General features: G+C 45.0%; 3 protein-coding genes across 5 annotated transcripts; 1 reads left to right on the forward strand and 2 right to left on the reverse strand.

Moving 5' to 3' along the window:
* Positions 1 to 807: 807 nt before the first annotated feature.
* Positions 808 to 16960, forward strand: sgce (sarcoglycan, epsilon). Of its 2 annotated transcripts, XM_084484948.1 has the most exons (12): positions 871 to 947; positions 1403 to 1498; positions 6912 to 7034; positions 7325 to 7482; positions 8288 to 8360; positions 8907 to 9105; positions 12176 to 12338; positions 12778 to 12995; positions 13668 to 13694; positions 14699 to 14887; positions 15462 to 15505; positions 16182 to 16960. In XM_084484948.1, exons 1-12 carry the CDS (start codon positions 911 to 913, stop codon positions 16196 to 16198), a joined length of 1344 nt encoding a protein of 447 aa, XP_084341074.1. In that variant the 5' UTR covers positions 871 to 910; the 3' UTR covers positions 16199 to 16960. The 2 variants fall into 2 exon arrangements, with proteins under 2 accessions (XP_084341075.1, XP_084341074.1); XM_084484949.1 differs by lacking the exon at positions 1403 to 1498 and having other exon boundaries at positions 808 to 947.
* Positions 16961 to 17055: 95 nt separating this feature from the next.
* casd1 (CAS1 domain sialic acid O acetyltransferase 1) lies at positions 17056 to 27911 on the reverse strand. The gene is made up of 18 exons (XM_084484574.1): positions 27550 to 27911; positions 26450 to 26546; positions 26173 to 26293; positions 25953 to 25997; positions 25756 to 25818; positions 25617 to 25661; positions 25369 to 25492; positions 24876 to 25084; positions 24192 to 24614; positions 23956 to 24045; positions 23646 to 23765; positions 22130 to 22286; positions 21749 to 21828; positions 21441 to 21542; positions 20863 to 21003; positions 20374 to 20451; positions 20160 to 20252; positions 17056 to 19732 (listed from the first exon to the last, which is right to left on the reverse strand). Exons 1-18 carry the CDS (start codon positions 27881 to 27883, stop codon positions 19454 to 19456), a joined length of 2601 nt encoding a protein of 866 aa, XP_084340700.1. The 5' UTR covers positions 27884 to 27911; the 3' UTR covers positions 17056 to 19453.
* An 11424-nt stretch (positions 27912 to 39335) lies between these two features.
* col1a2 (collagen, type I, alpha 2) lies at positions 39336 to 60469 on the reverse strand. Of its 2 annotated transcripts, XM_084484771.1 has the most exons (49): positions 60286 to 60469; positions 57031 to 57068; positions 56461 to 56544; positions 55744 to 55800; positions 55402 to 55446; positions 55187 to 55240; positions 54999 to 55052; positions 54838 to 54891; positions 54571 to 54624; positions 53507 to 53560; positions 53017 to 53061; positions 52730 to 52828; positions 52316 to 52369; positions 51766 to 51864; positions 51549 to 51593; positions 51194 to 51292; positions 50864 to 50917; positions 50610 to 50717; positions 50436 to 50489; positions 50167 to 50265; positions 49838 to 49891; positions 49536 to 49634; positions 49292 to 49345; positions 49123 to 49176; positions 48874 to 48927; positions 48543 to 48596; positions 48371 to 48415; positions 48150 to 48248; positions 47742 to 47849; positions 47532 to 47585; positions 47123 to 47176; positions 46321 to 46374; positions 46044 to 46097; positions 45812 to 45919; positions 45374 to 45427; positions 44975 to 45028; positions 44676 to 44837; positions 44394 to 44501; positions 44131 to 44238; positions 43847 to 43900; positions 43617 to 43724; positions 43413 to 43466; positions 43125 to 43232; positions 42735 to 42788; positions 42443 to 42550; positions 42040 to 42286; positions 41580 to 41764; positions 41126 to 41368; positions 39336 to 40811 (listed from the first exon to the last, which is right to left on the reverse strand). In XM_084484771.1, the coding sequence occupies exons 1-49, from the start codon at positions 60353 to 60355 to the stop codon at positions 40665 to 40667; spliced, it is 4059 nt and encodes a 1352-aa protein (XP_084340897.1). In that variant the 5' UTR covers positions 60356 to 60469; the 3' UTR covers positions 39336 to 40664. The 2 variants fall into 2 exon arrangements, with proteins under 2 accessions (XP_084340897.1, XP_084340896.1); XM_084484770.1 differs by lacking the exons at positions 57031 to 57068; positions 60286 to 60469.
* Positions 60470 to 70714: the final 10245 nt, after the last annotated feature.

Here is a 70714-nt window from a genome sequence, read left to right on the forward strand (position 1 = left end):
AATAAACGGGAGGGTGAGAGAACAGACATCCACACATTGCAGAGCACCCAGAACAAACAGTGCTGTTTATCATAGGATATTAAGCAGCACATTGATATGTGTGTGTGAGTTGTTGTCGTGAAACCATTGCTTGGGGTGCGTTGATTTACATTCAGATAAAAGTGCTTTGCTTTGGATCAGTAGATCCCTGACGTTTAGTTTATGGGGAAAAAGGCAAGAAATAACCTTAAGCTGCCCTTAAGAGCCATGCAGGAGACGACCATATGTCTGCCTGGTTGTCCCAACATGGAACCTGTTTTAGAAGATGTTGCTGCTGCCATCTTAACAGCTGTTCTGATAATGTCCTGGTGATGAGGATGAGTGTGTGTGTGTGTGTGTGTGTGTGTGTGTGTGCATGCGTGCGTGTGTGCATGCGTGTGTGTGTGCACGTATGTGTGTGTATGTTTGTTGTGTGTGTGTGTGTGTGTGTGTGTGTGTGTGTGTGTGTGTGTGTGTGTGTGTGTGTGTGTGTGTGTGTGTGTGTGTGTGTGTGTGTTTGTTTGTGTCTGTTTAATTGTTTAACCTCAAAGCCCACAATACGTAAGCCCTTGCTGGACCTTTAAGCAGCATTGGCAATATATTTTTTGAATTATGAATTACAACGGGAAAAAAATAACTATACGGTCTTGCATAAATCGAATGCTGTAAATACATTTCAAATTGGAATTGGAAGACCTCGCTATTTTCCCTGCCAGATGTTTCCAACGCTCCCATCCCAACCAATGAAAGTCTGGGTCGCTCCCCAGCGCAGGGAAGAAAGGAGGCGGGGGAAGGAGCATGGAAAAGGGATGCTTGTTATGGCTGTCAAAGCAGCACTGACGGTTAGGAAAACGTCCCTTTTCATGTCACATTGACAGGAATCCTATGCAACATGTGCGCGTCTGCAATTTCCATATGGATGACTATAGGTACGTATCTGTTGGCTGTCTGACCATTTGTTTTAATGTGCGTTTTTGTACCCGTTTTATCTCATTGAGGGCATGCTAGTTAGCTAGCTCCCCAGTGCTGTGGTTCTGCACTATTCAGCTCAGTTTTTCCGAACAGAGAGGGAGTAATGGAAAAAAATGGCTAACGACAGGCAGATGTACCGTTATTTGTGGTGAAACACCAGGGAAACACATAGACATTCAGCCACGTATCCCCGAATTAGTCACCGAGAGACGCTAAATAAAACATGTTTTACGGGGAAGTCAAAAATAACGTTAGAATATGTAAACTGCGATAAATGTTTAAGGTCAATCCCATCTTGTTTGCACATATACGAACTGTGAGAATGACATAGCATGTTATTGTGATCATTATTATCACGTTATTCGAACCCCTCTAATGTAAAACTTATTTTCTGTATGTATCGGTCCATTAGTTTACATTGTGCATGCCAATGATGTCCAACACACCAATTTGCATGAGAGAAATGCCTCCATGGGCTTGAAGCAGAGACCACCGTTGTTCAGAGATGGTGAGTGTGGGGGGCATGTGTGCGGTGGTGCACATCATCATGTGTTGACCCTCCTGCCCTCTCCCATGTCATAACACCGTGACCACGCTCAAGTAGTTCCCTGTTTATGGTGATTGTTATTTGTACCTCTTCCAATAACCGTTTTATTAATGGTCCTTAAGCCCCGATCTTGACATGTTATAGCCTAATCATGTTATAACACGCTTTGCTGTCACACACGCTTGTTTTATATTATCATCTAACCAATAACATACCCTAACAGTCTGACATGTGTCCACCTCTTTCCTTAAACATAACCAAAGATTTGTAGAATTGATATTGTTTACTCCAAAAACTTTTTGATAATCTTTGCTTAGAACTATTACAATAGTTATTTTCATTCTCAAGCATATTTATCATTACTCACCTCAATACGGAAAGTTAGATAGTTGAAGATAAGCACTGGCTCTGTTTGCCGTCCATGCTATCTACAGCCACATCGCCTTCGTCCTGTGCTACAACAAATAGTTTCACTTCCAAGTCTGTATTTAGAATGGCTTGCCTCAAACGCAATAGTTGCAAACTGAAACAGTAGTGGTCCTTGTTGTTTATAATTCACCGCTTTGAAAACCAAAGAAGCACATGCATTCCCCTGACCAGAACAACAAACACATAGCTGATTCAACAGAACTAAAGGACCGCTGGTCTGTTCTTTGCTAGCTGCCACCCAGGGACCCAAGGGCAGTTTATCCTCTGTACGCAACCAATGGCATTCTTAAACTAGCCTTTGCTCCTGAGCAGCAAGACACGGATCAGCCCATAAAAGCATACAATCAGGTTAGCCATTCCCACCTCCCCCCGTGCCTGCTAATAGTAATCTACTGTCAATACTGTGTGTGTGTGTGTGTGTGTGTGTACACGTGTTTGTGCGTGTGTGTATGTGTTTGTGTGCGTGTGTGTGTGTGTGTGTATTTATCTGCATGCGTGTGTGCATATGTGTGTGTGCGTGCATTTGGATGCACATCAGTTGTAGCAGAAGTTCACTGTGTTGCTAGTATGACATCAAAGGATGCATGGTGTATATGGAAGTGCACGTTTACCTCTGCTCTGTGTGTTGTCATATTTCTGTGATGCACATCTGGTAGGCACCCGCACATTCTGCAGCTTGAGCCACAGGCGCTCTGCAATAACTTTTAATGGGTGATGTATTAGATAGGAGCCCAGTAGTCCATAATTTCTAGACAGGTTTAGTCAGCCATCCATAAGCAGATGGAATGCTATTAGCTATTAGCAAATATGCCTTTCCCTGCAGCTTATGCAAAGATATTTTCTTACACTTAGCTGGCATCCCCATGGATGAGGTGTAAAAATAAAGGTTTTATATTCCAATCCAATCAAAGGATTTTGGATTAGGAAGAAAAATGTTACTGTGGACCTTTGATTGAGACTGTTAATACTGTTAAAGAATAACAGAAGTCCATAATCCAACCAAGTCTACACATCATCAATGGATGATTTCACTTTCACTCACTGTCATATACATAATTTCAATCAATCAAAAATAACTCAACTGTTGTAGCTCAGTTCAGCTGTTCAGTGTAGCAGTTGTATTATTTTTAACATTTTATTTATTTTATATATTTATATCTGGTTACTAATCTACAAGAGTTTGGTTAAGGTTAGTTAAAGAGTAGGTGAAGGTGTCACAAGCTTGCACACTCATTGTCTAGGAATTCATTTCAACCCATCTCAAATCAGGAAAACATTATATTTAGTCCTCATCACTTAACAAGTTTGGTGAAGGGCTTGAGGCTTGGGCGTCGTCACGGTATTACAGTAAACCCAGGTATTTAGAAATCCTGAAGGTATGATTCAATGCCGTCAAAAATACGGCATCTTATGAATAATGTTTTTATAATTTGGATATGTATTCTGGCCAAGTTTTGAAGTAGGATGTAAATAGTCCAAAATAAAGTCTTCGGTTGTTGAGACTAAAATGGGTTAGTTCGCCATGTTTAGTGGCTGGCCCGGTATGTGGAGTTCCAATTATGACCGCTACCAGGAACGTCCTCATATCAAAGCTGAAAGTCTACGGTACAAAAGTATTATCTGTTTTCCTATCAAAATGCCATAGCCAATAAACGGTTTAGTGTAATTTCCATTTTTCCATTTCCCTTGCGAATTGAATACTGCAGGTGACTGAGAGCAATGGAGAGGGTGAACCGGAAGCGCGATTCAACTTTTGAAAAAGTGACATTTTTGAGAACTTAACTATCAGGAGAACAAGTCACTTTGCAAATGAAATAGTTGCCTGTAGTTTCAGATTAAGCTAGTTAGTGTGTTAAATTATTGCAGTTGAGAGGCAATAATTAATAGTTACTGTGTAAACTGTTACCCATATTCCATATTCCTTCCCCATAAAAAGAGCATCTACTGTATAAAGTCACCAGCCGAGGTCCCCATCACTGACAAAAGTTATTACATTGACATTGTTTTAAATAATAATACAAGGAAAACGAAAAAAAATACATGCATACATACATTCCTCCATTATTAAATGTGGAGTTATTGAGTACTTTTACTCTACCCATAATACCAGCTATTGAAAGAGGCTACTAACAAGTCTTCAAAACATTTGTGTGGCTTAATCAACACCTTGGCTCCCATTCAACCTTTGAATGGGATGAGGAATTAGTGGCTTGCATTCCAAATGACCCCAGCTGAGGCACATTCTACCCACGTAAACAGGGGTAGAAAACAAGTGGGGAATGCAGACCAGTGAAAAGCCACAGGTTCTTGAGATCTTGCTGGCTGGGCTTGTGGTATTAGTTGTAACTACACTTTCACAAAGATGATTTACCAGGGGGCAATAATAGAATAGAGTGCACCCTGACATAAAGGGGGCCATGTCAGACCCTGTAACTCAACTTACTTTTTCCCAATTTGAAAAAGGCCAAAGGATTACAGGTTTATGCACAAAGTTGACATGTTATTATTGGAATATTGGGTTAATATACTCCTGCAATGCTTCATTTCAATAAATATCTGCTTCATTAAAATTGGGATTAATAAAGTACAACCATACCATGGTACCAAAACAATAGCTTGACCAGCCAGTGGAGGCTGTATATGAATGTAAGGCATTTGACTACAAGCTATGTTAAACAGACTTTCGTAAAAACCTTTAAAACCAGCAAGCCTTTTCATTGTAGGCAAATTACACATTAGACACAGGATTGTTGACCAGACACTGTCATACATGCTACAATTATTTATATCACCTGCAGCTACACTTTTATGATAGTCTTAGTCTTTTGTACTTAAATACAGTCATATGCCATACACCATGGTGAAATATCAGGAAGGTGAGGTGGTATGCAAAAAGAAATGCTGCCAAGCCTCGGTGACTGGCGCTGCATCTGGGATCCTTGCTGGTCCTCTTGTCTCATTTGTGGTCATCATCGGCGATTATCAATGGGGGTCCCTCGGTGGTGCTGAATGTGTCAGCCCTTCTTGACCTTGCGAGTGTGTGACCTCGGTCCGTTTGTGTGGGCTTAAGAATTAATGATGCTTTGGTGGTTATGGGGTAGGCATAATGGAGAGAGTGGTGCTTCTCACTCTGTACGTGTGTGTGTGTGTGTGTGTGTGTGTGTGTGTGTGTGGGATCATAATTGAAGTCAATGTGGTGAAGGTGAATGAGGTTTTATTATAGGTCCCAGAATAACCTGGATCCAAATGTCACAGGCTCAGCAAAAGCAGTGAAGCATTTTTCTCCATATATGAGTCATGCTTCTACAGCTATATAAAACACCTTTCACAGGCAGTAGGTTTGCTGTGTTCTAAACAACATTTAGACCTATTAGGGACTTGAATTGTATTGATTGTTTCTAGCTGTGACCAAACACCTTGGGGACAGGGAGCCATAGGGCAGATCCCAAAGCCTTTGTTGCTGCAACAGATGCTGCTTGGTTTAGCATACATCTGGGGGCTATAGTATAAACCCTGCACTCTCAAGCAACGACAGAGTGCTTTTAGATGGCTTATGAGATGTAAATTAATTTATCTGTGTGAACCCAGAGAAAACAATCCTCATGTTTAGTATTTTTAGAAAGATAGTTCCTTTCAAACATACGTTTAATCAAGATGTTTTTCTCCTAGAGACTCATTGAACCAGAAATGCTCTCCTGGATAATTATTTGAGTATTGTTATCTGTTTTTATTAATATACTGAAACCTGTCTCCCAGCTACATCAGTGATGGCAATGATGATTATGTGGATGGTGATGAGAAGTAGGAGGTGGGTGTGAGAGGTCTTGGGCCGCCGGCGGTGGAGGGGACTGGAGCTGGTGAAGGGGGGGTTGGGGAGCAGCATGATCCAACCTCCCACAGGTTCTCCCATGCTCCTCTTATTGCAGAAGATCTTATTGCGTTTTTGAAGCTTTAAATGAAGTCTGCGGGCTAGATATTTGTTAGCTCTCTTTTTTTCTCTCTCTCTTTCTCTCTCTCTCTCTCTTGCACTCTCTCTCTCTTATTTTACTCACACAACAGGCTATGGATCACATCTCCCTCCTCTCCCCTCCCTCCCCCTCTTCCCCCCTACCTCTCAACCCTAACCACCACTGACATGATTCAGAGGGTCTCTACACAGAAACATATTCTAAAGGAGGTGAAAAAAAATACTGTGCCTTTGTACTGTCTGAATGAAGTGAAGAAAAGACTGCGTATGAAAGCCCAGCATTTTCCAATTGTTTCTCTTTTTGAAGCATTCACACAGAGATTATAAATGGATGGTAGTGAAGGAAATGGGGGAGAGAGAAAGAGTGAGAGAGAGAGAGAGAGAGAGAGAGAGAGAGAGAGAGAGAGAGAGAGAGAGAGATGGAAAGACTTCAGTGAGGGCGACAAAGGGTAAAGTTAGCTCAGATTTCCGCGATGCCTCTAGCTGACTCCCGCTATCGCATTCTTCTTACTCACTAACCCCTGCTTTCTGGCCTTTGGTGATGATAACAACTCTCTGTTGCAGTTTATTGGCTCTCTGCTGCTCATTCCTTACTATATCATTTTCAGGCCAGAGCCTGATAAGTGGGAAATTGAGTTTTCGCCTTCACGCTTGACTGCGTCTGATTCTGTGCACTGCACAATTTATATGGGAGCTATGTCTGCAGTGTACAATAGCACTGTACACTCACGATAAGTGTACACATCTATCTCTGTGAGCCTTATTGATCCTGCGAAGATGTAGGGAGGTTTGGCTGATAGCTCTGGCAATGGGAGTATTGGCCATGTTTAGTTTCACAATAAAACTTTTAATACCGGCGGTGTGGACAGGTAATTAATGTAGGGGAATGAAACACGGGCTCCCAACAGACACACTCAGATACACACAGTTGACCAACCTCACCTGCTAACCTGCTTGTGCCGGATCTCTGTGCACCAGTGGTCACCATCTTGTCGAGGTCGCACGCGGACCGCAACGTCTACCCGTCGGCAGGGGTCCTGTTTGTCCACGTGTTGGAGAGAGAGTACTTCAAAGGAGAGTTCCCTCCTTACCCAAAGTCAGGTACAAACCCACAACAGTTAAACACTTAATGAAAACTAATTTAAGAGATATGCTGTCATTTTATGGTTGATTGAAGTCGATTAGAAAATTATGCAAACAAATTAACACATCCAGGAGATTCCTCTAGCATCAGTTCATAAAAGTACATGAATAGATGCTTGGATTCTTTGGGCAACAATTCCACAATTAAGAACACATGTGAATTCCCGAGTTGCTGAGGACCCAGAACAGATCCTTGTGGGACACCACTTGTCTTTTTGTTTTTTTACAATAATTTATTCTCTCTTCAGGTGATGCCAGCATGGACCCCATCACCTTCAACACAAACCTGATGGGCTACCCAGACAGGCCCGGCTGGCTGCGCTACATACAACGGACCCCCCACAGTGACGGTGTCCTTTACGGTTCCCCCACCGCCCAGCATGCGGGCAAGCCCACCATCATAGAGGTAGGAGCCAGCACAAGCACCTAGCCAGAACCCCAAAAAAAGGGAAAGTTTCATACAGCTGTAATTTATACGGTGCAGTACTGTATGTGGGTTCTGCTGCAAAACAAATTTCCCCTTGGGGACAAAGAATATATAATTTTTCTTTCTTCTGAAATGTTTGAGGTCAGTGGGACCAATTGGACAAGGAGATAAAGTATGCTTATTTTTCTCAAGGACATTGCTTCAAATAAATGAAGGGACTGTTCTGTTATAGTGTGCTAAATACAATTATTTTTCACCAGTGTTGATTTTATTACGCAATAGCAATACTAATACAATGATATGATTATGATAGTACTAAAGCATAATGATAGTATTCATTTACATTCAACAGTAATGGAGCTCCCCATCGTTTCCGAACAAAGACTAAAGCTTGGCTATTTCATCCGCTCTCTACCTTGTTATGGAAGACCTTTAAGCTCCCACAGTCTTGATCCTTAAATTCCATTATGTGATTTTTTGCCTTCTTCCTGACTCTGTTAAGCTACTGTAGCCCCTCCAGAAGGCTTAGAAGCATGTGGCTCGATGCGGTGTGTCTGCTGGGGTCCAGAACCTCTCCTCCGTATCTGGCTCAGGCTTGTCCAGCGAGCCACTGTAGTATAAGCTGCCTTGATCTGGGTTTAAACTTTCACCCTTAGTGTGGTTCTGTGTGTTGGACTATAACTGTGTGTGTGTGTGTGTGTGTGTGTGTGTGTAATTATGTATGTGTGTGTGTGTGTGTGTGTGTGTGTGTGTGTGTGTGTGTGTGTGTGTGTGTGTGTTGCAGATTACCGCTTATAACAGACGCTCCTTCGAGACGGCGCGCCATAATTTGGTTATAAACATCATGGGAAATGAAGGTAAGACCAGCCGTGAACTTAGGGCGTGCACGTTGAAATCCGCCCCTATTGAACGTGTGCATTTTACCAAGAACTGCGTAATTCCTCCTTGGAAATTAGTTAGCACATAATATCTTGAGTTCAACTATATGTTGAACCACAGTAGCATAATTTCAGTGGCCAGGGTTCATGGTAGTATCAGTCAGTGGCTGTATCAGTAAGATTGTGTTCTGCTATTGGCAGAACACAAGCTTTGAAAATGTTCAAATCGTTCATGCTGATGAACACTCTTTGTTTGTACTTTCCTTCCCTCTTCTCTCCTTCCATCCGCTCCTCACCCCACTCTCTCTATCGATCTCCCTTACCTCTCTCCCTCTCCCTCACCCCACTCCTTTCTCTCCCTTACCTTCCTCCCTTTCCCTCTCCCTCACCCTCGCCTCTCTGCCTCTCCCTCACCCCTCTCTCTCTCCCTCAACTCTCTCCCTCTTCCTGTCCCTCACCTCTCTCCCTTACCTCTCTCCCTCTCCCTCTTCCCTCTCCCTCTCCCCTCTCCCTCTCCCTCTCCAGAGTACCCTCTGCCCTACCAGGCTGAGTTCTACATAAAGAACATGAACGTGGAGGAGATGCTGGCCAGCGAGGTGCTGGGGGACTTCCTGGGCGCTGTGAAGAACGTGTGGCAGCCCGAGCGCCTCAACGCCATCAACATCACGTCGGCGCTGGACCGCGGCGGACGAGTGCCACTGCCCATCAACAACCTCAAAGAAGGGTGAGGAGGAGTGCTTCGGGAAGGATCTCTACCCCACCCCTCCCTTGCTGTATATATTACGGCTCTGTCCATTTTTTGGGTAAAGTCTCATTGAGATTTTTCAAGATATACCCGGAGAACATAAACCAACATACAAGTACAAAATACAGCCAAGAAACACATATAAACACATAACCTCTTACAGTCCACAGAATAGGTTGAAGATTCAGTACAAAGGCATTGACCAGCTATGGCTGGACCCTGCTTTAGGTCTGGTTGCTGTTGAAGGTCTTTGTAATTATTTAAAATTAAATTTGGAAAATAGTTTTGGGCATTCAAAAGGATTGTTGTATCAAACCTAGGAGGATCAACTGGTAGGAGCAACTGAAACAATGATAATTTAACATTATTTATCAATTTTGTAGAGCTGTCAACTCGTAAATTTAAGAGATATTTGAATAAATTCCATGTTCAATAACAAAACTAACAGAGCCACCCAAAAGCATATTTTAAAAGGATCTCCGGCTGGTTGGACAAATTAGCCTTATTGGGTTAGCGCTACCGTTTTCAACACAAACGTGACAGTAAAACACCAATGTTTTTGTTTTAGCGAGATATTAAAAGATTAACGTTTTACCAGTAAGTCGCCATTGTTGTTTTGTACCCATTGCATTCTGGGCCGTGACGTAGATTGGTCCCAACGCCGCTACAAACCTACTGTGTGTAAACGATACCGTTATCAAAAGTTCTGCCATTACCTCGATTAGCTAGCGAAATGTCTGCCGTTCAGCCATTCCAGTTCGAGCCTGAACGTGCCGTAAATACGGAGGAAGGTAATCAGCAGGGTAATCTCGTAGGTGAGGAGGAGGAAGAGGAGCAGGAGGAGGAGAGAGTAGGGCACACGCGTTGGTGTGATTGTGGCGATTGTGTCCCAATGCTTACTGAAAGGGAGAGTGTTTGCTGTAAGGGACTCCACTTCTTATCAGCAGCTGTCCAGGGTAAACCTCAAGATCAACCTAGCTCCAGCGTTTCCCACACATAGGCCAATGTGTGGCGCTGCGCCACAGATTGAACAACGAGCGCCACAAATTGATTCCGCTTTTCTTATTTATTTTTACTTTAACGCGATTTTTAAATGTAACTCCGCCAGCCCGTAATCGCGCCCCCGTAATGCTGTCAGTCCGACGTGCTCCCATTCCGCCAGTCCTGTGCGCGTATGCAAATTAGCCATGTGCGCCAAACAGAAGATTATAGAAGAAGATATCTTGCGCCCGGCGCAATTGACTTTCTACACAGACGCATGTGTCGTTGCTAGTTTGCACCCGGCGCAAAGCTGATTTCCCCCGCAACAACCAGGCACCACTACACTTGCATGTTAAATATTATGATGTCAAAGATTATTTTTATATTTTATATTTATTACGTGTGAAACTGCATAGAAATAGCGTGTGGATTGTGGAAACATTTTTTTTTTCCATAGGGCTGCATGAATGAACATGAACGAAGTATAGTAGGCTATGCCATGCGTTAAAATAATAATAATAACAATAATACATTCGAGCAAAGTATATTCCAGGCTTCCAAAACAAAATCTAGTTTTAGGGTAAATGATTGGTTAAATGATTTGGGAAAGAACAGCTGATACAGCAATCATCATCTGCAAACACCGTACAGCAAACACATATGTTCTTGACCCAGACATCGTGTACAAGCCCATTACTTTTAGGATTGATGAGTATTTGATCGTGAGAAAACATAGTTTTACCGCGAGTGAGTGTTTAAAAGAATGAATGAATGCGGGTGATGCTTGGTGCGCGTGTGTGCGCGCGCCCATCTGTCTAAACACACGCAAATTAAACACGTAAGTGTATGAGAAGGAAATCGAGTCAGTCGACCTGCGATAAGCAGCTGATTCTGAACGAACTCGTCTTCGAGATGGACGTGTTCTAACGCATTTTTAATCAATGAAATGTTAACACAACAGTATATATCTGATCATTTAATTTTCGAAATTAATTTTCATACAATGTGGCATTTTAGCTGTAGGTTGGCCCGACGATGAAAGCAAGAAGAAGTATATCGAACTGCCTGCGAATGCTCGCTTGAGTGGGACCAACGTGCGTCATCAACACTCGACGGCCCATAGTGCATTGCGCACGCGACATAAATAGTGACCACTTTTTTATTTTTATTTTTTTTAACGTGAAAGCGTTTCACGTATATTTTTAACCACGCGTCTTACTAAGGAAGGTATTGACATCATATCTAGACCAATTTGTCCAACCAGACGGAGATCCTTTTAAGTATGTGTATAATGACATCATAAATAAATATTTGAAACAACATATTGTTTGATGAGAATGAACAAACACACTACTCCCTCAACCTGCTCATTACCTCTCTCCCCCCCAGCCCATTTAGTCCTCTGTCGCCCGGCATCATGCTGAGGTTTTAAATAACTCCAGAATCAGCCGTTTACTCTGCTAATGAAACCTGGCTGTCGTAGATAAATGGATCTGGCACAAGGTTAAAAATATTCATCAGCACAGCTTGAGGGCAAAACTAACTCGCAGGATCTGTGGTGTTCATTTGTAACCTTTGATACATTTTATTATATCAATCTGGTTATATTGAATAGCATTTAAAAATAGTTTCACGCATCTCAAAAGCTCTTCCGGGGAACTGGCTTGCATCTTGCATGATAGTTGCACGAACACTAACACTTGGCTGTAGCTAATGTGATTTGAATAGGCAGGCCGATAGGGATTTGCATACATACACATGGGGACAACGAGACTATGCAGGATTCTATGTAGGCTGTTTTTGCTACATTGAATAAAATACAACTATTTTGGCTCAAATGTATTTTACACATGCACAGGGTCGGCAAGAACCTTAAGCGTATGTCCGAAACACAAAACCACCCCGTAACAACCGATTTCTGACACATACATACACCCAATCGTACAGTCCATGTCCGTTTCTGACTTTCTCTACCCTGTGTCAAACAGACGGACCCTCACAACACAAGAGGCTAGGTTTGTTTTCTGCCTATTGACCTTTGACCTCTGTTGGACCCCCTCCGCCACAGTGTGTATGTGATGGTGGGCGCGGACGCACCGTTCTCGTCGTGCCTGCGGGAGGTGGAGGGGCCCCACAACCAGCTGCGCTGCAGCCAGGAGATGGAGCCCGCCATCAGCTGCGACAAGAAGTTCCGGGCGCAGTTCGACATCGACTGGTGCAAGATCTCCCTGGTGAGGCGGCCGCTTCTCGCGTGAATGCATGGAAATGCTGTTGTTGTTTGTGAAAGGTTACTTGTCTGGTGCAGAGAGAGGAACTGTTTTACCGTCCTACACTCTTTCCGTAACAGTAATGACAGTCATTTGTTTTTCATGCTCCTTGCTTTGTTATTCTTTTCTTTTGTTCTATGGACCTGGCGCTAAACTGCAATACACTGTATTTAACTATGTGGCTTCACTTTACCATAAGTTACTTCTTAAAGGTCACTTTGCAAGACTTATGTCCAGGGCTGGAGGGTTGCCATGTGTACTGAGTCACATGTTAGGGGCCGGAGAGTGAAGTCCCACCTGTGGGCTTCCTTGAGCAAGATGCCGACCCCCCTAATGCATTTAAAAAAACATTTCTCTTTGGGTGTAACGGTCAATAGAATAACACTGTTGTTATTATTACCAGGTGGACATCACCAAGGTGGGGACCAGCCACAGCCACCACCGGCCCGACCTGGGCATGGGGATCCTGGCCGAGTTCGGGGAGTACAACCCCCCCTCCGAGTCCCTGAAGAGCCGCGACTACTACGCAGACTTCCTGGTGACGCTGGCGGTGCCCGCCGCCGTGGCGATGGTCCTGTTCGTCATCCTGGGTTATACGATGTGTTGTAGACGGGAGGGGGTGTAAGTGTTGGTTGGGTTTTTTGCACACACTGACAGACACACACATACGAGAGGGTTGAGCAGGTATAGGCATTTGTTCACTATTTATATTTATATTATTCAATAGTAGTGAGTGTCAGGATAGATTTTTCAGGAAGGCAGAGGAGTGTAAGTGCGAGGTTAAATGTATGTAAGACTAAATTATACATTTAAATACCTTGAAAGAAAGGTGAAATGAGCGAATGTTCACATAAAGGTGGAGGCACATTTGCCACTGAAATTGGAACTTGCAGCTTTCCATTTCCATCCAATTTTATATTTTCTTTGAATTTTTTCAGACACAACATTAGCGCTCATGTGGTTCAGTCCCAGGTTTGTCCTTTTTACAGTGTCTGTGCACATCATCACGCTCATCTCAGTTGAAGTACTGGGATTGATGCTCCTGCATCAAGGGTTTATATGCACATCCCAGGCCTACGCCACCATTAAACTCCTTCAACAGGCGGGCAGAACCACACCTCCACCACCACCCACACCACCCACCCTCACGTCAGAGTCCAGATCCATGTCTCCTCCATCACCACCCCCACCGCTGCCTCCACTGTCCCCTCACAACTCAGCAACAAAAAAACCTACACTACTCTGTGGTGGATACGATTAGCATTTAATTCAGCCATTTTGTTTTGTTTCTAGGGATAAAAGAAACATGCAAACACCAGAGTAAGTTTTATCATACCTCCCTCCATGTGTATTTAATTTTTTCTCTCTTATTTTTTATGCCTTTTTCGTCTTTTTCTTATCCTTAGACTGTCTCCTGTCTATCTACTTTCACACCCGCCACCCCCCTCCCTCTCTCCTTCCTCCGCTTGGATTAGCTTCTTCATCATCATGTGACAGCATTTTCCCACTCATCTCCTCCACTCATGCGCTCATCTCATCTGTCAACACTCATCCATCCAATGGGCTGCTCCAAAAAAAACACGATTTGATTGACAGCTGACAGGGAGTTAACCTTTCTGTACTCGTGAACTCGTGAACTCATGAACTCATGAACTCATGAACGTATGAATATGATTTAGCAATCCTTTAGAGCTTGGACAGGTTGCTTGACTGAACACTCTGGACATGTCTTGTGTGCAGCGGTGGCAGCAGCAGCAGGCTGTGTGTGCATGGCATGCATGCCCTCCACAGTGGATACAAAATGTGTCCGATGCTAGATCTTATACAGTGTGGCATACATCAATGAATTAGTGTGAATCACATGAACCAAGATAACCAACATCTAAGGCAATGGGAAAAAAATTCACGTTGGAGAGTGTTGAACACGGCAGATTAGAATGTAGAACTGTATTGACAATTTCATGACTTTTTTCTACTGTCTTTAGCTCCTTTGCGCTCACGAATCTCGCTGGCTGTTACAGCAGAAAAGGCATCTTCATGCCGAAACCTAGATGCACTTTTAATTATGATTCTTTACAATTTTAACGAGTCAGTATATTTGTGTAAAGCTCTTGCTTAACCGTGCTCCTCGCTCCTTCTTTGATCTGGAAAACAATGTGTATCTCGCGTCTCTACTAACCAGTTCAATTTTCTTTTTAAAAACTACCAGCAACAATCCTACAAAAGACCACCCAACAACAACCAATCTCAAGTAACGTAACCACGGCGACTTCTTTTCTTCCTCTTCCTCTTCTTCTTCTACTTCTTCTCCTCTGTGGGCGCAGCATCCAGCTGGTGCACCACAGCTCCATCCAGAAGTCCTCCAAGGAGCTGAGGAACATGTCCAAGAACCGCGAGATCTCCTGGCCGCTGTCCACGCTGCCCGTCTTCAACCCTGTCAGTGGGGAGGTGGTGCCCCCCATCCACCCGGACAACTACGAGACCACCAGCATGCCCCTCATGCAGGCTCAGACGTAAGGGTCCATGGAGGCTGTGTGTGCACACCACCCACACACACACACACACACGCACACACAGACAAATGGTTGTACACACACATGGATACACACACACATACACACACACACACAGACTTGTACACCCACAGGCTTGCATGCGCGCACACACACACACACACACACACACACACACACACACACACACACACAGACACACACACACACACACACACACACACACACACACACACAGAAGTGTACACATGTATGCACACACATGCATGTACACAGAAACAGGACAATGGTGGGACAGTCCGAGGCTTTCAACACATGCACGCACATTCTTGATTTAGCGGTGGGCACACACAAACTTGTGCTCATTAGCAGGGGGCAAGTAAAAATATGGCTTATAGGCAGGGACAATGCTGTTATTGTATACTGTTGTTCGGGATAGGGCCTCGTTGACAGGCTTGTAGCAAATAAGTAAAAGCCTCTTTTAAGTACCAGCCAAGCTTCAGTCCCATGATCATATTTAGCCTAATATCCTTAATGCATTATACTATGTTCCGATTTCTTCTCCCCATTTCAGAAACCTGCAAAACCAGATTACAATACCACAGCAGAGACCATCAGGTTGGTTACAGCTTACTCTGTTCTGCAAACTGTGTTGGTGTGTGTAAGTGTGTGTGTGTCTAGTGGGTTTATTTAACAGTGACTTGGCTAAAACTAGAATCAAAGTCATTAGAGTGGATATGTGACATGTGATCAAGATCAAGAGATGTGATTTGTTGTCGCCTTCAGGAATGTTCTCTTTGTCCTCCTCTCTCACTTAGAATATCAAGAAAGTTTGATGTGAGCAAATTATAGAGCGAATATAGGACAGAATCATGTGTAAGATACACAAATACATAGTTCTGCGTGTCTTATCCAAGAGTGTGTAAGAGTGCCCTCTTGTGGTTGTTGTGTTGCGTTGCATGCGGCTTCCTGCGCTGACCTGCTGCTCTCTCTCTCCATTCATTGCTAACAAAGGAGATAGTTATGTAATGTCAACATTTCGAAGGCTGGAGGTGGGTATTCTGGTCTGCTTCTCTACCCCCAACCCCCCCCCCTCTCATTCAATGCATGCCAACTTGCAAAGCTTTAGTCCTGAACACAATATATTGTGTGAACGACAAAAAAAAAATCGGGAAGTGAGTCATAGAGTACATGATTTTATACCCGGGACTGTATTCTTCCAAATATTTTTCAAACATGAAGCAGTAATGCAGCTGGTTTGTCGCTTGACTAATTGTTTGTAACGGACCTCCAGGTAAATGGTATTCCTGAGGAGCGGAAGGTGGCCGAGGTGCTCAACTTGTGACCAGGGTGGACCCAGCTTACATCGGCAACGTGTTGCACTTACGTCGCCTATGTGTGGATCTTACATTTGCTACGTGTTGCTCTTACATTCATGCCATTCTGCATGCTTCAAACGCGTGTATCCGTCCCCACTACAATTGTTCGGTCTTTTCAGTTTTGTATTTTTTAAGCATTCAAAAAAAGGGAAAAAGTGTCGGTTGGGTTTGTGTGTTAAAGTCGCAATGTGTAACACTTAATCTAGCTCGTAGCTTAAAATAACCTGGAAATATATGTCCTCAATGCTGATCGATAGTGAATTAAATAATTTCACCTAAAGGACACCTCATCATTGATATAAAAAATAAAACAAATGGCTAGCCAGCCCGTACCTATTTGTTTACAAGGACACTACATCGAAACTCGAGATGGGAGTGTCGATGGGGCTAGTTTAACAACAGAAGACTTAAATTGAGTTTTTGGAAATCTAAAAAGCCACCAACCTACTAACCGGGAGGGGCTCAATCTTACACATTGCGACTAAGTACGAGAGAATGAAATATATTATATTACCGTCATTGTTTACAAAGCCACAGAGGCATATTTAAGATGAATTATGTTTTTTTTTCTACTTGGCGCTTCATGCACCACGGTTCTCGGAGGGGGAAGGCGGATGTGCATTAACTGGTCGTGTGTGCATTGACATGGGTGTAACTATTTCCATCACAGTAAAGCCTTTTTAAACAAACTCCACCTTTGGGATTCAAAACCTGCAAGTCTCTCTCACACACACCCACACACACACACGCACAAAAGAGCAAACCAGCAAATGTTTTTATGAAGTTATGTGTTATTAACAATATACAATAAAGTCGTTTTTTTTATAAATAAAATGAATACATTTCACATTAGGACACCACAAAAGAAATAACAAAGTAATCTTTCAACAAGGCTCTGTGTGAGATTATAAATAGTTTTTGCTCGTACAAATGGGCAAAAAAAGAAAAAGAGAAGATATTAGGGCAGATAATAATCAGCAAATGTATAGCCTTTGAGCAGAGAGAGGAAAACCAAAGAGTAAACTACTATAATCAAAGCATTCCTTGTCTAAACCATGGGAGGAGCCAAATCCATGGTCCAAGAACTTATTTTCCTATTTCCTTTGGGACTGCCTCATTGCATTAATAACTCTTCTTTTTAACTCTCAACCTTGTTGGTAAATGGATAGTGGAGGGTTCAACATTGTTATCTTAACAATATGTTCAGGAAGAATCCCGTTGGTATTTACACATGGTAAACTGAAGGATGTTATGCATCATGCTCCACCTTTGGACCTATTTTACAGTTGTGTGCAAATGTGTGTTCTGTATCTGCCAAGCCTCTAATCATGTAATAAAACTGTGCGGAAATACACATGGTATCTAAACAGATATGTTTATACCAGTCAGGAAATGACTGTCCCCGTGTGAGCACACAGCACTGAATCTGATTCAGGGGTCCCAGTTTTGGCACTTCACAAACCTCTCGTGCCAGTCGATTGAGAGAGAGAGAGAGAGAGAGACAGATAAATACTGTAGGCGTTTCTCTAAACAACTAGCCCCTGGGCTTTCTCAGCTAAATTTGGTTGGGTGATAAATAGATACTACAAAATGAACAGCCGATCGAGAGATGAGTCTACAGTAAGGTATTCATGGACCTGGGTGGAAGACGGGCGTGTATGTCTTACAATCAAGTGGCATTCGGTTGACAAAGCACACGCCATGTCATTCAAGTGTCTATTTCAGTTGCCCGTTGAGCAAATGAAAACAAAGCACAAAAGCGCAAACAAATAGTGGCCTTCCTATGACAACCAAGAAAGAAAGAAAGAAAAGAATACATGTATAAATCCAGTGCATTTTCTTGATAGACGAGGAGTCTGGTATTTTAACATTGTCAATTCAAACAAAAGGAAGAAGGGGAAAAAATAATAATAAGTAAACCTAAAACCCGACATATTGTCCTCACAAACACCTCCTTATTCGGTATTTACAATGAACTCAACAGTGTGTTCTAGCTTTGTGAGTACTAACGGAACCTCCTACATAATACTTGGTTTTACAAACAGCAGAAATGGGAGCAGAAATGGACAAACCTACAAAAAGAAAGAAAAAAAAAGCAAACCCTGTAGAAAATATGCGCTTAATTTAAATCTTTAAATACTGTACATATCACATAGAGCTTCGGAGCTCTAGGTTGGTGGTCAGTCCACCTCGCGGCACGAGGCAGAGTCTTTGCTCAAATGAACTAGCAATGCCTAAACGAAATGGAAGAGGTAAATAAAATATATTTTGACAATGTATTATTATTGTTATTATTATTATTATCATCATCATCAAAGATGTTGTCGATGTGCACTGTATCAAACCTATTGTTGTGTATTTGTATCACTGGCTGGTCCACGGTTCACCTGTAGGCCCGTGTAGACACGTGGTCATGTTGAACCACACCCGTTTCCGTATGGCTCACTGATGAGTTGGCAGTCTGTGTTGAATTGCTTGGATACCTCAATATGTAAACGATGACGAAACAACAATTGAGCGACGTCTTACAAAAAGTGTGAAGGTTGTATACCACACACACACATACACACACACACACACACGGACAACGCAGTGCGTGGACATATGTGTGTGTGTGTTTGTGCTGTGAATTCCCGTCGTGTCAGGATGCATTTTATTTGTGAGGTTTGCTGGGCAGAAGCAACTCTGGAAAATTCACACTGCAAGCATGAGGTTATAAACTTTGAAGAGAGGACCTATTTTTTACTCCTATAATGTCTCCTTCTGTCCTATAAGGTCTATTTCTAGACAGCTACCGTTGTTAATTGTCTTCCCGTATCGTCTTCTTAGAAAAGTGCAGGCCCACATCCCAGGTGTGACCCCTCCCCCTCTCTCTCCAGTGTGCGACTTGTTGTACGTTTGGAACCATAGTGGTCAGGGAGAGCTCACCACAGAGAGAGATCCTGTTCAGACGTTGCGGCTCCGCCCCGCGCCTCCCGCGAGCCGGATCAACCAATCAAGAGACCTCGGGAGAAAACCAGCCTCTCCCACCGGCTTCTAGTAATCCAAACGTCCCCGTGACTAAAGGATGACGGACATCCAGGACTTCCGAGTCCACTTTGAGTTCGGTGGAAACAAAAAAAGGTGACTGTGTGGGGGGAGTGAGGGAAGAGAGGAGGAGGAGGCCATAGTCTGCTCTCACTGCCCCTCAGGCTGCTCTGGGCGTGGTGGCGCTCCCCGTCCCCGTGGTGAGCAGCAGCACCAGCAGGGCCAGCGCCCCCGCGGCCGCCAGCCTCTTCAGCAGCGCCCCCGTGTCCTTGGGGATGGCCACCAGCGCCAGGTCGTTGGTGACCAGGGAGATCTCGTGCGCCACACACACAAACACAAAGGTGCTGACCAGGATGTTGAGCGAGGGCAGGCCCGGGATCAGCACCAGGACGCCCTTGGTGTCCGCCGCAAGCCAGATGTGGTACTGGCAGATGAACAGCTGGGGAGAGAGGCGGGGGAGGTTAGAGCACTCTGTGGGTGACGATGGGGTGAGTGAGGGAGGGTTGGGAGTGATGGAGGGAGGGAGTAGGTGAGTCAGGGAAGGATTAAGTGTGTGAATGAGTGAGTGAGAGGGCACTGTAGCGGAGGCATAAGTAACTAAAACCTAAGTAACTAGCAGAGGAATAAGTAACTAACTTAGACATAAGTAACAAAAACCCACTCAAACCCCACTCGAGTCAAAGTGGGTTGTGCAATGTGTGCGCTTCGGTGATTAAGTTCATGGTCCAGTAGACAGGTATTCAACACATGGTCTTGAACTTGGAACATAACAGGAAATGCAAAAGCCCATTTGGCAACGCTGAAAAACAAAATGGACGCCTCATAAAAGAAAAATACAAACAATACATTCCACGAAGCCATCCTACCTCCAAGGAAATCTTCCCGAACCATGCAAAGAACGAGCTATACACAGAGCGAGCGTAGCCTGGAATGTTCCTGATTAGGATGAACGCCAAGATCTGTGGAGAGAGAGAGAGAGAGAGAGAGAGAGAGACGGAGCAGGCGTTTAGACTAGTGCAGGGAACAAAATGACGGGGAGGGAGGTGAGAGCGTAGCCATAGAAAAAACTTTGACTGGTACCTGCACAACTGAGATGTAAGGATGCATCTCGTTGCACTCAGTCTTGTTTTTGCAGCTGCTCGCCCATATGGAGTAGGCCTGTGGAGGGAGGGAGGGAGGGAGGGAGAGAGAGGGAGAGGGAGAGAGAGAGAGAGAACAAGGGGACATAAGCACTCTTGTGATCTCTTCAAGAGAAGATGGCGGGTTAGAGCCAGACAAAAGAGTTGCAGTCCTAGTGGTTGAGCAGGGGATGGGGTCACTCATACCAACAGCCAGACAGCCCCAGGGCGGCTACTAAGTGGCCTACTGAGTGGCTGTTTGTGGAACACGCTACAGTCAGACAGGGACATGTGTGAGACTGAGCTCTGAAATGCGGTCCTCCCTTGGGATTGTACAACTAATACATTTGCATTCAGTTCCTCCATCCAGCTATTGTTTAGAACCAGGGTGGCGGCTAGGTGACGAGAGTGAGGAACTCCCTGGTTGCTGTGGTTGTGTGGGGGGACATACCATGAAGAAGACCACGGAGAGGCAGAGGAGCAGGTTGGAGATGGTGGCTGAGAAGAGGGCCTCTCCCCTGCCTTCAAACATCCCCTGGCCTTTTTGGAGCACCAGGTAGATGAAGGCAAACAGCATGCCGTGGATCACCGCCTGCAGCACGCCACATCCTCCGTCAATGAATGAGTAACGCATGCCGTTGCATCATACATTTTGTGGCTTTTTTTTTTTTGTCCATGTTTGCAGCTTTTTATTTAGTAAAAAGTAGTTGCATATTGCAGGGGGAAAGCGGAACACTTGTCAAATGTGTCGGTGAAATAGTTAAATAGTTTAAATAATAATTGACCTGTGACCATTAGCATGATCATGAAAATGTATATTTTTTATAATTTATAATCATTTATATTTATAATAGCAAAAATGGATAATCATTGCAGTGAACGGACGCGTTGTTCTGCTTCCACACGACGTAGCACAAGGCTTTCATGGTCAGCTTAGTTCCCGGGGGTAAGGGATATGCATCTTGCCCCAGGCTGACTACAGAGCGCTCAAGTGTGTCGTCATCATGATTGTTTTGCTAATGCACTTACAAATCGGTCCAGCTTCCACCTGAACCACCACTCGTGGATGCTGCCGTCGAGCTCAAACAGCTTGGAGATGGGCCACACGGAGAAGAGGCTCTGGAAGAAGCCCTGGGGCACAGCGTAACAACACACACACACACACACACACACACACACACACACACACACACACACACACACACACACACACACACACACACACACACACACACACACACACACACACACACACACACACAGGTCTGGCGTCATGGCAACGTCACAACAAGATGCCTGGGGCTAATGGAACAAGTTACAGCGGCGGTTAGGCTCACCTCCGAGTTGGCAAAGTAGCAGATGAAGAGCAGGAGGCCTAGTAATTTTGTCAGGATACCAAGGTGCCACATGCCACTGCCTGCTCAAAACAAACGACATTAAACAAACAAAAACAAGGCATAGTCATGAGTGAACGTTTGTATGTTCCACACTTTGGATTTCGCTGCAATTCAGATGTCGGAAGATTATTCAGTGCATTTGTCTTTTCATCGTCATTTTTCATTCCAGATACAAAGATTGGAGTAAACACGGTTCCTAAAACTAATCTGAATCCACTGTACGGTATCTTTCCAATATGACCCTTCTCGCCTATTTCTAAAAACCTACTGGTCTGCAAGAAGCCAGTGTCTGTGTGGTGTGTGTGGTTGTCAGGAACCTACCGTTAGCCCTCTTCTGGAGGACCTGGGGCCACAGAGCCATTGTGGCGTAGATGATGACGAACCAGAAGGTGACCAGTGGCACAAAGTAGTAGAACTGGTAGGGTCGGTCCATCACCGCACACAGCACCAGCACCAAGAAGTTCAGACGGAACAACACCTGAGCACAAACACATCGTCATCATCGTCAATGTATACAAAACAAAACAAAACCATCCTTTGGAAACCATACAATGTCTCTGAATCAAGAATAGTATTTACTCAAACTACTACTATGATATATACAACGTAAACCCATACACAATGTACAATATATACTCATGGGGAAAATAAAGCCATCATCAAAGGGTCTAAATTATATAGGGGCTCAACAATAAGGATTGCCCTATGGCCCGGGGCAACTAAAACGCCACGTCGAGTAACTATGACAACCAGCTTGCCTGTTCAGGCAAGTGAAGGACTAAAAGCAACAAAAATATAAGAAATAATAAAAAATATTTTGTTCCCCCGATCATCGATAAAGTTATCCTTATGTTGCCCCCTCCCCTTGCCCATGTCAGATAATGCTTGGTGAATTATTTGATTTACTTACTTTCAATTTACTTGAGTCTTTGTCGTTATTTGGTAACCACTAATAAAACATCTATTTGTATAGGGGCCAGTAAAAATGTACTTTTGACAAGTAGAAGACCCACTGGCCCGGCTGGGCAAGTGGAAAAAAACCTGAGCGTTGAGCCCTGTTATAAATGATATATTATCCACCATGTAATCAAACTCTACAGAACATAACATCTACTTAAACTGACATATCCTGAGGCTGAACCTATGCATGGTGTTACAGCAGACAGACAGACAGACAGACAGAAATAGAAGACATTTTTACACTGCCAAATTTGCCCGTCTTATGCACGCCGTTTTCCCGGCATGGTCCGCGTGTTTACACTGCCCGAGTTAAATTGCCTGCTTGAGCTAGCACGGGGCTTGGGTAGAGGTGTTGCTGCGTTTTCTAGACAGAGACAACACAGTGATATCAACATGAGTAATTCTAACTGGAGTGACAGTGAAATCCGCGAGCTGCTGATCATGGGAGAGAAGGTGACGCAGTCGCATTAAACGAAGACAGGGAAAGATGGTGCGATCTACTAGAAAGACGCAGAGGAACTGTCCTTACGAGGCTTTTGTCGGGATAAAAAACCAGTGGTCATCAAAATAAAGAATATGTTGGTATTTTTGCACATGTAAATAGTTAATTGCGTTTGTAGCCTACCCTCAGATGTATACTCATTCTTGCATGCGAGTCTCTTGAATTAAATAAATAAATAAAAACATTCGGGAGTATGCAAATTATTCTAAAGAGATCTAGACTCCATGCGCAGCCCCGCCTTCTCCAGTGAACCAAGAAAGCCGGCGCTGTGATGAACCCCCATGGTTTTACACAGGCAAGGCAGTGAAATTGACCTCCTCCTACAGTGTTGATTGTGGGATTACCTGGCATAACAAGGCCGAGCTGTAAACTCACCTGGCACACTCTGTAGAGTCCAAAGTCCCCCTTGAGCCAGAAAAACGAGAAGTGTCCGTAGCCCGTCTGGAAGAGGTATGCCGCCACCAGCACGCGCACGTGCATGTACACGGGAAGGAACTGGAACATGGGAATGATGTCAGTGTTATGGCACACAGCAATTGTCATACATTGGGACATGTGATGATTTTATCATCGGTTGCTGACAGTGCAAAAGTGAGTAAGTAGTACTTAAGCAGCAGTAGAACTAATGCTTAAGACAGGAAGAGAAAAAGGGAAAGGAGGGGGAGGAAGTGGAGGAGGGACTCACTGCGCTGGCACCAGATATGTGGTAGATGAGAATGACTAGCTGCATCCACCCCTTCCACTCGTCTGTCTGTTCACGGTTTAACAGCTTTGTCTGTCGGGCGAATGGGGAGACGCAGCCATTTGCATATTGTATGACACATAAAAAATGTGTCTTTGTTTCAGCACTTTATAATTGTCAAGTCGCTGAATCCGCCAAACACCGAAATGAAAAACAGCCGCAGTCTCCGTCTCCCTCACCTCCTTGGTGCTCTCGTTGAAGAACAGCCCCAGGACCACGACGTACACCAGCGGCACGAAGAAGGTGGCGTGCGTGTAGAACTTCTGCTCCTTCATGAACGTGTCGGCGCGGTCGCAGAGGTAGAAGTACGCCATGATCAGGCCCATGCGGCACAGCGCCTGGAGCGGCGCCGTGAGCCCCGGGGGCCCCGGGGCCGTGGTGGGCTTCCTCTCCTCCAGGCTCTCCACGTCTGGGGGCACAGGCCGGTGGCGGTGGCGGCCGTAGCCCATGGCGTGGAGCCCCAGCAGCACCAGCGCGCAGCCCAGGAAGATGCACGCCGCCAGCTTTTGCATCAGGCTGGGGGGCCGGGGCCCCTGGCAGCAGGAACCGTCGATGGGCCGCGTCCGCTTGTTGCAAACCGCGTTCATGAGGATCATGGCCCCCTGGGGAGGCGAACGGCGGAGCGTCAGACGGGGGTGCGTCTTGTACAAATGTCCCCTTTGGCGACTGCTTACTCCTGCACATATGGTGTTGTCCTTGTGCAACAATGCTTTTGTTTTGGATTTGTTTGGAGTTTTTGAAGCCAATAATAATTTGTAACAACCAGGTTGATTAATACTATAACTTTTTTTTTTTAACACCTTAAAAGGCAAATCGCCCTATACCCCTAAGTGATCCTGAACCCCCTGCCCACCCACACCCACCACGTTCACGGTGCCCTGGGGGAGGTGCAGGCCATCCGACGATTGGACGATGGTTTCCATGGCGGCCTGGCGCATGGCCGCCAGCAGCTTGACCCGGGCGCTCCGCTTGCTGCCGTTGAGCGCGTCCACTGCCGCCTCGTTGTACAGCTTCAGCTGATGGTTGGTGATCATCTTCCGGTCCACACTCAGCGCCTCCTCATTCACCGGGTCTGGGGGGGAGGGGAGGGGAGAGGTAGAGGTGGGAGAGGGATGGGGAAAGAAGAAACAGGGGGATATAAATGAACAGCAGTTGCAAAGCAGAAGTAAAACGCATATAAAAAGGAGGACAACTTCTCAATACGTCACTTAACAAATAAATATTTGATTCGGCTGGACACACACACACACACACACACACACACACACACACACACACACACACACACACACACACACACACACACACACACACACACACACACACACACACACACACACACGAATGAGAGCTCACCCTGTAGGACCCAGTACACCTCCACGTCCTCCGCCAGCCTCTCCAGGGTCACAGCCATGGCGGTCAGGTTGACCCTGTACTGCTGCAGGGTCTCGCTGCTGCCACTGTGCAGCTTGATGGACCACTGCAGCAGGGAGAAAAGGAGTCATGGCATTAATCAACGTGACGCAGGATCCAAGACTGCCCCTGAAAATGTGCTGCTGTCGCGCTGCTCCTTCTAGCTTTTTTTTTTTTTTAAACAAACATACCGCAGCAGCTCCGAGCACGATAACATCTGGCGTTGATGAAGGGTCCTGTGAGGGAAAGTAAAAAGAAACATGTAACCCATGAAGCAAAGGTATTCTTAGCATAACCCTAACCCTGCAGTGATATGTGATTTTGACTCACCTGAGTCCATGACCGCAGGCGCTCTTTCATCGAGTCATTTGCCTCTGGATACCAGAAGAAGTCCTAGATGCAAACCAGGCAGAATTAGGTTTGGTTAGAGATCTTGATTCCTAATCATAGATTAACTGTATTTGTTTTGTTGCAAATGGGATGTGAGTGGAGAGATTGTGAGATGACAATTTGTGAATTTGTCTCACCACGTTGGCCGAAGAACTGTCATCGTGAAAGGGAATGTCTTCATGCTGACAACATGAAAGAAAAGGAAGTAAGTCCAGGTCAGGCAGTTCCTTGCTCATTCCCATCCAGACCAGTCAGTGCTGTTAATAATTACCATTTACCCAAATGTGCTTTCTGATGCAGTGGTGTATCTGCATCCCTGGCCAAGTTTTGCATTTTTTTTTTGCTGTCAGACTCTACCTTGTTTCCTTCTTCCTTGCGCTCTGGGTCGATTATTTTGATGAAGGAGTAGAATAGCTGCCTTATTCTGGAGTCACCCACAAAAGCCACTCTTTTGTCAGCAAGACAGCTTTTAGAATCACTGTATAGCCAAAGGACATAAAGTAAACAAAAGTCGCAATCTTAATATCAAACAACTCAAAGCCGGCCAGCACAATGTATTGTATTATATTATTGTGATATTTGAATACAATGCATTGAATCACTATCCCTGCTGGCATGCGTGTGCGTAACTCACGTGTTTTTATACTTGTGCATCATGCAGCCATAGGGCTGCCAAACGTTCTCCCCTAAGTACCGTCCGCTGGACAACAGCCAGTCACATGTGTCGGAGCCTGAAGACAGTGCACAAGAATCTACCATATCAGCCCAATAACAACACACCCATAAATTTGTATTCATTTCCCCTTTCATTTTATCCCGTGCTCCTGCCTGAAATAGGCAGGCTGCACAAAGCCCCTGGCGCCTCTCTTTAGATTTGTTCAAGAGATTAGCAGTATACAATGGTGCGTTCACTTTGAAGCTATTGACATTGAACGCGCATTGTTGTGCCAGGGTAAATGTGTTGTTCATGTTTTCAAATGTTTTTGACATTACGTAAATAGATAGAAGATAGGTAATGCTCTGGATTGTATTAATCCAATAAAAGCGGTTGCTATTATTTGTAATAATGCATGTTATTATCAAACTACTAGTACCTACTACTACAATTCATTGCATGCAGCTCAATTGTATACACTGTTATGGAAGGACGGGTCAACTTGTCGTTTATTAATGATTGCATTAAAAAGTGTATGTTTTTGCTCTTTAAAAAAGCCAGTTATGGCTACATGCTATGTGATGTGCTCCTACCCTACTGGACGATACAAAACATACAGCACATCAAATTAGCTTATTGACCCCCGTTTTAAGCACGCAATATAGACAACCCAAGTGCGTGTGCCAAACTAAAAGAACAGTGAATATATGTGGCATAACGCATATACGTGTGAACTGGTATAGCGTTAACAAGTCAGCCTGTACCCACACCAACGAACCGCTATACGGGGTGAGTAACATGTAAACACAAGACCTCAGCTAGCTGGTCGGCTAAGCTAGCTCTTCCATCACAATACAACGTCAACATGAAGTTGAACACAGCTGCTCGCTAGTGGAGCCGTTTGAACTACCTAGACAACATAGTTGACAATTTACACCTCTTTAAAACGTAGACGAGTGGGTAAGGCATCAACATGCGAGGCATATCCGACACTACGGTGGCTAGTAGGCGCTATGGGGGACATCGAAACACTGGCTTCAGCGCAGGTGCCAGATTCTCCTTTACAGGCGAACACTTACCCCCATAGTATCGGGAAGCGGTGTGGAAGAGAAAGAGCAACACGACGATCACGGACGATATCAGCTTGGCATTTTTGATGTTGAAATACTGATTTATTTCTCGTTTGCCTAGGCTATAGGCCAGAACCGCCATCTTTTCTCCTCCATGACAACAACCAGACGGACGGGATGCGGCGGAGAGCTCCGGGACCCCGGGCACGGTTCGTGCGTTCACGCCCCCGCTGTCTGATGCTGCTGCTGCTGCTGCAGCCGTGCGGTTCGGTACTTCCTCCTGTACATCTTCTTCTTCTTTCTCTTCTTTTTCTTCATACGGCCCTTGGGTTTCCTCGTCCATCAACGCAGAGTGAAGGCAAAGGAGAGAAGACAACAGTTGAATAACATACAACTCGCATGTCAGTAAGTGCGGGTACGACACAGTCCGACTACGACACACAGTCCGACTCCACTACTACTAGTGCGTTCCTTAACTAAGTATATGAATTGGTCGCTTAGATTTTTTTTTTGTAAGGGCCAAGGAGGAGTTACAACTGACAGTACTGTGTATCCCCGCCCTTATTTCCATAACATTGTTTGTGGCTGGATGATGATGCACTGCCACACGGAGGTTCTTAGTTCGACTCACCAAGTTGTAGGCCTACCAAGTTGTAGCCTACAGATGAGCATACAGATGATAGGCCACAGGTAGGAGTACATGAGAACAGAAGGCTGACATAACAATAATGATTATAATAATAACTATTTTTAGAGAACCTTTCAAAAGCTGACTACGATCCATACATTTAAAATAAATTAATTTAAATTAGGGAATAAATAATTTTGTCGATGTAGATATACCATAACCTTAACTTTGGCTTGAAATTTGGTATAGGGACACATGGGTCGGTGAAATGTGCTAAGGTATGCCAACAATTAAAGCATTACATCAAAGGGTCTTGGTTCTGTTATAAATATATTATATTCTGAATAGCGTTATTTCATAGGATCTAATTTATCAGAATAATTTATTTGTAGAAATCAGTTATACTGGACAATAATTACAAATTTGGATTCATTAATGTCATTGTACGTCAAACATTTATTTTCCTATCATTTCAAGAACATTTAAACTTTCTTTACATACAGCTTGAAATATATAAATTATATCTTCAAATATGTCACAATAAAATCTTATCAAACTCTCACTGTACCCTTGGCCTACCCTGTGACCACACAGGAGTTTCTTATGAAATAAAGAGAATACAAATTAAAAGACAATGCAAATATACAGAGGATATAGCCTCAGTTTATTTGCAAATGATCAGTTCATGTAGTCTGTACATTGTCACCCTTCAGCACATTTCTTACTCGGGAACTCGATACCTCGGTTACCAACATTCCAAGACCTTACCTTTCTGGAACCTGTCTAACAAGCCATGGGCCCTGGTGCCTGAGTCAGAGGGTTCTGGTGCCCTATACTCTAAGCAGTATTCCACAGTGGAATACTGATTGAGACCTCCATGGATGGCTTTGTCTCAGATCAACCATCAAGGTTTCAATGTGCTGTCTTTTTTTTTTTGTCAACTTTGCTCTCAAATATTGCTCTGACCTTCCCGAACTGGGTACTAAGTGTGCCTTGTTCATGAACCCACTGCATTGAATCATGAATCAAAGCAGAGGCAGAGCATGCCCTGTGCAATCACACAGTGGTCATTGAGGCTGCAGAATATTTATCTACCATATTGGCAGCCCCATCATATGTCAGACCTCTTAATTCTGACATTTATTCTGAAGAGCACATCAGCCAATACATTTGCAATTTATACCCCAGGTGTGCAGTATGTTCAGTCTTCAGTATTTGATTGAATAATTATGTATATTTAAGAAATGTAGCAGTACTCAGGAAGGCTAATGCAATAACCATAGAACTCTCACATCTCACATCCTTCATTCAGCCATCGAGCTGCTCCTGTCTGGACAGAGATTCAGGGTCCCTAGAGCCAGCCACAACATTTTTAAGAAATCTTCCGTTCCCTCTGTCATTCAGGCATTGAACACAGTCTGATTTTCCCACTTGTTACAGCAGATCTGCTTTTTACACTATTTAACTTATTTGCTGCTAATTGTCATTTGCACTATTCTATCTCGTTGTGATATTTGTGATATTTGTATGTTCCATTGTTATGTTGTTCAACATGTTATGTGTGTACCTGTGTTCAATGGGAAGCCGAAGACAAATTTCCACCAAGGCGGACAATAAAGTAATTCTTATTCTTGTTCCCTGGCATGCGTTAAAATGCCAGGGAGGTAGTAAAAGTGGTGCAACCTGTTGTTATTTCATAAATCCACTTGACTACAATGTTTCAGTAGTTGACACACTGACGTTTTTAATCTAGCAAATTGGCTATTCCAGTGTAATTCTTTTTTGATTTGAGAAAAAAGCAAAATGTGTCACAACCATCACTGCTCTCCCCTACACTAAAAACAGTACTAAATCGAAAAATAAAAGAAAATATGAAGTAAGATAAAAGGTTCATACTGTAAAGGCTATTTCGTAAACATCTGTATTGAGAAACTGGCTGAGAAAAGGAGAAAGACCAAGAAGCAAGCTGACCAAGGAGAAAGCCATTATATTTTAAATAGGAATCGCTCTGTTTTTGGAGTGCTTGATCCTTCACTAGTCTCCTCTTTCTAAATTTGCATCCAGATCATTTTGGTTGTTTAGACAATAGTTGGTCCCTGATTGCTCTACATTTTGTCGCCCTTGCCATTGTGCCACTCTAGCCATTTGAATTTTGCTACGTATATGCTTCCATAGCACCGGTACAAATAACTCTTTGAAAAATATCCCAAACAGTGTTGTGTTGTGATGTTGTGAATGAATGCTTTTCAAGGCCAGCTGCGCTTTAAGGTTCTCCTTACAGATCACTGGATACTCATCTACTATCTCATCTATTGCACCTGTCAAGAGAATGTTAGAAGTCAGTCTCTTTCTGAAAACTGCGTGTCCAAAGTGTCTTGTAATTTGTATAAGTTTAAAAGCTGACTATGGATCCATATATTAAAATAGGGAATAATTATTCTTGCTGATACCCCCGAAATATTGAGAGAACTCAGTAGTGTAAAATCCTAAATCAATGTATATATACAATAAATATTTTCGTGAGCATGAAATGGCGTGATACCGGGGTGAGATATTCCATTACCATTACCTAGGCTAGGATCAAAAAGGGGGTGTAGGAATCCAATTACTAGAATTACTAGCTAACTTAATCAAACAAAGGGTGTAGTTTGGCTTGAAAGTTTGGTTGGGTGAAATGTGCTAAGGTATGCCAAAAATTAAAGCAATACATCACATGCATGGTAAGCTTGATCTCCTCTGGCAGGCCGCTCCAAAACCTGGGTTGGGGCAAAGGTGGAAAAGGGCCGGACTTCATTTTAATCGGTAGTAAAGTGAGTCAATAATTGTATAAAAACCGCCTTCTCTAAAACCTTTAGATAAGGATGGAGGTGGGGGCAGGTGTTTTTGTGTTTTGGTGACAGGTTGCATTAGATCAATCATCTTATAATGCTGAGTTCCTCTATAAAGAAGGTTTTGGACTCACCACGGAGGTCAAGTGGTGGCCAGGTTACAGGGGAGAGCGCCTACAACCTGGTCAATCATTTTCTAGAGCATTTTGGAATCAGGAGAATCATGCAGGATAAGTGTGGAAACATTGTTCAAGCATCTTTAACTGCACTGTTGTATTTTGTCAAAGTCTTTCAGAATTTCATGGTAGACTTGGAGTTCGCAGGTCTTCCAAGTACACTCTGACTCTCTGACGTTCAGGGCTGTGGAGTGTTCATTAAGCCACGGCATGACCAGGCTGACTACATTTGAGTACATTTCATTTCCAACAATAAATACAATGCATTATAACTAATGCTGAAATATTTGGCTTGTATTCAACTGCTCCCTCGTTTTCAGCCAATCACATGAGCTGAAAGCTGAAACCGAGGGAGGCATCTGATTGGCTACAGAGAGTTCCTTGTTGAGGAGCAGGGGCGGGCCGTACTATTAGTACTAATAAAAATCTTGTCCGCCCGCAAACAACTGCAACTATGCAACCCCGCCAGCCCGTAACATTCCCCCCCCCGTCAACAACTCTGACAGCCCGTAATCCCGTAACCCCCCCCCCCCCCTGTCAACAATCTCGTCCGCCAAGTTCAATGTCGTACAGACCAGTTCACACACAAATGCAAACCAATTCACACATGAAAAGCGTCCATCCTCCAGACAAAAGACACAGGGAGTTGAAAATCCGGTTTATTGTAAGGTTGCAGACAAAAGGGAATGACAATGGTGTCCCATGATGCCATACAGGACACACCCTGAGGGTGTGATTTGTGTTGAAAGCTCATACCTTGTGGTTGATCTGGTTGTTGGAGAAGCTGCATTTGTGGTGTGGGTAGTAGCAGCATAGCAAAGATTGCTGAGGCTAAACATTTAAGAGCTGCAAAGAGCTAGGCATTGCATGATGTGCAGTAGTTTACCCTTATTCCACGGAAGGGTAAACCGCTGCACATTATGCGACGCCTAGGCCTGACACTTGGTACTACAGAAGAGCAGGATAATTTTTCCCTAGATGGGGAAGAAAGTACGAGCCCCAAGTTTCTGCAAATGGGAATATTTGAGCCACCAGTAGAGCCAAACAGGGCAGGGCAAGAGTTGGAACTACTGATACTGATGTGAGTGAAATAAAAAATAAAAATAATACAGGGGTTGAAACAGAGTTCAGGAATGGAGGGGGTTGAGATTCAATGGGCCGCCTTTATAACTGATAAGCAAAAAGAGGGGTTTAACAAAGTGCCTACAAACAAGTTTGTATGATATACTGTATGGGGTCATTATAAATGTCCCCTATGCTGTTACTCTGTATGCCAAAATCAAACTTTACTTTTTCATTTTTGTACTGTGTAACCTCAGAACAAAGAAATGCATTTACCTTTTGTATGAACATAATTGATTTTCCAAAAAAAACATTGTTATCTCTTCTCTTTTTTTTTTTTTTTTTTTTTTACATGAATGAGTTGTTTCAGCCAAAAAAGCACTTTTGTAGTTTATAAATGTATGTATTCAGTATGAAGCTGTAACAAAGGGTGACATCATTTAGGGTGTACCTGCTGCTGGGCGATTTCCAAACTTGGCAACTAGCAGCATGCAGGGTTCACGTAGAGTATCAACGTAGGAGGGAGAATGAAGATGACCTGTAGAATCAAGATGAAATAGAGATGAAATGGAATCAAGGAAGCTCAAGAACGAGGGTGAAGGACAAAGGACCCAAGTAGCCAAATCCCTTCAGCAGAAGATGACCCATCAGATTTTTATGTGAGTTAATCTCTTTATGATTTTATATCCAGTCTCCAAAGGCCTTGGACTTAATGTTTCATGTGCGTAACCACCATCCCTACTCAAAAAACAAGCTATAAACCCGAAATAGACCATCTTTACCGTAGGGATGAAACTCTGGATTGTGCACAAAATAATAATACTACAGTATGACCAGGGAGGTAATGGCTCTTACCCCGACCGTTAGAGAAGAATGATAGTAAGGTTGAATGGGATCTCTAAATGAGATATTGAACCGAGTTTGCTTGGGTCCAGCCTCTAACTAGATTGTTAACCAGTGACCAAAATCCATCGTAGGAGGGAACAAGAGTCCTATCATACAACACTGTGCTCACACAACTGGTGATGGCTGGTTTAACTGGTGCACATTGATTTTGCAAAACAGGTGTGCAGCCCTGCCCAGCCCAAGGGTCCAATCACTCTGATTCTTTGCTTTAGCTTTCTGCTAAATCTTAAATCTACAATGCTTCTATTTTATTTATTTATTTATTATTTTATTTTATTAGTAACTTTGCCTTTGTCTTCTCACTTTCTAAAATGCATTTCTTTTAACTCTGCCTTTCTAAAATTTTTTTTTTTTTTTAACTTTGCCTTTATTTTCTATCTATTTTACTTTTTACTTAACTATTGTTTTCTTTTATTGTATGACAATGTTTATATGTGAAGCACTTTGAGTCTGCCTTGTGTATGAAAAGTGCTATATAAATAAAGTTGCATTGCCTTGATTCGGGCCAGGTGAGGCTCCTTAAACCAGCCTTCATCCACACACACACACACACACACCCACATACCCAACACCAAATTGAAGCTGGAGAGAATGCCCAACCGAAGTCTACTCCCACCCCTGGACTCAAAAACACGGTTACCCAACCTAATAAGCGGACTCCTTCCAGGGCTGCCATACATAAAATAAAATAACACCAAAACCCAATTGTTCCCACACCTCCTCAGGGTGACCCGCCAACCCACCCCACATCCATCCTGTAGACTGGAGGCCTGGGCTGCTACCTGGACTGGTGGAGGCGTTGGCGGAAATGGTGGTGACAGGCTGGGTGGAGGTTCAGGAGGGCCGGAAACAGCCGGTGGTTGGCAACCCTCACCCAGGCTGACACGGGCCTCTCCCCATCGCCCTTCTGGAGTATGGGTCTTCGTCGGCTGATTCGGGGTGGTCCCAGGGGCTGCAAACCACAGACAGTTGCCTGTGGTGGTTGCTCCCGCCGCCTCCCCCGTCTTCCGATGGGCTCCGCCGCACTGTTGGGGAATAGGCCGCTGCTTGTGGCCAGTGCGTCCACAGACAGCTCTTCAGGGTCCTTTATTGTTCTGGAGAGGGCTCACGTTTGGTGCCAGTGTAGCAATGACAATGATGCTACATGCCACCTAGCTGGCTGCCACACTCCACCCAGGCTACTTTTGCTGGGCTCCTCCAAACAAAGGATGCAGGGTGGTCGTGTTGGAAATCTGGTTTATTGTAAGGTTGCATGACAATGGTGCTCCATGTTGCCATGTAGCAGAACTCTCCTCGAGTATGTTTGGTGATGATTGGTTGAACCTGTGCATCGATTTCTCAGGTGTGCTGCCTCATCCAGCCCCAGAGTCCAATAGGTCAGAGTGTGGCCAGGTGAGGCTGCTTAAACCAGCCATCATTCACACACACTCAGGGGTTCAGGCAGGCAGAAATTAATCAGGAAGGATTTTGCTGGAAAGTAAGGTGTAACACCCACAATCAAGACAAGTGGATCTCGGCCGGTATATGAAGAAGACTGATGAAGGTAATCAGAGATGGGCAGGGAAGTCCAGGTGAGGAAGCAGCCATCTTGGTTGTACTAATAGAAGTGATAGGTGGCAGACATATTGTGTGAACACGGGTCAAAAAGTGAAACCATCAAGGTAAACCCGTGACATTCTGTTTCACACATTTCAATTGGCTGCCAACCATAGGGGCCTCAAACTAAATGCATTATTGCCTTCTGTCAGAAATCCCTCCGGTCTATTTAACCATTTACTGCATAAAATGGTCATCTAAATGGTAATTCATGTTTTGCGGTATGGCTCCACTGTTGTAGGATTTAAAGCATGACTTTAAGATGTCAGATACAGTGTACCAACAGCATAACAAATTTGGGCAACAGAGCACTATACAATCCTCCGTGGGGGTACATAAGATTGTGTGTTTGAGAAGTGATGGCTTAAATTGACCGCCTGTGCATTTTTATTGATGGATGGATAGATAGATAGATAGATGGGAACTTTATTAATTCCTCAGGAAATTGCACTTCCAGGAGCAGCAAACACCATGTTACAAGTATAAGTATAGTAACAAGTATAAACGTGCAATAGTACAAAATGCAAAATGCTAAAAATATACATGCAGGGAAATAACATACAAGAGTACTACACAAGCCAATATTTACGTGAGGGAGTGCTTAAACAGTGCAAGAAAACAGTGTATCAAACAGCCAAGTGGTGTTATGTTATGTTATGTAGTGGGTCAGGCCTGGTGCTCCTCCCGACCTGTGTCCTCCTTTGCCGCCGCCTACTCCGAGCTACACACTCCCGAGTTCCAATAGTAATAATGTTTTAATTGGTGATAATGTTTCGGCCTTCATCAGATCACATAGTACATTCAGACACCAAATTCTCAGCCATATAGACTAGGTCTAGATTGTTTGATTGAAATCAATCAGAGTCAGCTGATCACTTTCAAAGACGCACCCCCGTCAGGTCGAGTGGCACGGGGGACAAGGTTGGTGTTGCACTTGGGGAGGAGCATCCTGTCATTGAACGAGCTCCTCTGGTTGCTGATCTGGTTGCTCCAGAATAGCCAGCAGTTTGTTGGATGTTCTTCTCTCTGCCACTGTCACCAGAGAGTCCATGCCGGCCCGCCTGATCAGCTTGCCCAACCTTGAGGAGTCCTTTTTAGATATGCTGCCCCCCAGCACACCACAGCGTAGTAGAGAATGCTTGCGACCACAGACTGGTAGAACATCAACACCCAGGAGTTTCCTGCAGATGTTGATGATGCATCCTCCTTAGGAAGTACAGTCTGCTTTGGGCTTTCCTGTACAGATGGTCTATGTTGCTTGCCCAGTTCAGCTTGTTGTCCAGCCACAGCCTGAGGTACTTGTAGGACACAACGTTTTCAACTACACTAGTCCCATAGTCTATGACCAGCTCTTTGGTGTTCAAGGTGTTGAGGTGCAAGTGGTTTGTGTGGCGCCGGATGACAAAGATCCTAACAAAGCTCCTGTATTCCTCCCAGAGTCGGTGCCAGAGCAGATATATATATTATTTATATATATATTAGATAAATATTTTAACGCAGTGGCGACCTCATAGTCAAACACAGCAGAAATGCTATCCAAAAACGAAAAACATTTTTCTTTATTATTATTAGGCTAATTATTAATTATTATTAGCAACAATATGTTGTTCTTGTTGTTGTCGAGGCTATGTGGTAGTAGCCCTATGCACACAGTTTACGCAGGGCTCACACACACACACACACACACAAAGACGATAATAAAAGGCACTTTTTTATCACCCCTAATGCATCCAACGATGGCCGTGTCATCAGCAAACTTCTGAACGTGACACAGCTCAGGGTTGTAACAGCAGTCAGAGGACAGCATTACCTGCAGCTGATGGGCAGAACATGACAATACTGTCCCGCTACAACTACAACCATTATTGGCATCCATCTTGGATGTTAAGGCTAGGTGTCAATATATATATATATGTATCATGTGCTGTTGGACTCAAAGGACAAAGTCAGGCAGCAGAACTGTGGGTGCAGGTTATACTGCAGGTTATATCAACCTTTCTCACCATGTAGGACACCACATCAGGGCCTGTGTGCTGAGCTGGTACATTTACATTTAGCAGATGCTTTATTTCAAAGCGACTTACAATAAGTACATTTGTCAGAAGAAAGAGAAACAATATGTTCATAGAACCAAGTGCAAAGCACTAACAATTGTTAGTGTGCGTACACCCAAGGGCGTCATCAGCTTTTTGAGAGTGGGGGGGACATATTTTCACGGGGGGTCTGGGGGTCCTCCCCCAGAAAAAATTTGAAAGAAGTAGATGCAATTTCCCGCATCATTTTACCATGTTTTTAGATTTAAAATGATCTCCCTCTTTCATTGATTTTCCTTGGAGCTGGCATGGTCTGCAATTTCTGACTACTATTATGTTATTTATATATATATATATATATATTTTTTTTTTTAAATTATTATTATTATTATTATTATTATATATATATATATTTTAACAGCCATTGAAAACGTTTACATGTCTTGATGATATATAGGCTAGGTTTTTTTTACAACAAAGTAGGCTATTAGGCACGAATATTTGATCTTTGTGACTTTGAATATTGCTAATGCCAGAGAATGTCTCATGAGGGTGGTAACATTCTTATCAGAAAAGCTGGCTGTGTTTCGCCATGGAAGAACGCAATTTAGCTATTTGGCCACTCAATGGAAAACTTGGGCAACTTTACTTTACTTTACTCTTCTTCTTCGAAAAAAAGTCCTTATGTCCATCTCGTGTCGCTGTCGTTGATCCGACTCTCAACAACAGCTTGCTTCGGTCGGCTTCTGTGCGTGTTTTGAATGCGTGCGTGATGCTGCGTTGTGTGTTAAAAAAACAGAAAATGGATTTCTATTTATATGGGTATTCCCCCTACTGATAAAGTGGAACGGATTTGATTGTGAAGCGATGGAAAGAACACTGGACTAGTAGACCAGTCATGCACTAATATCTTTGATGGCAAATGCGGGGGGGTCGAAATGACTTTTTTTCAAGGGTGGGGGGGACGTGTCCCCCCCCAATTATATTATGGTGACGCCCATGCGTACACCAAGTGCCAGGACGTACAACATAAAATAAGTGCACAAGAGGTCGGGGGGAGGGGAACAAGTGAGTCTTGTGTCTCTGAAAGCTGGTGAGCGACTCTACGGTCCTGACATCGGCATCTTGTTACACAAGGATCTAGATGACTGACTTTATTCGAGGCGTGGTACTGTTTGTGTTCTCCGTGGAGAGGCCACTCTTTCAAGTTGAATGACTCGACCTTTAATTCCTCATATTGAATCTATACACAAATATTCCATGCAACAGACCAAATGCCCATTTTACATTAAAACAAGATCACATATAACATCATGATGTAATGTTTAATGTATTTCATATATTGCTTTCTTTGCAATGTGCCAAGTTCCAATCGCAGGCGTTCATTATATAAAGAAAACTCTGCAGACTTACAATACATGGATGTAAGAGAGGGGGAGCCCTTGTACAGCCAACCTCTGCTAGGCCCGCTACCGGAGGATGTTTGGTCCCGGCCTCTGAATAGCTGGCCCACAATGAGTCCAACAGTGGACCGCTGGATCAGAAACATGGAAGACACTGCTTAGTTTGTATAAAACTAATTATGTAAATCATTATTACTCGTTGATTATTTCCGTGCGTTCTTGAGCTGCTAATATGCGGAAGTAGGCCTATGTGGTGCTATACACTTGAGGTCTATCTGTGTTTTCATGATGAACCTACGGTTGGGGGACAGAGACAGAGATACTGGAGGAAGACATCAGTGTCGGGCTGCTCCTTCTGTGCAGCCTCCTAGAATGACAGGATTGTCTGCCCGAGTGTTCTTCTACTGAGTGCTTTCTTACACGCTGGCTACCCCAGAGACAGCGTGTCGACAGCGTGTCTACAGCGGGCAAATGGAGAACTTCTGTTTGCTCCGTGATAGTAGAAAAATGATTCGCTACAGTGTAAAGGTATACAGACACAATATGTGCCTGCTGCTTCCAAATTGGAAGAACACAAACTGGCGCCTCGTTGAAGAAGGCCACGTTCTTACACTGCCCTCTAGCGTTTGTGAACAGCATTGCCTTTGAACTAAGCGGTGTCTTTTCAGGGAGAAAAAAACATAAACAAATAGTATTTATATGCTAAACCATTTATTTATTTATTTTTTCTTCGTCGTTCCAAGTCAAATTAACAAGTGAAGGAGCCCTGGAAGACAAAGGACGTCAGATCAGAGCCATATTTCAAAGAATAGATATATCCCAAAGCCTAAAAGGGAGAAGAAACCCCTATTTAATATATTTTGCCTGTAGGCCTACACATTAAAGATAGGCTCACTAAATTGTGTCATACTGAGTACCCATAAACCAAGCACCTCCGCCAACACAGGTAATCAGCATCATTTAAGCACCCAACTAACCTTGGAGTACAAAGAAGTCGATTTATTTCCTGATGTGTTTTTATACAGTTTTATGCTGTATGTTTCTGACCTAACCCTGACCTTACTCTATCCACTTTGTTTTTTTTTCAAAGGTTGATTCATGTTTACCACTTTTAAGATATATAAAAATAGATAAAAGATGGATGCATCACCAGAATCCAAGGCCTCGATCCAAATCACACCAAAATTTATTTGGATGCAAAAGCTGTATTATGCGAGGAAAAGCAGTGTCAGAAGAAGAGGCATATTTACATGACAACAAAGTATGTTAGTAATCAAACATTGGCATGGACAGTTTCAACAGATATATTACTGTACATATGTCAGGTGCTTTATGTTTAAAAAAGGGAGCAGGAAAAAGGGTGGGGAGGATCAATGAAGATGTGAATTTAATTTTACATCGAAAGATGATTATGCAAATCATCAGCTGAACTGAGGGCTGTAACCGAAAAAGGAAAAAAAAACAGTTGTCGTTCTTTTTTACAACTTCTATCCATTGTGTTGTCGGAACACAAAAGCACTCTAGTCACTGAAGGATGGAGTTATTCGAACACTGGACATGCTTTATTTCAGAACCATTCACAATTTATTTAAACATCTCACATATACAAAATAGGTACAATAAACTTTGTGGTGTTGGCTTTTTTTTTCAGGGGGGAAAGAGAGTTTTTTTGTGCTGAAATGCAGTATGTCAGGTTGACCACTGAGCGTGGGACTTGAGAAGAGTAAAAAGCTTGGACAAAAAGAAAACCTTCTACACAAAAAAACGAAAAAGGAAAGGAAATCAAATGAAACAACGGAGGAGGGGGGAAAAAAACAACCAGACAAGGCATCAGTTTAAGGGGAGTTCCACCTGCTTAAACTGGGGGGGTGGCAGGTACCAAGGGAGGACTAGCGCGATGCTCCTGGGTGGAAGGTCAATACAAAGTAATACAGATGTGCAGAGTGGTTTGCTGCGTAATAGCACCATAGATCTCATGGACCCCCGCAGCAGAGCACCCTCTGATGAACGGCGACAGAACTCGGAAGTCTCGCAACTGTTCTCAACACCTTCTGTTGCAGAAAACCTGGTTTTGTCAATAGTATTTTCTTAATGTACAGGTCGTGAGGTAGTCTAAACCTTTTTTTCATGGAAATTGTGGTTTTAAACCTCCTCCTCTTTGGAAGATATACAAAGACCACAAAGTGATGCATACTTTCAGCGTTTTTATTACACTTCTTTTATTTTTTACAAAACGATGACATGGTGTCCCACAACAAGGTGTTTTCCTGCGTTCCCATTCGTTGGCTGTATTAATTTGCATTGCACAATCGCTCCATTCAGTCCGTCCGTTCCACTCCGATAGTTGCCCAGCTTAAGCAAGTGGAGGCGCCGAGAGGAATCAGCATTCAGTATAAAAAAACAACAAAGAAAGAAGGGCAGAGATTTTCTTTTTTTCTTTCTTTCTCTCTTTTTTTCTGGGAGGGGGAGGTGTTAATTTAACATGAGTCTATTTATTTGAAACAGACTGGGCCAATGTCCAAGCCAAACTCCTGATCGGCTCCACCAATGTCCAAAGGTGCAATGTCGAGGATGGGCAGGCGAGATGGTTTATTTGTTCTGTACTCGATGACTGTCTTGCTCCATTCGCCAGTGTGTGACTGTGGGTGGTGGCGGGGACAAAGAGAGAGAGAGAAACAGTATGTCAGAGGAGCGGACGACAGGAGACGATAGACAACACACATCAGAGCTATCTGAGATAAATCCCATTGAGTAGCACAAAGGTCTAACTTCCATCTAACCATAACCGTAGCTTTTAATTAACCCTGAAAAAAATCAGCATGCATAGAACAAATCCGGCTTGTATTTATCCCACCAGGGAAAATAAACATCTACAACAACAGCCATGCCAGGACTAAACACAGAGATGTTGTAGGGGGCTTAGGGCTCAGGGTGGAGGGTAGGCGTCACTCACAGTGCATCCGTCTTCCAGCACGTTGAAGGTGAAGCGGCTGTTGCCCTCGGCGCGGAGCTCCACGTCGTTGGAGCCCTGCAGCAGCACGGCCTTCTTCAGGTTGCCGCTCTCAGCGTCCATGTAGGCCACGCTGTTCTTGCAGTGGTAGGTGACGTTCTGGCTGGCCTGGTTGGACAGCAGGCGCATGAAGGCCAGCTGAGTGGCCATGCTCTGTGAGCTGAGGGTCTCGTCGTTGTAGGTGAACTGGAAGAGGGAGAGAGAGAGATGGTGGAGGGGGGAGAAGTTAGTGGAGGTATGCTTTGCAGAGGAGTGGGCAGCCAGTGGCGGCCTTATTCAGAGTTTAAACGTTATTATTATTATTATTATTGAACTGCACAAAATCAAACCAAACAGTTTTTTGCTGGGGGGGGGGGGGGGGGGGGGGGGTGGGGTATCAACCGCAGGGGGGCCTCACCTCGGTGCCTCCGTTGATGGTCTCTCCGAACCAGACGTGCTTCTTGTTCTGGGTGCTTCTGAACCAGTTCTTCTGGGCGATGCTGGCGGGGTGGGCGAAGATGCAGGTCTCGCGGGTGGAGAAGTCACAGAACACCTTGATGGCGTCGTTGGTGCATCCCTGGTTGGGGTCGATCCAGTAGAAACCTAGCAGAGGGAGAGGGGAGGGAAGGAGCGTTTTAGAGGCTTGATCAGACTCTCAATCGCACTGATAAAGACTGCTGGAGCACTCCCTGAGATGCTGCATTTGAATGGGAGCTAATCATTAGCAATATATATAAATATATCTAGTCAACTTACCTCCTGCACTGCTTCCTATAGCTACTCCTATAGCTACTCTGCCCTCTGTCCAGTTTTCGTATGAAGTACTGCTTAGGTACTGCTAAAGGTACCAGGTAAGGGCGCCCCGAGCCTGGACTCACCGGTGCTCCATTCGGGGTGTCCGAGCTTGATGTCGCGGCAGGTGCGGGCGGGGTTCTTCCTGGAGCCCTCGGGGGTGAGCAGGTTCTCGATCTGGCTGTTCAGGGACTTGATGGTGGCGTCCACCTCGTAGTCCTTGGCCCTCAGGGCGGGCTGGTCGGCTCTGTACTCATCGTAGCCTCCGGAGACGTCGTATCCGCCGCCGGCGGGGCCAGCGGGTCCGGGAAGACCGGGAGATCCGTTGGGACCCTGCCGTCCACGGACACAAAACGGGTCAGAGAGGGGGTCGATACACCGGTCAGCTGATGGGGGTTTTGATCACCCATAAGGTTAAACTCATGCATATGAGATGCGTCTGTGTTTATTTGTTTTTTGAATGAAGGGTCAGGGGCTGGATGAACTCACAGCGGGTCCGAGGTATCCAGGGGGTCCACGGGCACCGGGAGCGCCGATGGTTCCATGGCTACCAGATCTACCATCCTTGCCAGGGGGTCCGTGGGGTCCAGCGGGGCCCTGGAAGGAAAGCATAATCAACCTTTAGTGTTGTTCAACACTGTATTACTGCATGTTGTAGGTTAAATACTAATGCGGAGATGTTGGAAAAAAAGCCACTCTGATGACCAGGTGGTTGAGATCCAGGCATGGAGGATGGAGGTATGAGTTAAGTGTATTGTGGGTAATGGAGTTTTCCACTCACTCTGGGTCCGGAGGGTCCAGCGGGTCCAGCAGAGCCAGAGTCACCAGATGGGCCCTGCAGGGAGTGGGAACCGCATCAGAAAACAACAACTATACAAAAACAACAACAGACAGCCCATAGAGGTTACACTGAATTTCATAATATTAGAAATACTTCTTTAACATTAGTGTTGAATTGTCCTTATCATATTGTAATTATCAGTCTGTTATATGTCATGCACTTTGAAAGAGCCCGTGGCCAGATAGGCTGCAGTCTCTCCTCTTGCCACAAGGGGGCCAGAGTAATCCCATACCATTTAAATAAGAGTTTTGTCACAATGTGTTTTATCTTTGTGTCGATGCATTGTCGTGTGTAAAGTGTGTTGCTGCTGCTGGAGGGGGGGTCACTCACGGAGGGTCCGGGCATTCCCTGGAGTCCACCGTGTCCACGCAGTCCCTTCATGCCTCTCTCTCCCTTCTCTCCACCAACACCCTTCTCACCACGGGGTCCTGCGGTTCCCTGTAAACACACACACACACACACACACACACACACACACACACACAGTCAGCAAAACATCTCTCTAATGGGTAAGGGACTCAAAAAGATAAGCAAATGTATTTCTTTGTCACTGAAGTTTGTCGTGAACATCGATGGATTGTTTCATGGTGTCTTTCTCTTTTAAAAAGGTACACTTACAGGTCCACCTCTGGCTCCAGCCATGCCTGAGGGGCCGGCGGGGCCTCCGGGGCCCTAGAGAGGAAGGACAGAGAGAGAGAGGAAGGTTAGATCCATATAACAACAGGGACGATATGAAACCTTGCTGTATTGGAGAGACTAAAAGGATGTGAGGGAGACCATTGTTGGGGATGGGGGGGTGGGTTCAGTTCTGCTTGTACTTACAGACTCTCCACGGTTTCCGGCTCTGCCAGCCTGGCCGGTCTGGCCAGCGGGTCCGGGAGCTCCAGACATGCCCAGGGGTCCGTTGGATCCAGGCTCTCCACGGTCTCCCTGTGAGCAGGGGGGTGGGGGAAGGATGATCACACACACACTCAGATGTGTGGGCCTGAGTGTGTGTGTGTGTGTGTATCATCAATGTATGCCAATCAGAAAAACCCTTTGCAAAGCCTTACCTTGTTTCCGGCGATACCGGTGCGGCCAGGGGGTCCATCGTTTCCAGTACTACCCTGTGGATCAGCCCCACAAAGCAGGCGTTAGCGTACACTTGGTACTATCATGACGGGAAAGGTGACCTCTTGGCCAGGGAGCAGAAGTAATTGAACTAATCTAGCTAAACTAGATACTACTACATACACAAGCGTGTACTAAGCAGGACTATCTACTTGTAGAACCCCTGCTACATTTACGTGAGGAGTTCGCTACTGTACACACGAGACAATGACGCAGTGACCCTCACCTCACGTCCAGCCTCTCCCTGAGGTCCGGTCATACCGGGCATGCCAATGTTTCCAGAGGGTCCACGGGGTCCAGGGGATCCAGCGGGGCCAGCTCTACCAGGCTCTCCCTGCGGAGGAACACAAACACACACACAGGGTCAAAGACTGAATCAAGGGCATAGCTGTGGCGATAATAGGTGAGCCGACACCAGGGCTTGTTAGCGTTAGTGTTGACGTTGTGGTGCAATGCTCAGTTGTGTTCATGTGGTTGCGTTGTACACACCAGGCCTCCAGCTCCACCGGGGACACCACGGTCTCCCCTGGGTCCGGGCAGACCAACGTATCCCTGTCCTCCAAGCTGACCAGAGGGTCCTGAGGTTCCGGGGGCACCCTGTACACACACACACACACACACATCATAGTTCAATGGGAGGAATGAGGGCCCAATAGGCTAACAGGCACCAGACCTGATGAGAGACCATGGATGGACCATGGATGAAATGTCTTTTTTTTTTAATAGCCTCTTGGTGGAAACTTCTTTCCCAAAGGAGACGGGACAACTTACAGCGGGGCCGGAATCTCCAGAGGGTCCCTTGTCTCCAGCCAGACCAGCGGGTCCAATCATACCCTGCTCACCAGGGGGGCCGGCGGGGCCAGAGTCTCCACGGATACCACGGGGACCGTCCTTACCGGTGGGGCCGGCGGAGCCAGGGGGGCCAACGATGCCCTGGGAGCGGTAAAAAGAGGGAGTTCACATGAGATGGACGGCAGGGTTCAATATAAGGAGGATGTGTGGAAGATATGATGGTCAAGCTCGGTGTGTGCATGTATGTGTGTGTGTGTGTGTTTGCGTGTGATACTCACAGAGGGACCGGCAGCGCCAACTCTACCAGCAGCACCAGGGAAACCAGTCAGACCCTGAAGGCAGAAACACAAGCAAATAAATCAAGACTCGAAGTGGTACTGTTTTCTAAATCTAAATCAATTCTGAATCAACCCTAATATACCTCAACCTCAAATCATTTCACGAGGTCATTGTGTGATGTGTGTCACAATTTACAAGCCATATTAAGGGTGTATGTGTGTTGCGTATGTGTGTTGCGTATGTGTGCGTGTATGTGTGTGTGTGTGTGCCCGTGCCCAGTAAAGCAGCTACTGGGATACATTTTTGAAGTAAAATGTTTAAATGCCTATATTTGATCTTAATAATTATAATAGTAGTCATAATGATCAATATATTTTGTATCATGTATGGGTTCTTACACTGGGTCCATTGTCACCACGACCACCACTGGGTCCAGCACCTCCGGCAGCACCCTGGGTGAGAGGAAAGAGAGGTCAGGGGTCGTGCCAGTCATCCAAGTCTTTCAACATAATCCTCATTATCTCTGTTATCTCTGAAGCCTTTCTCTCTCTGTTAATTGCCCTCAATACAAACCCTTCTTGTATTTGTGATAGCAAAGTGCATTGCTGGGCACTTTTAAGTCAGGGATCATCAACCTGTTGTGTTTGCCCCAGATTTGTGTGTATTATATATTGTTTTACCATCAACTTTTATTCTAGATTTCTCTTGAATGACTGTCTTTTATGCATGATCTAAAGCACTTACCCTTATTGCTAACCCTTCATCACCTTTCCTTCAGCAAGGGTCAACAGTGTGGGGGTCTGCATGCTGTGTGTGTGTGAGTGGGTGGTACTCACAGCGGGTCCGGACTGTCCAGCGGGTCCAGCAGGTCCTGCGGCTCCGAGGTCTCCCTTTCCTCCAGCGGGTCCACGCTCTCCACGGACTCCTGAGGGTCCATCAGCACCCTGTAGGGCCAGACCACAGAGGCTGCATCAGTGTGTGTGTGTGAGTGTCTTTGTGTGTGTGTGTGTGTGTGCGTGTGTGTGTGTATGTGTCAGTGTATGTGCAGAGTTCGGCCTGCAGACTTACAGGGGGTCCAGCGAATCCAGCGGCACCAGCAAGTCCAACCTCTCCACGCTCGCCCTGCAGGGAGGAAGAGGAAGGGAGGAAGAAGAAGAGGAAGGGAGACGGGTCAGGAACAGGGACTGGGATTGAGTCCGACTTAATCCGGATGCACTATGTCGGCAGCCTAATGTAACGCATTAACTTCCTGGGTTAGGATTAACATTACAAATGTTGATCATTAAAGTTAAAATCAAACAATACTAATAAAACAATGATGTAATAATAAAAAGGGGGCCCTTACAGAGGGTCCACGGGCTCCTGAGGGGCCAGCGGGTCCGAAGGAACCGCCCTCACCCTGGAGGAGGGAACATTAGAGATCAGCACAGAGCAAGAGAAAGACTGAAAACATTTAGGAAAAACATTACCCAAAGCCCAAATACATTTCATATTGGCACACTTCCATTTTGTGCTTTGCCAGGCAAACATTTCAAATTAAAATAAGTTGTAAAATTTGTAAAAATCTTGTTTTGTTGTTGTTTATGGCCAATTCAATTCAAAGAGCCCTGGAAACAAAGGATAGGTGAAACATTAATCCTACAATGTTTCTTCTATATTCTTCCTCTACATTTTTTGAATGGCTGGAAAAATAAATAAATAAACACAATTATTTGTTAGCTGTGTTTTCTATTAGCCTAGCATTAGCAAACAGTCAGGATAACATGTTGATGTGCTGTGGTTGGATAGCCAGCAGGGGGCGACGCTGAGGTTCCCCTTTTGAGGATGACTATCTAGTCATCCTCCTAGAACCTCTCCTTCAGCTAGGGTTGGAGATCCTAGTGAACACAGGTGCTGGCATGCTTTTGGATACCCTAATTGGTGTCTTGTTGTTAATGGACAAGCTAGGGATGGTATAAATATATAGGGTTGTGTGTAAAGGCAAGCCATCATTTTTGGTTCATAGGAACATTTCAAAGCCAATTTGCTTGAAAAGTTTCTGAACGTCTACATTTTTGGAACACCTCATGACTGAAGTGCATGTAGTGTGCTTTCTGTTATTGTTTGTGGTGATGTGTGAGTGAAAACAATGTGCTGAACATACAAACCTTGTCTCCGTTAGCACCATTGGGTCCTGGGGGTCCACCGGGTCCGGGGGCACCCTGCAAACACACCCTACATTTAATACACACGTTTTCTACACAAACATGGTGTATTTATATATATATATATATATATATATATATAGTATTTATGTCCTTTTTTTTGTTTATATAGTTTCCTCTTCATTTAGTATACAGATACGATCACCTTTATTTAGCCTATATATAAAGTTTTGCTGCTTTATATGTTGTACATAAGCAGTTTTTTAAACAGTGTATATATATTGTTTCCACGTCATAAAGTGTAATTATAAAGCGCATTATGTGCACATAGTATGGGCCATGGATATATTTATAAAGTTGTATAAAAAAATACATAAGGTTGTACGAGGGGGGAATGTGGAATATAACTTACACGGGCTCCATCTCTGCCAACATTTCCGTCGGGACCTCTGTGGCCAGCCTCTCCCTAGAGGGGGGCAGGAGAGAGGAGGGGGAGGGAGACAAAAGTGAGTGACAAAATGTCTCTTACCGCAAACGCTGTTTGCAGCTGTAAGTCTCATGCAATGCGTGACATTGATGGACTTGTGATCCGGAAGGTGGAGGGTATTGGGGGGGGGCGTACCTTCTCTCCCTTGCCACCGGGTGTGCCGGCACCTCCACGCTCACCGGGCATGCCACCGCTTCCCTGGTGTCCAACGTTACCAGCAGCTCCGACGGAGCCAGGCTCTCCCTGGAAACACACACACGCACACACAGGTTACAGTCCCCTTGTTATCCAAGGGCATGTGTGTTTGCTCATTCATGACTCTCTATCTGCTTATTTTGTATTTGAGGCGGGGCCATTGTCAGTCAGTACAAAAGAAAAACACATTCATGAAACTTCAATTGATCTAATTGCAAAGTGACATGAATCTGATTCCTCAAGTAGTAGAGTAATATCTGTAATATCGTTGTGAATTCTGATTGGCCCTATCTTCCATCTCGCCTCTACTGCATCCACCAATCACGGCCCCCTGTGGGGGCCCCTCACCTTGCCACCATCGGTACCGGGGATACCAGCGGGTCCACGGGCTCCAAGGGGTCCCTGAGGTCCGGCGGATCCGGCGACTCCGGGGTTACCGCGCTCTCCCTATTGGCCACAGACAGATCACATGATGTCAGGTCAACAGACGATTGGTTGTTGATCAAAAATGAAACATCTGACATTTATTGGAAGTGAGGGATGTCCTCATTCGACGAGGGGGGCCTCACCTTAATTCCAGCGGGTCCAGCGATGCCCTGGTCTCCGGGGACACCCTGTTGGTAAGAGACGAGACAGTGGACGATTAAACCTGGTTCCTTGGTCACTCGACCATACAGGTGTGTGTGTGAGTGTCAGAGAGAGAGAGAGGGGGAGAGAGAGAGAGGTAGAGAGAGGGCTTACTCTATCTCCATGCTTGCCAGCCTCTCCGGGGCCTCCAGCGGGTCCAGGGAGTCCCTGAGGTCATCACACAAATAACACAATTAAAACTCAAAATCAACAACAAAAACAAATCATGTTTACCTATATCTGCACTGGTAAGTAATGTGGGTGTGGTTTGGCGATCGTTTGGCATCTACAGTGTGTGATATATGTAGTTAGTGTTTAAGTATTGTTTGAGTGTATCTATGTTGCTGTTGCCACGGAGATAACAGCTGGACACAACACTATAGGATAGGCAATGTTTTCCGACACTGAAAATACTAAAATCTGCTGAATGGGGGTAAATACAAACCTGGAAACCAGGAGCTCCAGCGGGTCCTTGCTCTCCCTTCTCACCAGCATTTCCCTGTATAGAGAGAGAGAGAGAGACAGAGAGAGGGAGAGAGAGAGAGAGAGAGAGAGAGAGTGCAAAAAATAGCACATTAGTTAATGGTACCATGCACCTGTGATTCTATAGTCCACCTGGATGCCTGTGGTTCACATCCTGTTTCTGTTTCTGTGCTGTGATGTTCCGTGCATGGCGTTTGGTCGGGGTACTTACAACGGGTCCAAGGGCGCCACCAGCACCGTTGTTACCATCAGCGCCAGGGGCTCCCTAAAAAACAGAGAGATAGAGAGAGAGAGAGAGAGTTAGTTAGAGGAGTGTAACCAGGTCAGTGTGATGCTGTAGTGTGTACATGAGTGGACATGGGGGTTAAAAGGTAACTTACTCTCAGGCCAGCGGCGCCGGCGGATCCCTTGTCTCCGGGCTTTCCAGCATCACCCTGAAGGACAGAGAGAGCACGGTTAGGGAAATATATTTTGGAAGTATAAATAAAGAAAGGTATCAACAGTACCGTACTGGGATACGCCCACTACTCTTTTAAAGCCAAGGTCAAAGGTGAGAGCCGTAGAGTGACAATGACAACTCAAGAAAACAATAGCACAAATCCTGGACTTCTTTCTCCTACTCACAGAAGGTCCCTTGGGTCCGAGGAAGCCGATGCTACCGGTCATACCGATGGGTCCAGTAGGTCCGGGGGGACCAGTGCGGCCATCTTGTCCAGAGAGACCCTGGAGGGAGAAACAGGAAGTGCCGAACAGGAAGTACCTAGTTACTCATTTATTCATTTTAGTTTCCCCATCTTGTGATGCTCTTTGCATTGATTCGTTGTGTAGAGAAGATGTTGACGAGAGGTGTAGTTTGTGATAACAGGAGGAGAGAAGGATCCTTTTATTGATTGTGTTAAGACATGGGAGGTAGGTATAATACTCACAGATAATCCCTCTTTGCCTGGGGGTCCAGCGCTTCCAGGGCTACCTGGCAGACCCTGTAGACAGGAAAACATTGATCCGTTGAATAGGAAATCAATCAATCAATCAACCAATCAATTAACCAATCAATCAACCAATCAATCAACCAATCAATCAATATCAGCAGTTCTTGCTGCTATGAGCAGGGACATGGTACTACAGCAACACTGTTTCGAGGTCTAGGCCCTAGGATGAAATGAGGGATTCCAACCTCAGTTTACACACGTGACATTGTATTCTTAACAATATGTACATACGTATATATATATATTTATTGATATAGGGAACGTACTCTGGCTCCGGTCAGACCGGTCTCTCCAGCGCGGCCAGCATCACCAGGGGCTCCACGAGCTCCACCTGCACCGGTAGCACCACGGGCACCGGGCATGCCCTAGGACACACACACACACACACACACACATTAGACTTCAAGGCAGGTAAACTGTACGTTTTGTATGGATGAGGTACTCATTTGTGTGTGTTTAACAAAAGAGATCGGGTCACAGTACGAGGTGCTGGTGCTGGATTGGTGTATTGTTGGTGTGGTTGTGGCTAACTTACAATGGGACCACTTCTTCCCTCGGATCCGGGCATTCCACGGGTGCCACCTGCACCCTAGAGAGTCACACACACAGACAGAGAGAGCTTTAGAAAAAACACAATGATACCCATAATACAGAGCTGTGTTTCGCATTGAGTGGAGTGGAGATTCTCTGTGTAACAGCCACAACTCACTCTGGCTCCGCGGGCTCCTGTGGGGCCGGTGGCTCCGACCTCACCAGTGGGTCCTCTCTTTCCCTCCTCTCCGTTGGGTCCGGGGACACCCTGGGGTCCGTGGTGACCCTGAGAGAGAGAGAGAGAGAGAGATAGGGTCACAAGAGGCTCCTTGTGCACAGTGCGCAGCAGAGTCATCCTCTGTGACCTGCGTGCATTCTGACCATAAGAAAGAGGAACTAAGGATGAAATAACTGTATGGGGTCATCACTTACAGGCTCTCCCTTGGGGCCAGAGTCTCCCTTTACGCCTGAGGTACCGGGATCTCCCTAGAAGAGATAGCAGGGAACAGAGGTTACTGACGGGTACAAGTCACATAAACATGAGAATGTTGGATTTGTATTATTTATTGTGTCATTGCTTCTTTGTTTGCATGTTTGTTTCAGTTGAGTATGTCTGCGTGTGTGTGCGTGTGTGTGTGTGTGTGTGCGCGTGTGCGTGTGTGTGTGTGTCATGTGCCGAGGTCAAGATATGGGTTTGTGTGAATTGTTTGTATTCATGTGTTTGTTTGTTTGTGTGTTTTTTTTTTTAATGTGTGGACTCACAGAAAGACCTCTGGCACCAGCAGCACCCTGAGGCCCCTGGGGGCCGGGTCCTCCTCGGGGTCCGGGGAAGCCAGGGGCTCCAGAAACACCAGCAGCACCCTGGAGGTCACAGGGGTCAGAGAGAGGTCAGAGGTCAACACCAACACACATCCGGCATTGGATCCACACATCATTATAAAAAAAGTGTAGTATTTTAGAAGAATTTAGAAGAATTGAATCTCTTGACTCTCTTGGAATAAAGAGGGCCCATTAAATGTAAAAATCCTGAGCTGTTTAAATTCTGAACATCTCTTGGATCTCGGGGTCACCCTCCGTGACCCTTGACCTATGGAGCTCTTGGGGTGTCTATACTTACAGAAGCTCCCTTGGCTCCGTTCAGACCGTTGTTACCAGGGTTGCCCTATGGGGAAAGCAAATGAAAACAGAATATGTTGTCACAACAAAATACAAAAAATGAATTGCCCAAAAAAATCTAAAGTGGCTTCCAAAGTAACAGGATTACTTATGCAACGATAGCATTTTTTGGGAACAAATAAAACAAAGGAAGCAACTAGTATGAATGTTGTACTCACAGGGGGTCCGACGGGTCCACCAGCACCATTGGTACCGGGCTCTCCTCTCGCTCCCTGAGGTCCGGAGGGTCCGGATGATCCAGCGGGTCCAACCTCTCCCTGAACACAGACCGAGGACAGGCCAGAGGTTAGCCATCAGAGCCTACCGGGCTGGATGATGTCAACTAGCAGTGATACAACTGACACAATGTTGTGTGTTGGTATATGTTTGGGGGTAAGGTTGTACCCCCATTTGATGTGTGTGTACATCAAATCACTGATCATGATCAGATCACTGATCAGGCTTTGGGGAATAACTTTCAACCTTTACTGAGGGAGTATTTGTTTTCACGTGTGTATTGCATGATGTGCGTTGACACATTGACGTGTTCTCATCGGTACTTCCACTCGTAACCCGACAGTCATGCACACCATGTACATATGTATCACAGTGTGTCTATATGTGTGCCATTTCCCCTGGGGGTATGATGCACCGGACCCTCCTTCAGATCTATAACTAGGGTTGTCCCGGGAACTGGAAGTGGGTGACAGGAAGTGGCTCGCCACCTACCTTGGGGCCAGGGGAGCCGGGGAAACCGGGAGCACCGGAGGCACCGAGAGGTCCCTGGAGGAGGAGATGGAAGACATGTTTTACAAAACAATACGCGCTGACGTCATCGCTCTACTGTTGGAGGCCACATGAGGGTCATGGGGTCAATCTGTGTCTGACACTGATTGCTGTATAATATGGTTGTGTGAGGGGTTAGGGAGTGGGCTTAGGGGTGAGGGGTGAGTGTGGGAGGTGAGGGGTGAGGAGTCAGCCGTGAGGTGTGAGGGGTGAGGGATGAGGGATGAGGGCAGAGCTGTGAGGTGTTAGGAGTGAGAGTGGGGGTGAGGGGTTGAGGGAGGAAGAGTTGAGTGGTCTGGTGCGAGCGGTGAAGGGGTGAAGGAGTGAACGGGCAAAGGGACCAGGGCAGCTACTCACAGCGGGACCGGCGGGTCCAACATTGCCATCAGCACCACGAGCACCAGCGGGTCCAGCAGGTCCAGCACGGCCTCTCTCTCCAGCCAAACCACGAGCTCCCTGCAGGGGGAGGACAGGTAGAAGACCTCTACATTACGACACCATACAAGTGCTGGAGTCTAAAGTCTAAAGTCTAAAGTCTAAATGTTTTGATGATTTCAGACGCTTTTACACGTGAGAGCTATTGTTTACATCTGGTGTGAGGGCATTGTATTACACTGTAGGAATCACTTCTATGGAGCACTTACAGCCATTCCAGCGCTTCCGGAAGATCCATGGGCACCAGTCTCTCCCTACGGATAGGAGGAGAGAGAGAACACGTTAGGGTGTGGTCCCATCCTGGGTTGCACCTTTATGTACCACGTCACATGGTACCTACAAGCGTAAAAGTGATGCATAGCAATTTACTTGAGAAAATGCTTCAAAATACATAAAGACTGGGATGTGTGTGTGTGGTTGTGTGTGTCATCTGTGTGTAGGTGTGCTTGAGCCTGAGTGCATGTGAGGGTGTACAAGAGTGTATGTTTCCGTGGTTATTTTAGCGATAGGTGAAGATAGACATCTGCAGTAGGCAGCAAACCATATCAATGATGGCAATGGGCTGCTACTGGTCTCAAGATTAAGGAGGGCTGGATGGATGCTATGTGCTGACAGCAGACCCAAGGCCCAGCAGGTTTTCTACCAGTGTGTCTTGAGATGCACAGGTAGAAAACTGGTGTGTGTTGTCGCTAAACTCACCTTGATTCCGGCGGCACCGGCCTCTCCCTTGCGACCATCAATACCGGTGTAACCCTGAAACACACAGAAGGAAGGGACATTACTACCATGCTGGACTAGTGTAACCCTGAAACACACAGAAGGGACAATACTATCATGTTTGAATTTCAAGCAGATTCATAGTTTTTTCCTTAACTGGAAGTTCCTATTGTCTGTATCTAGGTAAAATAAAGGGTCAAATAAAAAAGGAATAGAAAGCTCCTTCATTCGGCTGGGAATTCTGCCATAATGATCGATGGAGGTGCTCAGGCTAGCGTCTTCTATCCACTGCCACAAAAAAATACAACATCATTCTTTCTACATGGATTGTTTTCAACGTAGACCTCATGAGATCTCGGACAGCTTGAGGCTTGAGACAGTCCCAAGACTCAACAACAAGCCATTGCAGGATGAGCGATAGAAGGGCCTCATAAAGAGATCATAAGGTATTCCATTAGGTATTCCTAAGCGGGTGTAGAAAACCTAAACAAAGGAGTGGATAGGAGAGGAAGCATCATCCACTTGAAAGAGCCAAGGCTTTCCAAGGGAACTCCTTTCGCATTACGCTCAAACTCTTCTTCCCTTTGAGAACAAAGAACATTAGGAGTCCAGGGGCATTGCTGCAAAGATTCCTCAACTTTAAAGGTTGTTGGTTTCTCAAGATAATTCTGCAATAATGGAATTGTTTGAAAATGAGCTACTTTCACTTTAAAATGTAGAATATATGGTGGAAATATATTGAGGTTGTTACTGGCCCCAAATAAACTAGTGGCAATGCAGAGTGGATTCTACCAATGTAAACACAACTAGCCGTCCCCAGGAAACAGCAAATAGATCCTAGAGTGGATAAGCCACGAGGCCTTGCTTCTCACTCCAAAATGTTTGTCTCAGTGCTATTCCCGTTAGCCTCCAGCAGGTGGAGCCCTGGTGTGCAGGTGTGCAGGACGGTACACGCTTATTCTGAGGATATGGGTCGAATCCGAGCAGTGCAAAAGGAGGTCAACAACAAACACAAACAAACAACAACAACAACAACAACAACTCACTCTGTGTCCCTTCATGCCGGGGAGTCCAGGGGTTCCGGGGAATCCACGTGCACCCTGCAGGTACACAACAAAACAGATGTTTACAGATGTTCAGCAAGGTATCCACCATAATATGACCAGATGTTAGGGGGGGGGGGGGGGCTGTGTGTGAATATGCTTGGTGTGAATGCTAAGTGTAGCATGGGTTAGAAGTATGGTTGGGGTTAACCCCAAGGGATGGGGTCAAGGATCATTTTAGGGGACATTTAGGGGAGAAGATTCGCTCACCTGGGGTCCAGCGGTTCCTCTATCTCCGGGCTTGCCAGGTCTGCCGTTGTTACCCTGCGTACCAACAAGCTCAAAGGTCAAACAGCCGCCTGCTTCCACCGTCATAGACACACACTTTAAAGACGTTTTTCGGGATGTAGAACCAGAAAGCGTTCACTTACGTCCTCGCCAGCTTTGCCAGAGGGTCCAGGGGGTCCACGAGAACCAACGGGGCCCTAGCACACACACACACACACACACACACACCCAGCACCCGGTTAATTTCAGTGTACAATGTACAACTGTTAGGATTTATTGTGAATGTGATGACGGTGGTGATGAGGACGGTGTTTAAGGGAGATGAACTTACGGTCTGTCCGGGCTCTCCGGGCTCACCAGCGTGTCCGGTGTGTCCCTGGGAGCCCTGAGGTAGGAGACAACACACAAGCAGCCGATGAGCGGTGGGAAAACAAAATGGCCGCCGCATGGTAATGAGGCAGCACTTTTACGGTACTTTGGTTTCTTTTTACAATTATTCGAATGTGTGTGTGTGTGTGTGTGTGTGAGTGGTGAGGGGGTACTTACAGGGGGGCCGGGAGGTCCAGGTGGGCCTCTCATTCCCATAATTCCCTGGAGATAGAGGAAAGAAATCAAAGGTCAAACAACAGCGTTATCCAACACCAGTGGCTGTGAACGGTGTGCGCAGTGAATGAGATATGCTGCTGAGGACAGAATCCCATACAACGGAAAGGCTTGCGCGTTTGAACAACCACACAGAAATGTGTGGATGTATTTCTTTCAGGGTGAGTCCAAGGACTGGACTGGAAGCTAAGAACGCAGACCATAAAAGTGGAATACATCCCAGAACTCCATGGGTGTGTGTGTGTGTGTGTGTGTGTGTGTGTGTGTGTGTGTGTGTGTGTTCACCATGGGGCCGGGACCAGGATCAGAGCCTTTGGTGTGATCGTACTGAGCAGCAAAGTTCTGTTGGAGAGAAAAATAAAAACCAGAATAAGAGGCAAAATATAGACCCAAAAATATATATTAAAAACAATACATACAATACAATATACTTATTTTCTAATTCATTGTAGGTTATGTATGTGTTGCAAGTTTCTGTTGACACTAATATTCATGTAGGCTTTTGTAATGTGACAGCAGGCCTACATATGATTTGTACTATAAAGCCATGAGCTTCCATAAACATCCATCCAGTGTTTCAGCCTGCAGAAAAGTGTTTAAGGCCTTCATTTAGCCATTATGGCGTCAAATGAGCCCAGGCCAAGGGGTCAAAGGTAACCCGGTTATGCACATCAATACATTCCAATACTTTTTCCTGGCCCCGATTTATAATTGTCTACTCCATTGCTATAATTGTGCAAGAAAGTTGGTCAGGTGAGTTTAAGGGCCACATTTTATAACAAACAGATGAACAGCACATTGCCATCTTCCTGTAGCTTCTATCCTAGGCAGACGATACCTTACGGTTACAACTGGATATTCCAGCCGGTTAACCTTCTTTACAGAGTGGCCCTCATCCACATTCAGTTCCCCCACCCAGCCACACTTTGGAACCAACATCCACATTCAGTACCCCCACCCAGCCACACTTTAGAACCTAGTTGGCCTCTATAGGATACTTACTCCACCGAGTCCAGGGGGTCCTGGGGGGCCAGCGGGGCCAGGGTTTCCAGGTCTGCCATCCTTTCCATTAGGACCCTGGGGTCCCTGTAAACCAAGACAGCACTCGGTTAATCTTTATTGATTATTACTGATTAACACACAGCCATCATGTCTACTGAGATGCTGCCATAGTTGCAAATCTGTTCGGCTGTGGAGCTCGGTTTTGTCTGACCTTGAATAAAAGCTTCATGTCCTTCTAATAAATTGTAAATAAAGTTTAGAAAACTAAATATATAAATATGAATGTAATCTGGATATGCTAGCCGAAGTTGGAAACAAATAATAGACAACAAAGATTTGTATGTTATTTTATCTTCAGCTGTAGTGCAGCAGAGATTGGTCCACTATTGTTTGTATCAAATGCGTCACCACGGCGGATGGCTATAGGCTGTGTCTGATGTAAACAAAGGGGTGTGGCCTATCCAAGTTGAAAGGTCAATTGACGTCATCATATATCGACCTGATAAAGTTTCAATCCTGCAAATATGGCATTGCTTCTTTTCATAAATACTGAGTTTGATATTAGCTTACCCTGTCACCTCTTGGTCCTTTCGGGCCCTGAGGAAAAGAAGTAAAGAATCGATGAGTCAGAGCCAGAAATTATCCAAACAGTGCGCCAAGTTCACTTAAAAAAGTAAAATATAACATTCACATTATAATGTTTAAACTAGACACTTAACTAACCTAAAATCTCAAACCTAAAAGCAGCTGGCCTACAATCGCTGGGTGGTGAATATGTGTATGTGTCAAACTTGCACTGCATAGCCAAAGCACCAGTCAGGTGGGAACATATTTCAGTCCACTTCATTACACAAAGCCTTTCGCTATAGCTAATGCCTACAATGTCTGCCCTGAGCTATGCTTCACATTATCAGATACACCACACTCAAAAGGGCTAAATGACACATCCAACCAGGGTTTCATTGCTGACTTTGAATCTTCCCTGAGCAGAAATAGAAGATAAATAAATATTATTATTTATTTATTGTGTCATTTAACTGTGCTGGCTGTATCATGCACTGTTCAGCATTGCTGTTAATCTACCTCGCTGCACATTAACCCATTAACATGCAGGGGACTTATGATGCATAACATGTTCATGCAGATGCAGAGCCTCATATAGCTGTTCCCAGATCACTGTGAACACTGTAGACATAATGAGTAATCAAATAATTCATAAATAATAAAGGGGCAGTGTGTAGTACAGAGCTGAAGAGAGGGAAACAACAAGTGGATCTGGCATGTGATTCATTCAACAACCTAACCTTTTCACAGCTCCATTGAGACACCTGTGTCACTAATCATAAAGTATCAACGTGGTGATCTGGGACAGCCTCCATGTTGTCATGGCATAACATGACCTTTAGCTTGTCACAGTGAGAATATGTCATGATCTTAATCATGACATACTAATCCCCCCTAAATATCAGCGTTAAAGAGAGCTTGAGAGCATGGCTTCAAGGGAATTTTATTGAATCATTCAAAAAAGAATGATATCCGAGGTTGTCATCTATTTGGAGGGACTGTTCTGGGGCCTGCCGGAGACCATGAAGGCACCACCGAGACACCACCCAGAGGGAAACACATCTGACCTGAGGCCAGCTGAGAGGTGGCCACCGCTGCCGGCCCCTCTCAGCTGCCCTGAGAAAGGGCCCTTTGTGCCAGGCCCCATGGGTACCTCAGCGTGGACGGTTTTAGCTTTCATTGACACTGGCTGTAGACCAATGGGACCCCTTGTACCTATTCATGGACAGGAAGGAGGAAAGACCAGGAGGTATTTTCTCCGCAATCGGTGAGATTGCTCGAAACGTCCAGACGTCTGGGAGTGTATGGGAGATATTTTTCTACACAAGGGAAGCTACCGGGGACTGGAGATTCTAACCACACAGCGTGTGAAGGTAAAAATATATTTTATCTACATGTAAATGAGTTGTAAAATCATGCAGTTGTACTGACCGAGTCTGGAGCGCAGAGGGAGGACAAGTGGAGCAGGAGGTTGGGGGTGGGGGGTGAGAGGAAATACTGCGTTAGCACATACATCATCTTAACAACAAAAACTACAACAAAAACAGCATAACCTGGGAAAAGAAACAACACATCTCTAGCAAGGAAAAGTCTAAGGGTCTTCGTCCGTTTGGGCTGAGCAGGAGCTGTTTGATTGATCGATCAATAGCAGGTTGTTAGGCTAATCCATCATTTGAAATGGACATTGACAGCATGTCATCCTTGTAGGGTCACTATGGGGGTAATTAGGTAAACTGAGGTAAACAGGGGAAGTTAAGGCTGATGGGTCTACTTGTCTAAATCAACGACCTGTAAAGGTATCCTAAAAGGCAGAACTAATGTGTCAGGGAGATGGACGGGTATCCAAGGCCTCTACCATGATGCCTTATCATTGTGATAATCGTTTAAAAAATAGGGCCTAACTGTTTGACAGGTTGTATTTTTTAAGGCCATTAACTCATCTGGGATTGTTAGTTTGCTTTCATTCTTACAAACTCAATCTTTGGTCTATGATTTATAGTATATTAAAGGTTTAAATTTTTTATGTTTTTTCGATATTATTTATGTTTCAACCAAATCCTTAGTAATCCATGTTATTTTAAAGGCTCTCATTCCACCAAATTAAAACAGCTGCTTCTATGTCAACACAGGAATTCGTGCCCCTGGGATTCAAAAGAAAATGAAACAAACTGAGGTCCAAGTTGACGACCTAGATAATTTGCTGTATTGTTATAGTGAGGTTTAGATTCATTGCCTTTTTGTGAATAGATTCGGGACTTGACATTATTGACTATGTTCCAATGCTTTATATAAATCCAAGTCCAAATCTTTAAACGGTTGAAAGTTGGGGGGTTAAGTTAACTTTAGGATGGAAAAGTTCAAATAAGTAACAATAATGAAGGCCATATAGCACAGTATGCACATCGGCATTGTTGGCTATGGGCATCAACTATGATGTAGTATCCAAAAATGATATTTGGTGAGTTCTGGATGGCTTGCTGAGCAGGACATATATTTTAATTGTAATGCCAATTACGCACCACAGGGGGGCGCACTTGGGGCTTCCAAATGGTGCGCCATGAGTCCTTACTTTTAGACAACTTTGTAATTACAATAAATCTCTAGCCTAAATATACTCTAATCTTGAATACTTGTTGCTATTTAGAATGTTTGAATCAGATTACTTTAACACCGGCAATTAAAAAGACAATTCACAATGGAACACAATATTCAACACTATTTAAATTAAAAAAATGCTTTTTAAAAGTTAGACTGAAAGTATTCTATATTGCTGTACATAAGTTATCTGGTTGGATGGGGAAATTTTAAATTAAGCCAAGAAAAGATGGTCCCAATGTCGGCCACTAGAGGGAGACAGCGGTAGTGGCTAAATGAACGCCTCATTCCCTGGCCACCGTGATGGAACAATTTGTACAACGCCCCAAACTTTTCATCCTGCGTTTAAACAAAAAAAGCCATTATAAGTCTACAATGGTATGGCCATAAGCAACCAACACCTCTCAATATATACTAAACCAGGTCGTTCAAAGTAACTTTCAACTTTTTTTTCATCTTTCTGATATTAATCAAATTGGACTTATTGTATCCTTGGAAAACAGATAATCCTCCGAATTGGGCTCATTCCGTTATTCGGTGAGGCTTCGAACGGTCCTGAGCTTGAAGTACGCTTCCAAACAAAAGCCAAACGCTGCAGTGAGATCCTCAAAAAAAACGGGACCAGGAAAATATCCATCACATGAAAAAGCAGACATTAAAACTTACTTTGACATGTTGCTAGGTATGAGGTTACTGCAAGCAGCAACAGAATCCGGGTATCCACAAAGCTGAGCATGTCTATATAGACATGCAGACTCCTTGTGCTGCTTTGCCCCTGTTTTTAAACCACCCTTCAAAAAGGCATACAGTTTATGGCGACCAGAGTAACTCCAAACTGAGCAGAAACCTGCTGCCGTGATGCTAGAATAATAATGTTGTACCAGCCCTATTTATATGGCAGGAGGTTCCCTCGTCTGCGTGTCAAAAGTCAGCCCCCTGGCCAATGGGAGGCGAGCAACCCCATCTCGCTCTCCCATCCCTCGCCCAGCCAATAGTCGATCCTGTGGTCCTCCTCCGTGTCCCAGCCCTCGCTCCACCAGAAACCTTTTGGCCGAGCTGAAGTTGGAGATGATGACGAGTACAACGGTTTAATTAGATCCATTCTTTTTGAGGACGTGGACAGCGTCGAGGTTTAAAAAGAAGATGAAGGCCTTAGCTTTGCTCTCAGACGGGAGCCGAGCTGGATCGGTACAGCTTCGTAGCGAGGGGCGCTGCTCGGGTCTGCGCGTAAAGACGCGGAGCCTTTAGTGCGTTCTGGGCAGCGAGGTATCCCAGAGTCTCGTTGATTTTAACGGATGATTGTAATTCTAACATTTGGTGAATGGATACTGTGCTGACATTTTTGGTATTACTAGGAAAGTTTGCATGCATTTTTCCCTTTTTAAATGTTGGGTAACTTTCCACGCATGGATTTTTAGAAAGTTCCTAAGGAAGTTTGCGTTAAGGCTTTTTTTAAGTGATGCGGAATTCTCCAGCCTTCTGTCAATTCTGATGATTTCAACTGCGTGATTATTCATCTTGTAGGCCAGCAAATAGAACGAATAAAGCTATCCCTCATATCATTATGCCATGTATGTCAAAGCATTTATTCTTATGTATCCACATTGCAACTAGTATTGAAAGCACAAGTTACACCACATAATTCTCTGGACAGACTATAGACAGGTGTGAGGGAAAGCACTTATTTCAGCAACCCACCACCAGTTGGTGGTGAGCACACTCATAACCTCCCCTCCCCTCCCCCTCTCTCTATCTCTCTCGCTTTCTCTCTCTCTCTCTCTCTCTCTCTCTATCTCTCCCGTTCACTCTCTCCGCTTCAAACCTGGCCACATGACCAGACATGATGCTGCCTGCTCCTCAAGGCTATGCTCAGTAGAGGCCCTTAGACCCAGATCTCTCTGACAACTCAACTCACACCCGTGCACCTTCCAGCATGTTCACGGCAAACCTAGGAGCCTACTGACAAGACTCAGGCTCTGCCACGGATTCAACTTTCAACTTTATTAAGGTCAATGTTCAGATGCAGTTATGTTGAATGCAGATGCAGTGGATCTCTCCTATGTTTGGACTTTCAGTAGGTCAGTGGGCTTTGAGGAGCTGGTCCATGGAGAAGGCCTCCATGGACCAGGCACCTTTTTCATCACTCATATACACCTTCATTACCCCAAACGTTGTGACCTAATGTGCCCTCGCCCCCCCCCCCCGCCACACACACACTACAGAATAATGATGGCTCTCAATTTAGTTTTACTTTTCCATTCTTCAGCGTCAGTCTTCCATTCTATTCTGTTCTATCTGTACATTTGCAAAGATTGCTATTGTAAGCCCTTTGTATAAACAATGACTTAACAATGAAGATAAAGACACGGAATGAAACATTTTCTTTATGATTCCAAGTATCTCTCTCTCGCTTTCTTTCTCTCTCTCTCTCTCTCTCTCTCTCTCTCTCTCTCTCTCTCTCTCTCTCTCTCTCAGTCAGTGTTACCGGGAGATGATCCAGACAGCTACAACTCTCAGCAACCCCTTCAAAAGTCAAACCAGGGGAAAGAGAGAGAGTGAGAGAGAGAGAGATAAAGGTGGAAAAAGGAGGAAGTAGAGGGGAAGAGCGAGAGGAGAGGGAGGAGCTGGACGGTCTCTGTCTCAGAGATGGCCGAGGTCCCTCTCCCTGCAACGTTACACGCTCATGTTTTCTAAGTACTGACGCCTCCAAGGGAGGAAGAGAGGGATGAGCGATAGGGGTGTGTGATTTTCAACATGGCCGAAGCTCCGTGTCACCTCTCACTCCTCGGTTGCTTGATCAATTCTGCCTTCAGTAAAATATTATCCACATGAAAAGCTTTGTGTTTAAAAAACTCTCTCTCTCACACACACACACACACACACACACACACACACACACACACACACACACAAACCCACACACAGCGAGTCTGCACTGAAATATGTCTACATAAAAGTACAGACACATGAAAATCGATGGAACTGCATCTTCAATACATTTCCAATGCATAAGAGCGAACAGATCTTCTTAGGGTTAGGCTTCAGCCATCTTGAATGCAACTCTATTGTAAAATCTCCTCTCCCTTGTTGCCTCTGTCTCCCAGAGCTGCCAGCAGGGCCTGTGCACTGATTCCTCCAGATGTGCTGTGTTCCGATTGGCCGTCTCCTGGCTGTCTGCGAGTTCAGTTCAGGCTCAGCGTCTCATATTTCCTCTTGATGCGGAGGCAGGCGCTTGGCATTATGGGTACTAGCCGTGGAGCCTCCCCATATCAGAGGTTTGCTCACCTGCCAAGCCGGAGCAGACGTCCAGAACTCTGGGGTAAAAAACGGATTCATTGGTTGATTATTGTGTGTCCTTTTGTGTCGTTTAACAAATTGTCTAATCACCCCTATTCTGTGTCCTGTGCGGACACAGTTACAGTATTTAACTTTCTTTCTAAGCTCAGGCTCTCACATCTGAAAACCTCCACAGCGTCCATAGAACAACTTAAAAAGACTTAAAGATTACAGTACAGTTCTCCCTTGCTGGAGCTCCCCATGTCGAGACCTGCAGAGTGAACCTTTGAACTACTCCACCACTGGGGGGGGCGGAGGGGGGGTGGGGGACAGGACCTCCACACACCCCAGGTATCTCACCAGATGGAGTTCAGTGTTTAAAAGGTGTGTGTGTGTGTATGTGTATGTGTTTGTGTGGTTAGTGAAGGGGCAGTTTAATAGAAGGTAAGGGTAATCGGGGATGGGGACGGACAGACCACACACTCCGTAAAGGGACAGGAAAGAGAGAGATAGAGAGAGATGGTGATTAAGGAGGAGGGGCGCACACACTCCTGTAATCATTTTGACAGACAGAAGAGAGGGTGAAGGGAGGTAGAGAGAGGGAGACATGAAACGGCGGCGCCACACCTCACACACATACACACAAGCACAGGTGCACATAAGGACACGCGCACGTTCACTTGCACCTCAAACTTTTTGCAACTTTTGGTAATTTACTTTAGAAAATGTGCTGTCTTCATGACGTTATTCTATTCTAGAAGAAAAGGTTGGACAGTAAGCTGTCTGTGTGGGAAACTGTCATATCCGTAGATATAGGATATATATCCGTAGATTTATTTTTTGCTGTGGTGGCATGAGATTATCACAAGGTCAAGCCAAAGACAACAGCCAGCCAATCACTGGTCTGCACTGGCCAACAACCAGGTTACCAAGGTGACCAACCAACATTGGGGTTGGTTCATCTTTTAAGAAAGGAGTGGCTGATGTTCACATCAGCCAGTTGTCGACCCATTTATTGAGGATATGTTTAATTTAAATGGTTCAAAACGATTTATGTATAGCAGGAAGGATAGCAGGAACTTGCTGGCACATGTGTCATTCCACCTGTAGCATCAGAGACAAGCTGCATCAAAGACTGAGCCCTGGCCATGCAAGCAGGCCTGAATACTGAATCATGTGATCTGCTGGCTTCCGAGCTCCCGGCAAGCAGTGGATCTCACGGCAGAGCCATCTAAAGGTCCAGCAGAAAGAATCTTAAGGTCACATTTACTTTATGTGCTTACAATTATACCATTCTCTGTCCAAGTCTGCCTCTCCCTCCCTCCTCTATCTCTCTCTCTCTCTCTCTCTCTCTCTCTCTCTCTCTCTCTCTCTCATTCTCTCTCATTCTCTCTCTCTCAGTCAGTGTGGTGGGCGATCCAGACCAGGCAGCTACAACTCTCAGCAACCCTTCTCCAAAGTCAAATCAGGGCAAAGAGAAAGAGAGAGATCTCCCTTGGTCTTGATCTCCCCCTCCCTTGCTGCCTCACCCTCTCTTTGTCTCACCGGGTCTTATTTTCTATACGCTCTATCTCTCACTCTGTTCTCTTCTCTCTCTCCCATGCCTCTCCGTCTTCCCCCTGTCTTCTATGTGGGACCCCCACAGCCTGTGGGATCTCCATCCTTTTTTCTCTTAGTAACTTCCCTCCCACCCTCCCACCATACTCCCCCCCCCCCCCCTCTCTCTCTCTCTCTCTCTCTGCCACACCCACCCTCTAAAGAAGCAGGCAGCGCTCTCTCTCTCTCTCTCTCTCTCTCTCTCTCTCTCTCTCTCTCTCTCTCTCTCTCTCTCTCTCTCTCAAGAAGCAGGCAATTTGTCCATCTCTCTGCTCCCAGCACATCTGCATGCAGTTTCCATTGGAAGATATTTCGGCAGCGTTCAGACTGTGGTTGCTCCGAGAAGGGTGGTGGTGGTGGGAGGGCTTTGGGGGGCGGTTCCTCATTGGAAGGTCTGGAGAGTGATGGTGGGTGGGTGGAGGGGTTAGTTGGGTGGTGGGGGCATGGTAGTGTAAACATTATGACGGCAGACCAGTCGAAGACGGTGCCTTCATTAAAACACACATAAGAATTGCATGAAAATCCCACAATTCCCTTTGTCCGCACACTAAATTTAGCATTATAGTTAGCGTTAGCACTGTAACTGTCTTGTCTAAATAAAAAAGGATGAGTTCATCTTAGGTGTTTCCAGTAGTCCTTAACCAACACAAAAGTCTCTACGAGGCCAGTCACAAAGACAGGAAAAGACACGAAAAGAGTGCGGAAACCATTTTGGCTGGGACGATATGAGAGAGAGAGCATGAGAAGAAGAAGAGATAGAGAAAGAGAGAGCGAGAGAGACAGAGAGAGAGAGAGCAGACTTTGGAGCTTGAGAAAGATGGAAGTCAGGGAGGCTCCCTCGGTCGGGGATAACACATGGTTAGCTTCGGTTCTGTGTCCACATGACTCACAGTCTGGTCAGCAAGGCCATAATAACCAGGACCAAAATATCTCCACACAATGTCACCCGAGTGCACGGCTAGCTACTAATTGCTAGCTAGCGCTAGCTCGTGGTTTAGCTGCACAGAAAAAGAGGGAGAGAGAGAGAGAGAGAGAGAGAGAGAGAGAGAGAGAGAGAGAGAGAGAGAGAGAGAGAGAGAGAGAGAGAGAGAGAGAGAGAGAGAGAGAGAGACAGACAGACAGACAGACAGAGACAGACAGAGAGCTAGAGAGAGAGAGACACGCACAGACAGACAGACAGACAGACGGACACAGACAGACAGACACACAGACAGACGGACAGATGGACAGACGGACAGACAGATATTTAACTTCTACATTCAGAAGGACACTGTCCAGTGACAAAACGGGCTGAATAAATATGCTTAAGTGGAGACCGGAATAATTTCCTAGTCCATTGAGATAGTTCTCTAGTGGTTGAACAGATACACTTTAAGTTGGGGTTTCAGAGGGTTCATTTCAACAGTAACACAGGTTCTACCCTATTGGGGAACCCTGTGTTTGGTCATTACTGCTTCCTAACAGAGAAGAGATCAGCAGCCCGAACGCCTACCTGTTCCAACTTGTTTGACCTAGCAACTGTTAGATATCTCTGTAGCTACAGGTGAAGGAAGCAACTCCATTTTTTCCTTATGTTATTCTTTAGGGTGCTCTAAATGCAGGTTATCACTTAAAATCAATATTTGTCCCACTATAATGATTCTAACCAGCCAGTGAAACAAGACATGCGTCCGCTTCAAGTTTGCTTTAAAATGCTACAAAAGCAGCTGTGTTTTATTAAATACCCATGAAACATTGATTGGAAAGGCTAGGTATACAGATGTTTGATTGGTGTGTTAATAAGCAATATGTAATCATTGTGTTTACTGCATTGTGTGTAGGTCTATATGATTAGTGGGTTGTGTAGACCTAAGCTAAGCTAGGTAGTAGGTAGGCTTCGCTGTTGAAGGGTTAAGATGAGTGCAGGCACGGGGGATCTGAAATCCTTTCCATATTACAGCACACATGAGGAACACATTTAAGTGAGTCCAGCTGTCTGGAGTGTCTCTCTCCCTCTCTCTCTCTTTGTCTCTCACTCTTTTTCTCTCATACTCTGCCCCCTCTCTGTATCTCTTTCTTGTGCAGACTCATTTTCTTTCCTCTCTCTCACTCTCTGTCTCCCCTCTCTCTCTCTTTGTCTCTCACTCTCTCTCTCTCTCTCTCTCTCTCTCTCTCTCTCTCTCTCTCTCTCTCTCACACACTCTTTTTCTCCCTGTCTCTGTTTCTCTCTCTCACTCTTCCCCCCACTCCCATCTCACTCTCTGTCTCCAACTTTCAGCCTCCCGTTCTCTCTCTCTCACTCTCTCTCGCTCTCTCTCTGGATTGTAGGGAGCAAGTTTAACACAGCCATATATCATTACACATCTGGGAAAAACACTCTGGACAACCCAAACTCAGAAACTGAGATGGTTTAAAGCGCTCCATCTTCCTCAATGCTAGAACGACAGGGAGAGGAATAGAACCGTACACCCAACTATACCTTTAACAACAACAGCATGTTTTTAAAGGGACTTCTTTAGCAGTTCATAAAGAAACCAAATTGCCTCCATTTAGGGTCTCATGGTGTGAGGGAAATAACTGCTAGGGGGGGAATCAGAGTGACTCAAAACACTTTTCTTTCCACTCCTCTTTCCACTGTAGTAGCCATAAGCTGGTGTCCATGTTCCGCCTTATCTACAGGCAAGACACAAGTAAGAGTTGTCAAAATAGTCTTTTTTTAACGCGACACTGTTCAACTGTTGAAATCCCCCCTCCCCCTGTGACCCCCTTTTTCATTAACTCCTCCCACTTCCCAATTCAGTTATTTTTTCCCTGGCATTTCTCCTTTAAAGTCTGCAATGGATGTTCCCTGGATCGCTTTTCCAAGTTCCTCTCTCTTTCTCTCTTTCCTCTCTCCATCCTTCCCTCTCACTCTCTCTCGACCACTTTTCCATTCACCTTATGGAAAACCCTGTGACCACTCAACTGTAAGCTCAATATCCATTCCCAGAATTAGTAGTAGACCTAGCATTTCAGTTACAACACTACCTAAAATATTGGATGTCTGTTTGTGTGTGTGTGTGTGTGTCTGTCTGTCTGTCTGTCTGTGACTGTGTGTGTGTGTGTGTGTGTGTGTGTGTGTGTGTGTGTGTGTCTCTCGCTCTTTCTCTCTCTCACACACACATACACAAACAAATGGATGGGAGCTCTTAACTCATCTTCTATGTCTCGTGTTTGATCTTTGTCTCATATGAAAGAAACCACTAAGAAGTCACCTCAACTACAGTAAATGTGAGCTGAATGTGAGGTTCCTTAGTCTGTATTTTCTTTGAGAGATCCCTGGTTCTGGCTTCGCCTGCTTTACGGCAGACCAGGAATGGACAACCCGTCAAGTTAAAACAGAGAGGGTTTAGCCGGCCCCCCTCCCCTCGCTGCCTCCTAAGCGCTTTAGCAGAGGGCGAGGAGTGTCGTGATTTCCACAAGAGTCTGGCTGGAGGGAAAACAGAGCAGAGCTAAGGCTCGTTGTACTCAAGTTGAAATGTGAAAAGAGTTTCCTCCTACTTTCACGGCCATGCACGTTAGGGTTGAGCCTCCTATTGCTATAAAGTATGGAGGTTGAGAGAGGTAGGCTCTGTCCTGGATGGATTTGTATCTGTATATTCTCGCACACATCTATAGACATCAGACACAGATGGAAGACCACTATAAGCAATAAAAGCGGCAACACTATCACTATTATTGCTAAAGACCTTTCCAAAGCACTGGGTTCTGTGCCTTGCAGACAGCTCCGGGGGTCTTATGGGTCAAATTAAGCAGCTGATTGGGGTAGAGTGGCCCCCTGCCTGACTGGGTTAAAACAGGCTTTAAACCGGTGGCATTTAACTGTCCGCCACCTGCTACCTATCAAACCTCCACCTGCCACGTAAAAAAAAAAACCCACGCTGGACGGCTTTTCACACTTCCGAGCCTGTGGTCAAACAGCCTCAGTTGCCCGAGGACAGAGCGAGGTCCTGCCACAGCTCCGGCCCTCCTGGGGGTGTCTTTAATGTTTGTTTTTTAACCGGTGCGCTGTGGCTGTGAATGCATAGGGTTTAGTCTCCTCAGGGAAGTGAGTAGCCTCAGAGAGCAGTGAGCAATTTTTCTAATCCAATCTGGCTCAACGGTTAAGGTATTCATCCGACATCCCTTTGGGGAATTCACTGCTTTTGTGGGACTTTAAAAAATATATTTCTTAGTTTGGCTTTGCTTCATTATTCTGACCTCACTCAGGTGGATGACTACTGCGTTACTATCTCACGTGTTGTCCACATCTGACCAATCCAATCCAACACAAGACACGAAGCCCTTCCAGTGCTGCTTGACTCCGTTCTCTCAGTTGTCTGCAAGTCTATACGCTTTTAATTGATGGCTGCAGGCCCTGGCAGCACGCAGACGGGTCCAATGTGTGTGTGTGTGTGTGTGTGTGTGTGTGTGTGTGTGGGCGTGTGTGTGGGTGCATATCTAAATGTCTACACACTTTTCTATGCATCTTTCCAGCTAAAACTTTAACTTCAGCTTTCTTTGGATCCACATTTTCTGTTGAAAGAGGTTAGAGGACGCGATAATGCTTTCTAAACCGTGTGTTTTCTTAAGGTTATCGTCTGTCTGCCTAGCAGCAGTTTTACCACCAGGCTAACCTACTAGTGTGTCATTTTTTCCATGCAAGCTCCTGGGAGGAGGGCCTCAGCAGCACAGAACTCAAAACCTCAGTTGAGAGGTTCTCTGGCGAAGAATGAATTATAATTGATGTATTGCTTGTAATATTTAATCTTTTAAAAGTTTTTGAACCTTAGGCACTTTTGTTTCAAACCAGTGTTTGATGGCCAAACATTAACGGAATTCTTTACTGTGAGTATTATTAATATGAGTATAGAGTAAGCATTGAGTTAACACAATCACATTCCTCTTCGGGCTCCCTCTGAAAAATTTTACAAATCGGACACTAACTGTACACTGCTGGATGGAGAACCAAGCTCCACATCATCAGTTCACCTCCTACTCCTCTCTTTTTCTCCCTCTAACACTCTCTGCCTTTTTTTCTTTTCCTTCCTTAATGTCTCTCTCTCTGATCCTCCCTCCCTGCCTTCCTGTCTCTCTCTCCCTGCCTGTAGTTAGGCTAATCTGGATGCTCGGCTCAGGACCACAGCCCAAATGCTAGGGTTAACAGTCCAGAGAAAACAATATGAAGAGCCAAACATAAGACAAAGAAAAATCTGGAGACTCTAGAAAAAGGGTTTCACCTACTGGGATACAGATTTCACACACACCCTTTTGAATCGGTTTCAAATGCTCTATTTGAAACGGGCAAACTCTATTTCATTGTAAGAATATTCAACAGATACTTTGCATGATAGTTTAGCTAACACACATGCTGATGGTCACATCCAATGGCGAAACGAGCCTACTCACAAAAGAAAATCCAGAAATCCCCCCCAAAAATTACAAGGTTAAAATAAAGGTTTGGATTCAAAGCAATCCTCAAAATGAAAATTCTGTTTAGTTTTCATTCAAATGTTTAATTTGGATTAATCTGCCATCATTGGATAAGTCAATAGGATCATCAGGAAATCAGGTGTTCCCGCTGGAGAAAGTTTGAGGTTGACCAAGGATGTTTAGGCAACATACTTTGCCGTGGTGGGCATGAGGCTACACCTTGAGTGTTTAATATAGCATAGATACAATTGTAAATGCATAAAGATTCATCTTTATAATTAATATTTGGTCAAACTGTAGTCAAATCAATTGTATTCACAACTTTTTTTTTTAGATTGATCAACTTGGCTGATGATTGTGGTGCTAGACTCTAAGAAACAGCGGGAACGGTCAAGGATTTATTTTCAAGTGTGTAATTAGCTTTGCTAATAGCTCCATCCTAGCATGGCTTGACAGACTTCAGCTCCCTGTTTGAGACACTTTATGTTTCCTGTCTAAGCCTTAGTGTCCCACCCTGCTAGGTGCTACAGGGAAACATTTTACTACACCAATTATGGATATATACCTCCGCCTGCGAGAAAACAATACTTCATTTACAATGGATGGTAGCACTCCAAAAAAAGAGACGTTGAAGTTCAACACGCGTCACATTAACAAGGTTTTCTCTAGCATGAACAAATGCTGTTTGTTGCCAGTCTTGTGTGCGTTTTAAGGCTGCTTTCGGGCAGACATGTGTGCATGTTATTAGCAGGCTGCGAAGGCATGTGGTCATGGTTGGTCAGGAGGTCACCAG

The sequence above is a fragment of the Micromesistius poutassou genome (assembly GCF_964030765.1).
Source record: "Micromesistius poutassou genome assembly, chromosome: 20".
Taxonomy (NCBI): Eukaryota; Metazoa; Chordata; class Actinopteri; order Gadiformes; family Gadidae; genus Micromesistius; species Micromesistius poutassou.

Coding starts and splice junctions, on each gene's coding strand:
- col1a2 (XM_084484771.1), bottom strand. CDS start 60,355: ATGCTCAGCTTTGTGGATACCCGGATTCTGTTGCTGCTTGCAGTAACC. Junction 53,062..53,506: donor CCGGTGCCGCCGGAATCAAG/GTGAGTTTAGCG, acceptor TCCTATCCGTAG/GGAGAGACTGGTGCCCATGG. Junction 42,287..42,442: donor CTGGATACCTCGGACCCGCT/GTGAGTTCATCC, acceptor CGTGGACGGCAG/GGTCCCAACGGATCTCCCGG.
- casd1 (XM_084484574.1), bottom strand. CDS start 27,883: ATGGACGAGGAAACCCAAGGGCCGTATGAAGAAAAAGAAGAGAAAGAA. Junction 26,547..27,549: donor CGCTTCCCGATACTATGGGG/GTAAGTGTTCGC, acceptor CACTGTCTTCAG/GCTCCGACACATGTGACTGG. Junction 20,452..20,862: donor TCTCCGTGGTCTTCTTCATG/GTATGTCCCCCC, acceptor CTCCCTCCACAG/GCCTACTCCATATGGGCGAG.
- sgce (XM_084484948.1), top strand. CDS start 911: ATGTGCGCGTCTGCAATTTCCATATGGATGACTATAG. Junction 948..1,402: donor TTCCATATGGATGACTATAG/GTACGTATCTGT, acceptor TCGGTCCATTAG/TTTACATTGTGCATGCCAAT. Junction 7,483..8,287: donor GCAAGCCCACCATCATAGAG/GTAGGAGCCAGC, acceptor TGTGTGTTGCAG/ATTACCGCTTATAACAGACG.